The sequence below is a fragment of the Rousettus aegyptiacus genome, unplaced genomic scaffold (genome assembly GCF_014176215.1).
Source record: "Rousettus aegyptiacus isolate mRouAeg1 unplaced genomic scaffold, mRouAeg1.p scaffold_m13_p_12, whole genome shotgun sequence".
Classification (NCBI taxonomy): domain Eukaryota; kingdom Metazoa; phylum Chordata; class Mammalia; order Chiroptera; family Pteropodidae; genus Rousettus; species Rousettus aegyptiacus.
Window position 1 is genome coordinate 85,401,571 of NW_023416287.1, and position 71,172 is coordinate 85,472,742.

Consider the following 71,172-nt stretch of genomic DNA (forward strand, 5'->3'; position numbering starts at 1 on the left):
AGACCTGAAAGGAAAATTAGACTAGTTTACAGTTATTGTTGGAAACTTCTAGCTTTCTCAGAACAAACAGAAAATCAATATGGATATTTCAACCAATTGACCTAAATAACATTTACAAACCACTTGGCCAGACAACAGTGGAATCAAGTGCACATGGTATATCCACCAAGATGGCCGAAAACGTAAGGCAAGCAGTTCAGGCAGTCAAGGAATTCAAAACAATCCATTCTGTTGACACAGGACAAGTATTTTCACTGGAAAAATTATCTATACAAAGAAGTGGATATATGTCTGCATCCAGCATCAACCTGGATTGTGAGGGAAGACACGCTCCTAAGCAATGAATAAGAAGTGACCAGAACATATGATTTCACTTCTACGCAGTATCTAAGGAACAAAAAGAACAAACTAATCAAAAACAGACTCACAGATATAGTGGACAATTTGGTGACGAACAGAGAGGGATTTGGGAGGCTGGGAGAATGGGCTGAAGGGTTAAAGAAGTACAAGTTAGCAGCTGATAGTTGGGCACCGGGAGCATGGCACAGGGAATGCAGTCAGCATTAATATGAGGCTAGGTGGAGGGCCAGGGGAGGGAGGGAGCAATTGGGGAGACTGTTTTATGAATATTGTAGGTATCTAACCAATGTACTGTATACTTGAAACTAATTTCACGAAATAAATTTATTTAAAAAAAAAAAAAAAAGCGACCAGAACGGCAGGTGCCGTGCCCCAGACGTCTGGGGCTGGTTCTTTATCAGCAAAGAGGCCAAGGCTCGTGCCTTGATGGTGGCAGGGGGCGGAGGCGGTGTGGCTGGCAGCTGGAGAAGGTTCCTGGAGAAGAGGCGAGAGCGAGCGGCTGCTGGCTCCAAACTCTGAAGGAGGACTTGATGACGCGCGCCGGCAGTACATTGTGGCGATCCTTTCCCTGTAATCTGTGAAGATCCTCTTCTCCTGGATTTCGGGGGGTGGGCATGCACCTTTCCGAGGGCTGAGCAAGCAGGCTCGAGGCGGGCGGGGTGCAGAGGCCAGGTCGCCCGCTGCTTTCCTTCCCGGGGAAGCCTGCGTGCACGCCGGCCCGTGTCTGCGATCGTGAGACAACCTAGGCCGGGTGGCAGGCAAACCTGTCTGCCCGCTGGCAGCGTGCGACCTGAAGAGCCGAAGGGAGGAAGCTCCCGGGCTGCCTGCCGCGCCTTCTGCGGCAGAGGAAGCGGGCGGGCGGGGCGGAGAACTTTTCGGGCCGCCCTGCTCCCCTCTGCTCCCAGCGACCCCAGTCCCTCCGCACGCCCGGGAAGCCGACGCCGCGCCAGCCGCCCCGCAGGGCCGGGCGCTCCGGCACCACCTGGTGGCGCAGCCCGGCCCAGCCGGAGGGGGGCGCAGCGCAGCTGACAGGTGCCCCAGTGGGGCGGGGAGGGGCGGGGAGGGGGAGGGGCCGGAGCGGGGGCGGGGGCGGAGCCAGCGCAGAGCGGGGCGGGCGGAGGGGCGGGGCCGGGGCGGGGCCGGAGCCGGGGCGGGGCAGGGGCGGGGCGAGGCGGGGCGGGGCGGGGCCGACGGGCCGCGAGTTCCCAGACAGCCCGCCGCGCCGCCGGGCTTCAGAGGCCGCAGAGCGCGGCGTCCAGCCCGCCCCTCCGCGCCATGGCCCCGCGCGCCCGGCGGCGCCGCTTGCTGCCCGTGCTGCTCGCGCTCTGCGCGCTGCTCTGCCCGCTGCAGGTAAGCAGGCCGGTCCGCCCGCCCGCTCGCGCCCGGCGCCCTCTCGGGACCTGGGGGAAGGACGGGGGCTGCGGGACGTCGCGAGCTGAGGATTTGGGCACAGAGACGGCGGAAACCTGGGGAGGCAGTTAACGCGGGTTGGACGGTGGCCGGAGGGAAGGGACAAGTGGATGGGATATCGGAGGCTGCGGGGGAGTTGTGGGACCCCAGCGCCGGATGTGAGCGCTTGCAAAGACCCACTGAGTGGCGCCTTTGACGTCATTTATTCCCCCCAACATTTCTGGAGCCGTGCTAAGTTCCCACGCAGAGGAGCCGCTGCGTAGACACAGCCGCTTCCCCCTGCGAACAGAGTGGGCGAGGGAGGAGAAGGTCCGAGACGCAGACAGTGTCCACATCCCTAACCACCCCTACATACGAGTGCTTGGGCCGTTCGCGCCCCGCGCGCCCCTAGGTCAGCCTCTCTAACCGAGCTTCGCACCTTCTCCCACCTGAGTTTCCATGAAGGCTGGAGCAGCCCCGGGCTCGCGGGGCTGTCTGGAGCCTGCGCTGAAACCGAATTGAGTGGGCAGGTTCTCCAGAAGACCTGAAGTTCGGTTTCTTTTTTCTGCCCCCCCCCCCTTTTTTTTTAATTCTCCGCTCTCCACTCCGATTTCCAGCCTAAGCCGTGTAAGGTCCACCAGTTCAGGTTCTGGCTTGAATAAGCATAGAATCACTTGTTCTCGGACCTCCTTTGATGATGTTAGGAGCAAACAAAAAACAAAACACTGTTTGCAGTTGGAGAAACCAAGGTGCACGTGGTGCTCAGGGCCAGCCGGGGAGCCGGGAGCAGCCCTGCTCGCCCGAGCTCAGCCCGCGTGGGGCTGGGACAGCGCGGGCTGCGGGCAGAGGCTCAGTCTCTCGGGTGCAGCGGCCCCCGCTCTGCGGCGCCCCGCGTTAGAAGTACCCCATGCTGGCGAAGGGCTTCAGCGTGAGGAGTGCTAAGGGTGGCCCAAAGGAGCGTCTTCCCGGATCCTCGTTGCCACCCAGTCCTCTGGGAAGAAATTTCTCTATCATCACTTATCAGATCACTCTGTACACTTGCGGAGTAAGTAAAACCGGGTACCGGTCTTCTGTGCTTGGGGCGGAGAGCTGAGGACAACAAACCCAGCGCCGCAAATTCTGCAGAACGCGAGCGCACCTGGAGGTTCCTCAGAGGACAGGGTGAGGAGGGGTGGGTTCGGCAGTTTCCCACATGCCTTCTCCCTTAACACCGGTCCGCAGAATGGCCCAGAACCCGGTGCCAGAGGGGGGGGGGCGAGGCACCTGCAGTTTGAGATGGGAAGTGGGGGAAAGCCAGCCTGGTATGGAACCCTTCACAAAAATAACAGCAATGTGCTGTAGGTTGGAGCAGAAAATTCTCATGAAGATTCAATTTCTTTCCTACTTGTACGGGTCTTTTAGAATGGTTGAGGGGAAAGAAGGCGGAAAAAGTTAATGGAATTTTTTTTATTATTATTTTAAGCGCTCCAGTTGTTGCTTAATTAAGTGTTCAACAGGTTGGACAGGGTGCTACCTTATTTGAACCAAAGGACCAGGGCTGCTGTGAACAGCTAGCCACCGAAGAAAAACCTGTCAGTTACTCAGTTTGGAAAAGCATCTCACATTGCTATGGCAATAACTACCCACATACACATATGCATAAAATGGAGGAGGTTTTAATATTAACAGCAAATGCTACCAAAACAAATTTGTGTCTCAGAGAGATCATTCTCCTCCATTTCCCTTTAGGCCACTTGAATTATGTGCATGTTTAAATCGCACCTAAACAGGAAACAATCAAATGATACGGGAATTTCTAATCTAATGATATCATTCATTCCCAATCTCCCCAGTAGAAATCCAATACTGTGGAAATGCAGTACTATACCCCAGAGATACTCTGGTTACAAGCACTCTGTATGTTCAGTTACTGCTTCTGTGACCAACCTATACTACTAGTTCAAAAAAAAGGAATTGCTTTGTCAATCCGTGGACATTAGTTATCACCCAAAGGGCAAGGCTCGATGAACTGCTTTGCGTGCTTGGGGGTGGGGTATTGGTTTTATAAAATAGTTGGCAAAAACAGCTTCTAGAAAGTGCTTTATCTGCAAGTATTGTCTTTGGTTTCATTTACTTGAATTAAATAGATTTAAACTTACCAGGAAGGCTGTAAGTATTGCCTTTTAAAACATGTCTGTGATTATATCTCTCTCTCTGCCTGTCTTTGGGAGGGAATTTGTTAGCAGACGTAAAAAGAGTGTTTGTCTAGAGATAAAAACATTTTTCAGTTTTTGTGTTGATAGTTCTGCTGTTCATTCCAAGTAAGAAAACAGAAGCACGCTGCTTTCGATTGAGGTCTTTGGTTCTATAGAGCCTTGTTTGTCCCCAGTTCTCCAAGACGGAAGGGCAGATTCCTTCATCCTTGGGCCAGCAGACGACGTATACAAGATGTGAAACATTGTGCGAGTGAGAAGTGAGACAGACATAGAGCTGTGTCCTCACAGGTCACAGTCCCGTGCTGAGGACAAGACAGGCGAAGCTTTAATAAAACTGCCGTGATAAGGGAAGCTGAGGGTTGGGGACAGAGCAGAAAGGAAGGAGTAAGTGTAGCTGCCGGAATCAGGCCTTTTGGACGAAGGGCTTTCCGAAGTGGTCTTAGGAAGAGGGATTGGAAATCAAGGGTCCGAGAAGGACCGATCCCAGGAGGCAGTTAAGGAGGAAAGCTTTGCAGTTGAGAGGATGGCGTGAGTGGGTTAGGCTTGAAGGAATCTTGCCCCATAAATAAATAAATAAATAAATAAATAAATAAATAAATAAAGCCCTATTTTTATGACTTTACAAATAGCACAAAGCAATTATTTATTCAGGAAGCCCCACCAAGCAGCGTTAAACATTTATAGGTTTTGAGATAAGTCTTGTATGGCCCTTATTGAGATGGTTAGGAGGCTAAGGTGAGACAGGCCACAAGGCCCTGGAAGGCCTCTGGGGAGACCCCAGGAAGGAAATCCCCTAGGGTGGGGCTCCGGGCCGTAGGATAGGTGTGTGCCTGGCACCTGCACCTGCCGCCTCCCTGCTACCCACCCCACCCCAGGGGGAGGACCTGGTGTATGTTCATACTTTGTTTGGAGAGCCACACACACATGCAGGTCAGTGAGTGACTCCTTAGGTCATTTTGTCGATACCAAATATTTCAAATGCCTCCCTTATTATTTCCTTCCCACATCCATCCTCCCTACCGCCACCCCCCCCCTCCGTCCCGAAAATGGCAAATCTGTAATATGAACGATGCTCTGTGTTGATAAGGAAATATGAGCTTGCTCTTTTTCAGTTATCTACTAGAAATTCTCACATCAGGAAAACCGAAACAATAAAGGTGTATCTTTGAAGGTCAATAAATCAGTGTTTTATGAGGCCATGAAAAGGGGAGTTCCAAACCAGGCCTCCTTTGCAGAGAGTGTTGTTTTAAGAAGGTGCTGCGGGAACTCTATCTGCCATGTCAGTGTTAAAATTCCCCCCATTGTATTTTCCTATTTTTGAAGGGCATGGAAAAAATATTCGTGTTTTTCCCACAGTGTGTCCAGTAGAGTGGGAATGCTGTCTAGGCCATTCCTTTTGCCAGAGTGAGCCTGCATCCCGCCCTGATGGTCATCAGCTCTGCAGGGGATCCATTCCCTAGGGAACCTCCCTCCTAGGGCCACGGCCACCCAGGACAGCCTATGGCTTGTCTCCTATCTCCCTGGGGGTTCCTGACCCCTGCCCACAAAGGGAAGCATGCCAGAGGGAGCACACAGCGCCCTGACCCACCTCCGGGCATCCAGAGCTCGCTAGCATGGATGGGATCCACCCGCAGGTGATTTTGTCCCCCAAGCATCTTTCCATTCTCTGCCGGGTTTGTGGGAAGTCACTCGCCTTCTGTTTCCTCTGGTTGCCATGTATGGGCTTCCTATAGGATCCACTGCTAGAAAGACAGCTTAAGCCCAACTCATCCTTCCTGCCCCGAAGGCCTAAGCCCGGAGAAACCGAGAGTGAGACAGTGGGCTTCAGCGAAACAGAAAGCTCGGCCCGTCTGGAGTTCTCAGTGGGCTTTTGAGGTTGCTGTGTGGGCGGCGGGCAGGCTCACACGCTGTCCTGTCCCGTATCTCTGCCCTCATTCTGAAAGCCACTTGGTCTGTTTCCTGCCAGCACCCCTCTGTCTCAGTCCCCTCTATCTCGGCGGGCAGGACTGGCTGGCGCTGCTGTTCCCACGGCCGCCGACGCCCGCCGTGCCCAGCGCTCTCTGGAGGTGTGCCGATACCTGATACCTTCGTCCCCACATTCGTTTTGTGGGCCTCCCTTCAACCCCCGGCCTTTGATTTCTGCAGCAGGCCCGGGAGGTGGGGACGGGGCCCAGCTATGTCCTCGGGGAAGCATGGCCTGGACACAGGCAGACACTTGGAAGCTCACATGGCCCAAGTGTGGGTGCCCAGGACAAGGAGAGCTTTAACCTGCCCGAAAGTGTCTGGGAAAATATTCCGTTCTTTACATGTGACCCGGGGCGTTAAGCACGTGAAGGGCAGCGAGAGCAGCGCTTGGGCCAGGGGTTCGAGGTGGCGGTGCCCCGTCTGGTGCCGGCCCGGCAGGGAACCCCGCCGAGGACAGCATCCTGGAGTCCGGGGGCAGAGGACAGAGCGGGCGCCGAGGCCGCACTTTACGGGCCTCAGGTGCAAGCCAAAGAGTTTAGATTTTTATCTCGGCGCGTTGTGGGCTGGGGAGGGACGTGATCAGATTTGTGCTTTATGGGGAAGTGTCTGGGGTGAGTCCGGGGGCAGTAAGGAGGCCAGCGCGCCGCCGGTTCGGGAAGAACTAAGTACAGGCTCAAATCAGGTCAGTGCAGTCACGGTGAGAGAGAGGAGAAGCCAAGTGCAGGAGCGATTCACAGCCGGCCCCGGGCCGCGCCGGTGCCGACAATACAGACGCAAAGGAAGTGGGCTGGTGGGACCTACTATTTTAACAAAAAAAAAAGCGAAGAAAAAAACATCTGTTTGAACAAATAGCGGACTAGTAGATTGTCTTTTTCACAATTTATTAAGGAAATCTGTGTCTTTGTCCCAATCAAAACGTTGTTCGGTTTCAGGTAAAGAGGGATTATTTTTTCCCTTATCAAACAACGATGAAGGATGAAATTTAGGCTTTTGAATCCCAGCTGCTTTGGATCATTGTATTGGGAGAGCAGAGACAGTGTTCCTGACATTCTGTAGAGGTAAACAAGCTGAAAGCCCCCACAGCGTTGGGACCTGCAGGGAATTTGTGTGTTCTGGAATGTAGAGCCATTTCCTGACCCAAAGGTATCTTGACTCCAAGTTCAGGATGTAGGCAGAGCTCTGAAGCGCAGGGTGAGAGAGAGATAAGCAGCCAGTGATCCCTAGAGGGCCCAGCGTCAGAGCAGGTGTGACCTGACCCCTGTTCCTCCCACACTGTCCTCCGATAGGTCACCCACCCCCAGCAGAAGCAGTGTTTACCTTGGACCCATAGCTTGGCAAAAAGTTTCTCTCGCATAAAACGCATTTTCCTGGTGGATCGCTAGTGCCTGAGATGAGTGCGGCCCTTCCTCTCTGGCCAGTCCTCTGAGGCCTCCCCCACCCCAAAAAAGTCCTAGCCCTAGCAGGTGACACAGAGGCCCGTCTGGCACAAATGCAGTCAGAGCTGCCAGGTTTCAAAGTGGCAGGAAGAAGTGACTGCAAGAGCTACCCTTTCAGTTCATCAGAGTAATAATAACTTATTACACTTCCTGTTGAGTGTTGAGAGGACGAGAGCTACTTCCTCCAGCTACCAGAAATTTGAAGACTTTCCATTAAAAATGAGGAAGAATAATTCTTTAACTTTTTGCACATGCGATAGTTAAACCTGATAAATGGGAAGAGAGGATGTTTGTGGCATTGCGTAAATCCTATGGGCGCGAAAGCCTTAGCTGGTTCAGGTTCTCATTACACCCCCCAAATGGGAAACGAACCACTTCCCTAAGTCATTGATTTTTAAAAAAACATTTGTTACCCTTTGTAATGCAGTCAGCAACTAACTTAAAAGTGTATCCTTGAGTAGCACAAACAGCTGCCAGACTCTCTCATCCAGTTAAACCTGCAGAGAAAGGGTCCTTCCCACCTCCCATCTTCACCCAAGGAATGAAAGCAGAATCACATCCGGAACTCTCATGGGAATTGAGATAATCTGTTCCATTTTTAGAGTTTAATAGAGATTATTCTCACCCACCCTTGCTAACCCGGTTGATCATTTAATAATTCTCAATGTCAGGAACTTCCCCAGAACAGGCCTAAATCTAATCTGTCTCAGTTTGACCCCATTTCCTCAAATTTGCTCTTTCATGGGGGTTGCAGTCAGTTGGTCAATGTCATCTTTATTTTACTGTTTCTATTGTTGAAGGTTGTTAGCCTACAACTTCCCTTTGCCCAGGGTTATTCACTCTAGTTCCTTAACCTCTCTGTCAGTTTTTTTTTTTTTTTTTCAAATCGGTGGACACTTGTTTTGCCCTTGCTGGCAAAACACAAAAACGAACAAACAAAAAGCCCATAAGGCACAGTGGGAAACATCACAGCCTCTGACCCAGAACGCTCTCCAGGGATGATAAAACATGAGAGGCTTTGTTCCTTGCAGTTCTGTGAGACTAGTACCCTACAGCAGAGGCGCGAGCGGGCCGCCCGGGGGACACAGAGCGGGTCGGGACTGGCAAGGAGAGCTGGGCAGGTCCTCGATCTGAGGCCGGAAGGACAGGTGTGATTCTGAGAGCAGGGGAATGGGCAGAGATGGGGACGAGCAGAGCATGTAGGACAAAGTCGCGTCCCGTCCAGATGGCCCGAGCCTGTGAGAGGGATGAGGGGAGGACTGAGCGCTGGGTCTGAGTCATGAGGGTTGTGTGGACAGACCTTGGGCGTTGGGACTTTGTCCCCCGAGGGGTGTCGCCCCTGGACCCAGCATCCAGAGCACCTGTGAGCTGGTGAGAAATGCACATTCTCGGGCCCTAGCCCATGCCCACTGGCTCAGAAACTCTGCGCGTGGGCCCGTCCATCCGGTTTATCAGTTTCTCTAGGAGATGGTGATACAGCTCAAGTTTGTGAACCACTGCTGTAGACCGTGGAATTACGTAGAAAGGTGGTGAGCCCTGCTCTAAGCTGCTAATATATGATTAAATATGTATTGAAAGTACCTGCCATTTGTTGAATCCCTGCTGTGTGCCAGTCATATTATGCTAGGTGCGTTACAGAGGGCATCTCTAATCCTTACTCCCCCTTGCCAGCAAGGCGAGAAGCTGAGGCACAGAGAGGCTAAGCACCTTGCCCACACTTGTACAGCTCCTAAGTGGCAGCCTGGAACTTTCCCCCGGTGTCTGCCGCAGTGGCACGGTCTTCACCCCTCGGGAAAACTGCTCACACAGTCGGCTGTCCGGCCGCATGGGGAGCAGAGGAAGAGAAGGAGGGGACGGAAGGCAGCTTCTTAGCGTTGGGGAAACACTGGAACCAGTCCGCGTTTGTGGAGGTCGGCTCCAGGTTGTACCCTGGCTGAGGGCTTGCTGTCATTAACTGTTACTCAGCAGACAAGGAAATGCTGTGACTTTAAGGCGAATTGAGTTTGAACAGGCACCCTGAGTACTCCCAGTACAGGGTCTGTGTGCCAGTTGGTCCCTGACTCAGGAGGAAAAGTAATGTGACACATTGAATCATCTCCGCCACTTCCTGAAGCAAAGGCATCTCTGAGTCCACTGTGTGCCACCCCCCCGCCCAGCAAGCTGCACGGTACCTCTGCACTGTACCCCTGCCAGGCTCCGTGCTGAAATGGGGGAAGGGGGGGGGGAAAGGGCAGGGCAAGGCCTCCGAGCCAGGGCCAGGTACGGTGAGAGGTTAGAGAGGTTACGTGTTGCTTCGTTACATTTTTAAAGGTTCTATCTCAGTGTTACAGTTACAGTGAATTTACAGACTCTTCTTTTGGTCCAAATGACCTGAGCCCCTACTTTGATGTCTCTACCATGGCACAAATCTAAATCAATTCTATGACCGACGGTTTTTTCAGTACCTCTTCAAAGGCTCTCCCTTGGGAGAAAAGTTGGACTAAGATGGTCAGGACTCGTAGAGCCTCTGGGCCGCTGTGGGATGGGGAGCCGCCAGCAGGGTTTGGGTGGAGGTGAATAACGTATTAATAATGCACAGCAGCAGGAAATCTGCAAACAGACCCCCAACCCCATGTCCATGGAGCATGAGGTCCGGGGGCAATTCAGTGGGGACGCAATCGAAATCTTAGGCTCATTAACCTATTCATTTCTAATGGTCCCAGGGTTTAAAAATTTAACAATGAAACCATAAAAATTGCCCCCTGCCGACGGGGCTCAGGTTTTTCATGCCCCAGTCGGGGTCCCTGTGATCAGGCCATCGAGTTCCTATTTATGTGTAAAATGACAGATGACCAAAGCACCAGAGTGCGTAAGCGACTGGTTGTCATCAGGGCTGTGCAGAGCCATCCTCGTGGGAGAGGGGGTGCAGAAGGGGTGGCCCCCAGTTCCTCCGTGCCTGGGCGCCAGTCCAGGCCGCCTGGGGGAAGGGGCCTCCTGCAGTGCCAGAGGCCCTGTGCGCCCAGCACGGTGACGGGCCTCGGAGGCCGGAGTGGCTGCGCTGTGGGCTACTGAGGCAGACCTGTACTGAAGCCCCGGGAAAGATTTCTCGTCTTGATTCTGCAACCCCCAAAGTCAGAGTGTCTCTGATTTTGCACAAAACCCGCAGAACCTTTCCCAGGCCATGCTTTGGGAGTGTGAATTTGATTCAGAACTAGTAGGAAACTATTATCGTCTTCTGTAAAGGGAAGTTATGAGATCACAGTTGTCCTTCTGGAAAAATTGTTCATTGATTTAACCGGAGTCTGAGCATTTGCTACGTGTCTAGCACTGTTCACGCTACTCACCGCTAACCATTTAACCAAGTCACTCCACCTCTTCGTGAGGATGCCGGAAGGTAAGGAGAGTCTCTAGCATGGTGCCTGGCACGCAGTAGGTGTTTCATAAGGGCCCATTCTTCCATCTCTCCCCAAGACAAGCGGCGTCTGGGAGGGGTGGTTCTGAACCTTCGTTGTGTAAATGGAGATGAAGAACATGAGGAAGTTCTGGCTCTTGGTCTTGAACGGAATTTCTGACCTCGCTGTTCAAACACCAGCAATGTCAACATCACCTGGGAGCTTGTTAGAAATGCAGAACCTCAGACCCCACCCTAGACCTACTGGAACCATAGTCTGCAGCCTCGTAAGGTTCCCAGGTGATTCTCATGCGGGTCATTGATTGAGAAGCCTGGTCTGGGAGCCTGGGCATGGACGGGCACGTCAGACTCCCACACCTGCACGGCTCAGAGATGCTGAATAGACGCTGGTGGATTGAGTTTATTTAAAAAAAAAAAATGTTTAGATCAATCATGGCTAAGAGAAGGTAGATGTCGACTGTGTCCATCCAAGACAAAGAAGAGGGGCGAGTCCAGACGAGCCCAGGGGTCGCGCTGCATATGGGCCGCGAGGTGTTACAGAGTGAAACAGGCAGGGCCCAGCACAGCAACGACGGCTCCGGAGGCGGGGACCGTGGTGACCGCGGCCACCGTGAGGAAGAGGGTCTCCCGTCGCGCCCTCCGCCCAGGCCCAGCGCTCGGCCCCTGCTCAGCAGCCAGCACTGGCTTAGTTCTTCGGGGAACGTGGGTGTCGGCATCGCTCTTCTCAAGAAGCTTCTAACCTAGTTGAAGTCCCTGGATGTGGCCACTTGAGGACACTGGAGGATATTAAGGTGTGCCTTACATCTAAGGACACGTGCTGGGGACAGGTGAGTTGGGGCAGATGGGCGGGTGCTGTCCTCAGGGCCTAGTCGCAGCTCATAAAGAGCAAATAAACAAAACGCGGCCAGAGAGCGTCCTCGGAGGGACTAGGACAGGAGGACGTCCAGGTAGCTGGGCGGCTGTCTCACCAGCCTAGGAACCAGGGGGACGTTAGGTGAAAGCAAAGTGGCCAATAGCTCTGATGTCACATCTCAGCCTAAGAGGTGACACAGCCTGGGCCTGAGTGGAACCGCCAGAGGTGGCCAGGAGTGCTGGCGGGGGAGGGGCTGCAGTGTGGTCTGGGCCGAGGGCGGGGCTGTGACGGAGAGAGCAAGAGAGAGTAGCCAGGTGAGACCCAGCCTGCGTGTGGGCGTGGGGCCTGGGCGCCCTGCTGGGGAGCCGGCTGGGGAGCCTGCCTTCATCCTGGTCTTTAATGTAACCTCTGACCTTTCCACTCAGAGACCAGCAGCGACCCATCACCTGGGGGCTTGTTAGGATTGCAGACTCTCACGCCCCACTCCAGACCGACTGAATCAGACTCTGCATTTTAATAAGATTTCCAGGTGATTTCTATGCCCATTTGAGAAGCACTGGACTTTACTCGGAGGGCCAAGGGCATTCTGGTCCCTTCCCTGGTCACTTTGGGGCTTATAGTTTCATAGCTTGCTGCACCCCAGATTGGAGGCAGAGCCTGGAAGGGTCGTTGGCCTCAGCAGAGCAGGCCGCCCTTGGAAGCACATTTACAACAGAAAAAAAGAGAAAGCAGCTCTCATCTGAAATGAATGCAAGTTGTTTTGTTTTGTTTTTAATCTAAGAATGGTAGGGGGAAAAAGCCTTAAACTCTGGGAGAATAAAGGGGCATTCACTGGTGCTTTTGAAAATCACGTTGAGTCATAATATAAGGACAAGTCAAAGCCGCCCAGTTACCGTGTTTAGGAAACAAACCTTCCTTGCACTTACAATTCAGGAGCCCACAGCTGCACACCTCTTACATGCTTTCTCTCTCTGAAAGACAAAGAAACTTGCAATTAAAGTCTCGACATGCAAGACGGTTTCTTCATTTTCCCGTGGGCCATGTGTTTGCTGGGAGCAGAGATAATAAATGCATTGTGAGGAGAGAGAGAAAGAGGGTTCAGCAAAAATCAATACGCCTTCGACATACTCCTGTCTAAGTACATACGGTGAGCTGGTTTTCTTTAAGGAGCATATCTGGAATAATGCTGATGGAGCTGTAAGAAGCACATTTCAAAGAGTCAATTGTTTAACATTTGCTAAATCAAAATGGCGAATCTGTCAGGACTTAGAGTAGGCCACAGCTACTACATATTTTCAAGTGTTTTTCAGTCAACCCTGACCTTAGTCACATTTTTTTTTCTGTGCAAAATATCTATTTCAAGATTATCTGTGGCAAAATGGTTAAGATAGTACATTATATGTTATGTGCATGTGTATTTTATCACAGTTAAAAAATAAAAATTAAAAAAAAAATCTTATGGCAAATGTCGTTCCTGCCTGGTGAGGAAAGTAGCAGGAAGTGCTTATTATTTAAACCTTTCTTGGGTAACAGCAATGTCCAATATGAGCCTAAAGTCAGAATCACACGATCCTGCTGCTGCAGGCGTATGTTAACTCATGAGCCGGATAAATTCTGTAATCAGTTGTGTGACTTTCTCGGCCACCTTCGCCTCACTGCGCTAGTCACACGGGCCTTCTTGCTGCTCCCGATCCAGTGACGCACACACACCTCCTCCCTCTAGGACCTCCGCAGACGCTTCTGACCTCTGCCTGGAAGTCTCCGCCTGACCTTGCTACTCATCGGGCCTGTCCCCTCACTTTACGCAGGTCCTCATGGAATGCCACCTTTTCGGAGAGGCTTCCCGTCATAATCCCATCACCTTACTTACCCGGTTTTAAGTTGTCACGACAATTATTACAAGCAGATTCCATCCTTTGTTTATTGTCCCCCCATCTCCTGGGGACTAGAAGCAAAGACTCTCTCTGTCTAGGGTCCATCTCCTGTATCCACAGAACCTAAAATTGTCTCTGGCACGTAGTATGTCTTCAGTTAATAGGTGAGGGATAAATGACTGTAGCTTTAACTTGTCCCATGTTTAGGTTGTAAACTCACTGAGCATGTCTTACCTAGATGCTAAACCTCCTAGATGATTTTCTAGAGAAACATGCAATGATGCTGTTTGGAGTGGGAACTTTGTGCTTAAATAGGAAAATCAAGGATTTTGTTTTTTCAAGATATTGAAAATGAATCTAAGTGTTGTATAGCCGTCTGATACCATTCCTGTTCTGTATGAGCCAGTGCTATTGACAGCTAAATTAAGTTACCTCCACCCCAAAATCGCAAAGGACTTGAATAGGCATTTCTCCAAGAAGATACACACACACACACACACACACACACACACACACACACACACAAATAGCCAATAGACACATGAAAAGACGTTCAGCATCATTAGGGAAATACAAATCAAAACTACAATGAGAGACTACTTCACACCTGATAGTAGGGCATTACCAAAAAAAAAAAAAAAAAACCAGAAAATAACATGTTGATGAGGATATGGAGAAATTGGGACTCTCATGCACTATTTGTGCGGGTGTATTAATTAAAATGTTGCAGCCACTATAGCAAACAGTTTGGTGGTTCCTCAAAAAGCTGAATACAGACTTACCGTAAGACTCAGGTGTAGACTGCAGAGTTGAAACAGGGACTCGGACAGATGTCGTGTGCCCGTGTTCACGGCAGCACTATGCACAACCGCCAAGTGGCGGAAACAACTCAAGCGTCCAGCAACAGGCAGATGGATCACCAAAATGTGGAAAGTACAGTGGAGTATTATTCTGCTCTACAAAGGAATGAATTCTGCTGCGTGCTGCAGTGTGGATGAACCTCGGAGACATTAGGCCAAATGGAATAAACCAGATACAGAAGGATATATATCGGGGATTCCACGATGAGAATTGGACCTCTTCTCATAGAGACAAAAAGTGGAAAGAAGTTGCCAGGGGCCGGGTGGAGGAGCAATGGGGAGTAACTGTTTAATCATTATAAGTTTCTGTTTGGGCCGATGAAAATATTCTGGAAGTAGACGGTGGCGATGGTTACACCACATGGTGCATGTGATTAAGGCCATCAAACTATACATCAAAAAATCGTTAAAATGCTAAATTTTGATATATATACTTTACCGCAATCAAAACTAAGTTTTTAAAGTAATCCAAAGTTAAAATTTAAAAAGACATTCAAAGGACAGGCACAGAAAGAGCCAAATTCGATGTTTGATGATGAGAGACAGCCCTTTCTCACCTCCTGGAAATGAGCTACTTCCTTTCCCTCCTGCAAATATAGTTCAAGACCCTGAGTCGCTACTTTGTTGTGATAATCTAGTATTATCTATCTTTCCTCTCTATCTGTGCCAGCATCTCGGGTGCTAAAATGCTTTGAGAGGGTTGGGACGGGCTACTTTCTTTGGTCCTGCACTAAGCCAGTCCCTCGCATAAGTACATCTAGAGCCCTGAACGTGTAAAGATAGCAGCGTTTTTAAGAGATGGATGCTTTCTATTGGTAAATCCTAGACTAGACAAAAATTTATCTTCAAGATAAAGGTGAATGACTCAGGCAAAGGAATGACTGTTCTTACTCTATTATTTTATCAACTCACACCTCTTTTATGAAGGTGGGGGGAGGTCTGTATGTGGGAAAGGGGTTGGTTCATATTTGTGATTTTCAATGAGACCAATAGGATTTGACCAGCTGTGACGAATGCCTTAGAGTTAGAGCTTCAAATACTCCTTATCCCTAGAAGCCTATTCAGAAAATGCATTATAGAATGCCCCAAATCCTTCAGTAGCAGGTCAGTTGTAACACTGTTTGTGACAGTCGTCATGTTCTTGACAATCTTCTTAAACTAGCCACATTTTTTTTTTCATATTGTACCAATCAGAATACTTGAGCCTCACTTTTGGCAGCAGAAATTTTTTTTTTTGAGAGCTGTGTGTGAAATATATTTCTGTGAAATATATTTCTGTGAAATGGATTACGTTTTCTGTTTAAACCCTCTGATTCTCTATATCTATTTCCATTGCGACTTAAAGGACCTTGCTGGCATAAGGCGGGGTCTTTAGGCTTTTAATGTGTTTCAACTTGAGTGGTCTCCCAGGAGGGGCGAACTTGCCCCAGAAAGTATAGCAGGTAATCTATTGGGGTGCCCAGGAGACCCCCCCCCCCAAAGCTGCCCCTTTATTCTCTTTACTTCTTTAATTTATAAGATACTATCTTTACAAATGCCTGTGTAATGTTCTGAAGCATGAAATGTGAAGCTTTGGTTGGTAAAAAAGAGAATCGAGTCTGACATTTTCTCTGTAAATGTGTAAGCTTGAAATCCTGTCTATCAAGTTTATGTAAAATGAAAATGTCTAGAAGGGCATTCGGTCATAACTCAATTATGTTCCTAGTTAACAGAATCACTAGCAGATATGATCTAGTAGACTAGATGCTTTATCTGCAGACACCCTGAGTAAGCTGTCTGTGTCCTACCCAAGTGTGGCTTCCCTCGCTCACTGAACCCCTAGACAGAAAGCTACTGAAATGACTCGGACCGCTTGCCGCTACTTGAGTCCCCTAAGAAAGTACTTCTTTATGTGAACTAAACATGCTTTTTAAAAATAAACCTCTTCGATTAGAAACACTTTCTTCTGATCAGCAGCTGACACGCTGTGCCGTCAGCTTTTGTCTGTCATGGCCAGTTGAAGGAGAAGTGGGGGCGGGGTGCTCAGGGAGACCCTCAGGCCTTCCAAATTCTTCTGCGGCCTCGGTTCTGTCTTTTCTGCCTTCTTCCCCGTTTCTGGTGACAGTCTTTTCCGTTTACCCCCTCGGGGAATAATCTCGGTGATTGATGCTTACTAACCTGCTCAGGTGTGCACCTTAGCATCCGCCCCTGGCCTGAGTGCCGGCCAGGTGTGCGCCCCTGTGCCCACTGACTAGTACGATTTCTTCCTCTTCATTCTCCTAGCAGCCTCCTGGACAGACCGTTAGCTTCGCAGGGAGAAAGCAGAGGCTAATTTTTACTGAATTTTGCCACTTGCCGATGCTACATCATGGACTTGGATCAGCATGTCTGATCCTCAGTGCGGCGGTTGGGGGGTGGGGGGCGGGGGGGGAGGGGAGGACCCAGGTATTAGCTCCATTTTACAGGTGAGGAGACTAAGGCTTAGAATTGGCTTTTCCCCCCTTGCGCACCCGTTGTAGAAATGACGACAGTTTTATTAAAGAATCGTCAGGCATTCTTCTGTCCAGGCCAGACTGGAAGCTCAATTCTGAGAGCCGCGTACAGAAGGGGTCTGCCTCGGAGCCCGCGTGGCCCGGCCCCGTCCTTCCCCGTCCCCAGCACTCGGTGCCACGCGCCCCTCGTCTGTCCCAGCCCCTGCCCCACTACATTCTGGCATGTCAGACATTGTTTTAGTTAGTATTTAATTTTTCCTTTTTCTATAGAAACCTGCCTTATCTGATTTTTGAGCGACAAATGACTCCTAGATCATTTCCACTTCCAGTTATGAATTTTTAACTGAGAAGCGTGACAGTGCAATGCTTTTTTTCCATTAACAGACACGTGACTGTGCCAGGAGCGAAAATCTAAAGCGAGATCAAAGAGAGAAGGCCATCCGGAAGCTTCCGGAAGAAAGGCGCTAAGAAATGGGCAGAACATTCCCCAGAACCTCTCAGTTTAAAGGGTTTCAGTGTTTTGACTCACTGACACGTTTGCTCAGACCTCTCTCCGGCTTGTCTTCTCAGCCGGCTGAGAATAAAGATGTTCAGAGCAGTGGACCCGAAGCGAAAGCGTGTGCTCGTAGGTTGCTCTGATCTGCTAATGCCGCCTTTTCTTTGTTTGTTTCTAAAAGCAAAGGGCTTCCGTGTCGTGGGACTGTCATAGTAAATAAGCCGCCGTGGCGTTCTAGGGACGTGGTCACCAGCATTTGTTATTCTAGGTAGGAGCAGTTTCAATTGTGACTTTTCATTAAGGCTATTTTTTCAGGGGCATCAGGACTATTAAGTGAGGTGTTATTTTCACATTTGTTTCTCTCAACAAAAACCACATCTTTCAGTTCTAGTGTAGTGTTCAGAAATTCGATACCATCTTTACTTAAATTATAGCCAAATTCTCAAATATAGTCACAGATGATATTTTCACAAAATAAAAATCTATGGAAAATCCCTCATTTGTTCTTCTGGTTGGGTTCTTTTCCTCTTGATTTAACAGAAGGAGCCAAGCTTCTTTCTGCTTTGTTACATGTCAGCCTGAATTTTTAGTAGAGCAAGAAAGTAATTTTAGTATCCGTCATGAATTTCACTACAATCGGGTTGACTAACAGCACAAAAAATAAATGTTCAAGTCAGCCTTCCCCGGCAGGATTCTAAATGCAAATCCACCAGCTTCTGTAGCTTTGCTAGCAGAAATGCCGGCTTTCTCAGCTGAGGGCTTTTCAGAATTAAAGCCACCCTGGAAATACATCTCCACAGTTTTATAAAGAGAATTTCAATTTATGATATATTATCTTCCTCCTACGTCCCAAAGCCTTACACAGACTGTGGACATGCTTATTCCAGTAGAGTTCGTCAGCCGTTAAGGTAAACACCAGCTTGTAGGCCTTGAAACAAATATACACACGACACAAAACACAAGAAAATGAGGCGACAGAGGCCAAGGCATTCAGTGCGTCGTCATTTTAACTCTTTTTTTTTTTAAAGACTTTCCAAGGAATTCCTCTGGGGAGGGGATGTAAAGGATGTTCGCTATAAACAGACTCTAGTGTTCCTTATTAATTTGGGGGAGGTCTATTAGAAAACAAGGGTTAGTTGATGTAAACTCTGTGGGCCAAACCTTATTTTTGTTGCTTATCGATTAAGAACCATTGTAATAGGTCCTATTGTACGTAGTAGGACCCTGTCAGTCCTGCTTTTTTTCAAGACTTCTAAGGACCATAAATCAAATCGTATTCCCCAAAACACGAGTGCTGCAAACAGACCTGGCCTCCAAGACAGGCGTCAGGGCCAGGAGTCCCCCCAGTACTCACGGATGTTCCCCACAGAAGGATGCCCAAGAGGAGATGGGGACCTGTGAGGAGGGCTGGCCAGGAGAAGAGGCGCAGCCTGTTGTACCGTCTAGTGGGTTTTTTTTTTTTTATCATGTGACTGTAGCCTTTATTCAATAAATTAAAAAACTTCAAAGTGGCTCTGCTTTATTTGCTTAATGAAAACAGCTATGGTTCAAAAGCTCTGTTGTTTTAGAAGGAAACAGGTCAGTCTGAAAGGTGAACTAGAAAAAAACTAGGCAACTAAAAGCATGTTTATCTCAGCTCCCGTACCAACGAACGGCCTTCCATTGGTGCCTGCCAGGCAAACAAAGGCTGTAGGAGACTGACAGAAGCGTTCCATCAACTGAAAATCTGCAGCCTGATGCTAAATTCGCCCATTTCCTGGGAGATTACATCTGTGCATTTGGGCAGGGACGTGTTTTTATCAAATTACTGTCTTACTAGGATTGCCATCAGTAAGAGCCACCACCTCACAGACACTGGGCGCTTGTTCTCAGAGGATGGAGCCAGATCCAAATTCTGAGTATTTGGAAGGGAGGGGCCGGAGGACCAGGACAGGCCTGCGCACGGGGGTGGGGGTTTGAGGGGGGTGGAGGTAGACGTGGGGGCTAGAATTCCTCAGGCAGAAGGAGGGGTCAGACTGGGAGGGGCATTCACATACAAAACAAAACAAAACAAAATATGCCATTCAGAGGATATACTTGGCAGGCCAGCCAGGAGGAGGGAGACTGGCTTAAAGGATCTGAAGGCGAGGGGGAAACTGAGCCCAAGCAGGTGGGACTCAGGGACTTGGAGTCCGGAGTCAGGAAGGCGGAGCCGGTCCGGGCTGCAGTATGGAGAGACAGTCGCCAGGGCATCAGCAAAAGCAAGACAGGCCACGGGGTCAGAGAGCTGGGTTTTTTAATGGCTACAAACACGACCACTACAGTGTAGACAGCAAAGGCAGAGCCCGGCCCATGGCGGCCTTTGTGTGCTATTTGAGGCCTGGGGGTCTGCCCAGTCCTCTTCCAGAAGGTTCGTCTGAGAGCTGGGTCTCTGCAGGTGGAGGGAGAGAAGGCTGGAAGCAGACAGCCGGGCCGGAAGTGGAGAGGGCACAGCAAAGGTGCACCGTGCCTCCTCTTGAAGGTCCAGGCACCTCAGGAGAGTTTTTCAGATTCTTTCTATTGAGCCCCAACCCCTATTTCCTTGAACATATCTGTACAGGTGTTGCCTTTTCCATTTTAAGTCCCTTGCCATGTTGAAGGTTGAAGGTGTGCTGCAAAGCACGCGATGTCACCAGCGAGCAAAGGGGGCTTCTGCGCACGCTGTACCTTAGTTAGACCAAGGCCGTGACTTCCTGCCTCGCCAGAGCCAGTCTTCCCAGGAGCAACCTCGCTGCTGGCCTGAAAAGACCTGGAATCCTGTAGCTCAGTCAAGCGGACGGTCAGCAAGTTTTGGGGTAAAGAAAACGTTCAGGGGTTAGAGAGCGGTGGTGGTCGCACACCCTGGTGAACATGCTAGAAGCCACTGAGTTGTGCCCTTTTAAAGGGATTTTATGTCGTGCGCATTATATCGCAATTAAAAAAAAAAAAAGACGTGTCCAGATGTAAAGTTATAGTTGGTTTTAGGAGACAGAAAGGGACTCTAAAGAGTGATCTGTGAAAATTTGTTTTAAGAGCTAGGGCATCTGGTCACCTCTGGAATCGACGACTTCCCCATTTTCGCCAGGAGGTAGAGAGGCTCCTGGCTTAGCGGGTGGGTGGGTTGAATGAGTCACAGCCACACTCTCGAGCATGTAAACAGACTGTCTGCATGTCCAGGTCAGATGATGCTCAGTGGGAACCAGGATTCAGCGCCCAAGGCACAGCCACTGGCACCGGACAGTGGCCCTAGGCGGCTGCCTCAGGGGTGGCCCTGTACCAAATTCCCCTAAAAAGAACCTTTCTGAGTGTGTAACACGAAGTATTGCTGATCGTATGTCGATTGGTGCAGCTTCCTTATGGCTCAGAAGCAGCTGATAACCTTTCTTATCTGAAGCGTGGCCCGACCACATGTTTGTCTTCTCTGCCTCTTGTCATCAGCATCGCAGCCGCGTTCACGTGTCACTTAGCTCAGATAAACCCTATTTGCTAAGTCAGTCTGCACTGACCTCATTCAACTTTACCACTTTGCCTCTGCTCGCCTTCCGTGTGCGTACGTTGCTGTGCTAGACACACAGAAGGGCGCGCATTCGCCTACCGGGAAGTGGATTCCTAGCGATGCAAAGAGAGATCGAGACCAGGAAGGAGAGGCGGGGTGACTTCTGCTTCGTCACTCTCCCGAATTCCCCCTGGTGCCGCCCTCGAGTCCCTGTCATGTGGCGAATGCGCAGGGAGCATCCGAGTTACGTTATCTGAAGTCCCTGGGGAGTGTTAGCCAGGTCTAGGAAGCAAGTCCAAATCCAACCTTCCTGTCACACCTGGTCCCAGCGACACGTTTGACCTTCTCATCAACCTCAGAGTCACTGCCCATGTCCCCGTCCCTCCCGTAAGCCCTTCACCTGGCCAGGGTGCGGTCAGAGAGATCCATGCTGGCCGCTTCCCCCACCCCCCTCTCAGCCCAAAGCATTCTGGGTACAGTGCTCTCTGTATGACACTTCCTTCTGTAACTGAGCTATCTTGAGGGCACATGGCTTCTTCTGCACGTGTTATTCCTACACCTTCCATCCGAGCTCTCCGATGTGTAGACGAAGCCCTCTGTGTCATCGATGGCCTCCATCGCCTGGCCACCCCACCCCACATGCCATTGCAGACCTCAGTGCCTGTCCGAACCGTTCCCGCTGCCTTAGAGAAGTCCGCCCTACCTCTCCCCCACCTCCACCTCCCCGTTCCTTTTCCTCATCCGGCCAGTTTCCGTTTGTCCTGTGAGACGGCGCTCGCTTGTCACGCCCCTCGGAAACCGGCCCTGGCCTTCTCTTCCATCCTAGCTCACACCTAGTGTATGACGCCCCTGGAGGGCAAGGTCGTGCCTTCAGACCCCCAGGGCACAGCAGGGAACTCGACCCTTGGTGTGCCTGATTTGATGTCTGTTCAGCTGTTTGGCCCACTGTTCAATGTCTAACATGACTGCCTGTCAACAAGAGTATGTTTTTTTTTTTTTCTTACACTAAGAAAGCTAATGAGGAAAAGAGCTTTTCTGGGTCATGTTGATAAGGATCTCTGAGTGAATGTAGGGGACTTGGCTCTTTGTTTTACCTAGATGAGCAGATTCAGAAATTAGCCTTTGTATTCTAATCATATAGAAAGGAAATGGGCTCAAACACCTTAGGCAGCTTTTCCAGGGTCACTCAGCCAGCAGGCAGTCGCAGCTCCAAGCCCAAACAGTTCTCAGGACACCATGCTGCCCCCCTTTTTAAAATTCTGTGCCTGTTAGCAAACTTTAAAGGTAAGCAGTATTAAACATCTTTTAGAAATCAGACATTGCCGGGAAAACCGAATTTGACGTCCCTCAATGTCGTATGCGTACTATATTCCTTTACAGTTTTAAGACCAAAGTTGACTGAGCAGATTGTCCACCATGTGACCCACAGAAGTGGGGCCAACTTTGCTTTAATTCATCCTATTTCCATGAGCATAAATGAAATATTTTTAAGTGGTTAAATGGATTTTCATGCCAATATCATTTGGTTTTGTATATTCTTAGGAGGAATGAGCTAGAATAGGAAATTGACTTTTTGGGGGGGCGGGGTTTAATATTATACATAGAGCAGTTTCAGGACTGTCGGTGGTGTTTTCTTCTGCTTTTCTGAAATGTAATTTAATGATTCTCTTTTCTTTGTCTTATTCGGAAAGGACTTGTGCGTAATCTCTACCTGATGTCACTTTTCTTGCAGGTGACTTTTCAGATCACCCCTCCGTGTGCCAGCAGGAGACATTATGAGCGTTTCGGACGGTGTTGTAACAAATGTGAACCAGGTTTGTCCTGAGCCACCTTTCGCTGTCCCTCAAAGTGGGTGGGGCTTTTGTTGATTTTTTTTTAATCTAAGGAAAGATTTCTAGATCGATGAGTAAAGAAATCGGATGGACTTGTTATGGTAGTGGCAGGTGGTAAACGTCTGTCACTCTGAAGACAAAAACCTTTCTGAGAAGATAAAATCACTTAAGAATTAAAAACAATTTCAGAAACTGGTACTTAATTCATGCTGGAACACCATTTTCCAAAAACACTATTTCTTGAGAAGGCAAGAAGTTTTTTAAAAGCACATTTTAGTACTCTGTGGTTCCAACTCTCGAAATATTAAACTCAACTCTTATTTAAAAGTATTTTCACAGAAAATAAATTGGGAGGGGATAACCATCCTGGAAGTGTTGCTGCTAAAAATTGCCTAAATCCTGTTATACCTTTTCCCCACATACCTGCTGAAGGGCAGAAGGTGGCCAGGTTACCAGTTCTTCAAAGTCGTTCTATGGGAATGTGGCCACGTATTTCTACAGCCCCGGTGAAGTCCCAAACCCATGAGGTCCTCACTCCTTGTTCTGAGTTGGGGAGTGTATCTTTGAGGAAAAGGTGGTTGCATTATAACAAGACCCTTTAGATATTTCAGCTACAAATACTTGGATGTGTAGACCCAGGATCCCGTGGTGTGTGTGTGTGTGTGTGTGTGTGTGTGTGTGTGTGTGTGTACACATGCACATGTGCAGGACTCTGCTCAAACTAAGTTAGCTGTCAACCCACAGTGTACATAGGACCAAAGATGTCAACTGTCCAGATTGACGGTAGGGGGCACCTGAAGATGGGAGGGGAGGGGTGAAATGAAGCCCCTGTTGCTTAGTCCCCAGGGAACCCCTCAAGTTCTACAGGCGCCAATTTTCAAAACGTCGTTCTTTTCCTTAGTCAGCAGAGGTTTGGGATGGAAAGGGTGACCTCTCGTTTAGAAGAACTAGACTGCTGTGGCTACAGGTGCAGCAGACCAAAGAGAGGCTGTTTTAGCCAGCTGGGCGGCCTGAGGAGCCCATCACAGTGAGATGGAGCCTTGTCTCGTGTATTGTACCATCTTGGAGAGACTTCCGAAATCAGTCATGTAAATAGTTCCGTAGATTGGTGCATTTTTGTTGTGTTTTGTCGTTCTGTTTTGTTTTTGTATGCTTTTGCTTGGTGTATTTTTTCTGATTCACGTTCCTTCTGATTTAAGGAACGTACATGTCTTCCAAGTGCACTACTACCTCTGAAAGTGTCTGTCTGCCCTGTGGCCCGGATGAATACCTGGACACCTGGAATGAAGAAGATAAATGCTTGCTGCATAAAGTCTGCGACACAGGTGAGTTCGTCATATCAGTGGGAAATGTGGGTCAAACATACTTTTAAATATAGTAGCGCTGTCTCTTTGGGGGGCTTAGGAAGAAATTTTGGCCGTGGACCATGGAAAGAGGTGCTTCAGATCCCGGAAGCACTGCGTTAAAATTCATTTAGAACTCTTGTTCTGGAATTTGTTTGTGTTGTCCTTTAATCGTGGAACACATCTTATAGTTGACAAGATATTTCCACAGTGTATCCACGTACATTGTGTTATTTAATCTTCACGAAAACCCTGTAAGGTAGCCATGATGATCCCATTTTCAAGATGAAGAAACTGAGACTTAAGAGGTTGAATAACTTCTCCAAGTTTAACCACTCAGGAGCAGGACTCAAAGCCAGATCTTCTGATTCCCAAATCTTTTTCCTAAACCATGAATGTTTTATTAACTCCGTAGTTTAATCTCCTTATCACGCTGCTGTAGTGTTTTTGTGTGTGTGTGCGCCTCAGATTTTTAAAAATTATAGCTTATTTGTAGGAATCAGCATCAAAATATATTCCTTAAGTCTCAAACTAGAGCTTCCTATCTTCCTCTTTTTCCCTTTTCTCATTCAGTTTACTTGTGGAAGAAGCCTTTGGGTTTCTAACCCCGCGGGGTTTCCACAGTCTGACTTTTGCTGGTTGCATTCGCTGGGCATCGTTTAGCATAGTCTTCTGTCTCTTGTGTTTCCTGTAATGTGGTCATGAGATCTAGAAGGCTGATTAGATTCTGTTTTTTTGTTTTGTTTTGTTTTGTTTTGTTTTCGGCAAAACTCCTTCATAGTTGGCAGAATGTAACTCGCGTCAGGAATTATATCATAGCTGCTTTTCTCTCTTGTGTGTTAGTCGCAGCTGTTGATCATGACCTAGATTCATTTTCATTAGGAGCTGCAGAAATCCGATGTTCCAAGTCTATCATTCCTTCATTTCTCAGCTATAACGCTTTGTAAAGAGACACGTCCCTCGTCAACCATTCGTTACTCTGAGATACAGTACCAACAGAAAAGGCAGAACGAATGCTTGTAACTTTCTTCATCACTTCTCCAAATACTGACTTGGCCGCCCAGCTTTCTTCAAAGCATTCCTACGAGTTACTCGTGAATTTAGACGCCTTTGAGGTGTTTCAACCTGTTGCAGTTACCAGTCTTACTGGGGCTCAGACCGTCCCACCTCCTCCAGGTGGCCTCCAGTTGGATACAAACCCTGGGGTCTTTCGGAGCTCCCTTGCTTCCGGGCTCACCTTGGGTGTTTCCTGCCCTGTACCTGCCACCAGCCAGTCCTCCAGTGACCTCCGTCTAGGTGCTAGGGAGGCTCATCACTACTGGGTTGATTCTTATTTATAGATTTCTCCCCCCCCCCAGTGGATATACCTAGGAAATAAGTATTTTTTTTTACATCATAATTTTTCTAATGTGTTAGAGACAGCTGACAGATTTTGTTTGGAGAAGGTAACATGGAAACTCTACTCACAGAGCAGAAGCACCTGATCGAGTCTTTTTTTCTTTCCCAGCGCTTAGTAATGACCTTGACTCATTGTTGTCTCTTGGAAATAAAGATTCATTCTGTCCACTGCCAAAATGGATTAAAACGCAAAACCTGGTACCTTAAGATAATTAAAAATACGCCATAGTTGTTGGTCATCGCCCTGGCCTGCGTTCGCTCGCATTCGAGTGGGGGGCTGGAACTAGAATTTTCTGAAGGAGCGGCAGCTTTCACGTGTGTTCCAGGCACCGTGTGCGCCTTCACGCATGCCGGCCTTGGTGTGGCCACGCTGGCCTCGGCCTCGGAGAGCGAACGCGGGAGTGGACATTTCTCCAGGTTCGCCATGCTCCGGCTTGGCAAGGGTGGGAATCAAGATTGTCCCACCCTGCCGGCTGTAACTTGAGACAGCGAAGGAGGGAACAGGGCTCTAGATTGTTCGTTTCTTTTTCCCTGACAACTCCGTCCTGGTAGTTCGGGCTTTTATAACAGGGTACCACAGACTGGGTGGCTTAACCAACAAAAATTTACGTCTCACATTTCTAGAGGCCGGAAGTCCAAGATGTGGGTGCCAGCATGGCTGGGTTTTTGGTGGGGGACCGCTTCCTGGTTTCAAGACAGGTTCTTTCTTGCTGTGTCCCCGCGTGGCGGGGAACAGAGAGAGGAAGCACGCTCTCTGCTGTCCTTTCTTATAAGGGCACTAATCCCATTCATGGGGGCTCCACCCTCATGACCTCATCACCTCCCAGACACCATCGCGCTGAAGGTTAGGAGTTCAATATAGGAAGTTTGAAGGGACACAAACAGCAGTTTATAACAAATTCCTGTAAGTGTTCAGAAATACAAAGTATAAGGGCCATTTAGACAGTCCAGGTGAGAAGGATCCAAGAGGGGTAGAAGGTCTGTAAATAATGTCATTGTGGCGTGTGTGTATGTGCGCGTGCATGCATGTGTGCAGTTGAGTCTCGCTCACAAGAATTATGTCCTATAAAGTGACCACAAACATTCCTCCCAGAGAAATAGAGATTCCTACAAGCCTCTCTTCACGTTTCTGTCCACCAGTCAACTCTTAACCTTGTTGTATGTGTGTTTTTGTTTAAGGACACCTTATTAATAAGCACTTTGATTCATTAACATTGGATGTACGGTCCACAGCACTGTAACTCACGTCTGATCAAAGTTTATCTAACACACGTATTTTCTCAGTGAGACAAATCACAGCCTTGTTGGGCTTGAAGGCACTAGAGAGCACTATGCTCGGAGGCCATTTTAAACAGCACAATCACCAAAAAAAAAGGCACAGAAATGCCAAAAAAAAAAAAAAAATAGAACACTAAATAGACCGCAAAAAGGACACTTATTTCCAGTATGAGCGCTGAAACAAAAAGGCAGAACGTGTCACCTTATCCTCTCTTAGTCAGGAATATGCGTGCTTAAAAGTGAGTAGCTTAGAGTTTTCACAGTTCTGCGTGTGTCTGAGAATGACTACGGAAGCGCCTGGAGTCCCGGTTTGGGACAGACCGTGAAACTTTGGCGAGTAGATGAAATTGCAGACACGAGTCAGTGGACGACTGTGGTGTGAGCGTTTACCTCTCGCACAAAGAGTGGGAAAGGCCTGGAGATTGGGGGTAAGAAGGCAGCACTTATCTATGCGTCGTCACCACAAAAGGGACAAATGTGTCTGCCTGTGTATTTGGGGAGAGATGAATTTCCAAGTATGTCTTCAGACCCAGCCTCTAGGCTTTGTCACCTGATGACCCCTGTTTTCCCGACTAAACTGCTGTGGCCCCACGGGATGAGGGGTGGGGAGGGATCCCTAGGCTCCAGAAACCCCATTTCCTTAGGTCCTATCTGGCATTCCTGTTAAGACCATTTATCACATTTGAATTGACTAAAAATCAAGAATCTGTGACACCTCTTTGCATTAGCCAAAATAGTCGGTGATCATAAACCTAGTCCTTAATCTTCCCGCTAACGTGAAAATCGACTTTTAGCAAACCACAAGGCTCTTAATTATGGAGAGAGAAGAAAACCCACTGGGTCGTTTTAGTGTCAGCACAGGAAGCTAGCTGAGAGGGAACTTGGGAATTCCTGACAGCCAGTGAGTGTCCTGAACGAGCCCCAGGGGGCGGGAGGCAGGGCGCTGGCCCGGGAGGCGTCGGGCAGGTGCCACGTTGCCGGCTGGGTGGAGCAGGAAGGTGCGTGCAGCCCTGCGCCCGCGCTGCCTCGCCGCCCTGTCTCTCTCTCGCCCGCAGGCAAGGCTCTGGTGGCGGTGGAGCCCGGTAACCGGACGGCCCCGCGGCGCTGCGCCTGCACGCGCGGCTACCACTGGAGCGAGGACTGCGTCTGCTGCCGCCGCAACACGGACTGCGCGCCGGGCTTCGGAGTGCAGCACCCGGGTATGGCGCTGGGTCCCGCGTGCGTCTGTCCGCTCTCACCGGGTCTTGCAATGAATGACACTGCAGCCAAAGCCAGCTTCCCTGCGTCATTCACGCTCCCGGGCGCCAGGTGGCGCTGGAGGAGCTGGAGGAGCTGGAGGAGCAGGAGGGTCCCCGGGGATGCAGCCCAGGTTAGGGACTTCCAAGGGATGTGAGCGCTTGGCGCAGGTGCTTTTCCCCAGGCCCCTCAACTGTGAAACCTTAGACTCCCCACTTGCGGGGGTGGGAAGGGAACCCTCTAATGCAGCGGCCTTCAAACATGGTGCACCCCCATTAGCACAATTTTGAAAAACCGTGCATCCCCTGCGTATTGATAAGTCGACAGCACAGTTTTTTTTATTAAAAATTTAAAGAGTTGCTAAGGACTTAGTTTCCAGGGAATTATAACAATAGTAACACTTTCTAAAATAGTCAATGGAATGGAAACACCAGAGCAATTCAATACCCATCATCATTTATTTAAAAAAGCACAAATCAACCTTAACAACTGGAAATGTCCTATAGTTCTTTTCTCTCCTTTGAGTTGTATACGGTTCACCTTCCCTGCAAAATTTTATCCTAATGTATTTTTGTATTTGCAGGGTTTTTACTAATCACCTTTTCATACGCTTTTACGTAAAAAAAAAAGGACTTATTTGAAATCTTAATTTAAAAAAAATTTCTGTGACTCAAAGTTCTAAGGGTTAAAAAGCAGTTCTTTTGGACTAAGTTGTTTCTACAGTTATACAATAGGTCAAAAATAACTATATTTTGTTACATATAACTATAAAAATAAAAGGTTTCTGAAGTTCATAATGAGTGTTTTTTTCCAATTAGTTCATACAGTCATGGTTGAATATTGCTTGTTGCTAAAATGCAACCGAATTCAACATTAATTCTGTTTCTGCTAAGTGCTGAGAAACTCGTTCACATAAATAACTAAATGGCTAAGGGAGGAATTCTGTTCCAGGAGTGCCACTCAATTCTTTCAGCACCTTCTGAGTTAAAGGTCCAGGATCACATGGTGTGACATTAGAGCTGTTTTTAATAACCCCTCAGTTAAGAAATCCATTGTGTCCTTCAATTTTGTGGAAAGTAAAGCAATAGATATCCTTTTGACTTGAAAATGTGTTTCTTAGAGTCATTTACTTCCCTCATGTCTAGGAAGTATACCAAAGCGGTTTCTTCAAGATATAACAAATGATTATTTATACCTGTTAATCTTTCCCTTAGGGGCATTTAGTTTTAACCCAGAATACTTTGACAGGATTAGGAGAATTAAACTATTATTCATTTCAGTTCATATTGAGGAAAATGTTCATCACAAAATCAAACTAGTACAGTCAGCCTTGATTATCAAATAGATCAACTAAACTAGATCAGCTTTCTCTTAGAAAAAGTCTGACTTGATATTTTAATTATTAAAATAAATCTCCCTGTGATAGCCAGTTCCCTTCTGAATTCTGATTCTCAGATAGACAAGTCCCAGAACCTTTCCACAAGTCTGTCAACCACATGGGAAAAGCTGCTATCCCCTAATCTGCTTTTTTCTGATTGACATTCTCCTGCCTTGCTTCTTTGGGAATGGTACATTTTGGGGCAATAGGTGAACAGAGGGGGTGACATAGATCAATGAAAATGTCACTCCTGCCCTACCTTATACTTTACCCTTGAACAACACGGGTTTGAACTGCGTGGGTCCACTTATATGCACATTTTTAAAAACAGAGTATCAGTAAGTACAGTACAGTATTTTCTCTTTCTCACAGCCTTAATAAAATTTTATTTTCTCTAGCTTTATTGTAAGAATAACATGTATAAAATACGTGTTAATCGACTGTTTATGTTATCATTAAGGCTTCTGGTCATCAGTAGGCTGCCGGTAGTTAAGTTTTGGTGGAGCCAAAGCTTGCATATGGAGTGTTGACTCGAAACCCCTAAACTCCGCAGTGTTCAAGAGTCGACTGTATTCGAACTCTGAACCACTCAGCCTGGTCCATTCCCCATGTCCGTGTTGCATGTTTGCTCTTAATAGACAGGGCAGGACAGAAGCTGCACCGACCTGTTAGGATGCAGGGCTCGGCCGTCACCAGTGTTTCCTCTTGTTCTTTGTTTTTTGGCATCTCAGAGGCTTGGCGCCATAGCAGGGTTTGGAGTAGGTGAGAAATGAGACTATGAAGTGGGGAGAGGAGGGAATCTGCAGGGAGCCCCTGGCGAGTATGCCTGATGAAGAGCAGACGCGGAAGCCTGGTGTGTGGAGTCAGCGCCCCTCAGCCCCGTCTCCTCTCAGCTCCTTAGCCCCTTTGTTTTTAAGGGTTACTCTTCAAGAGTGTGTTTATCTTTTTAAAAGCTGTTTGAAAATTAACGTGAGTGTCCAGATGTCAACCAGGCTTTTGTTCATGTCATTTCAAGGCAAATCAAATTGCTAGATTAAGGGGACGGGCATCTTACTTATTGAGGCAATGGCAGAAATCCCGCTTAACTCTGGACAAGGAACGTGTAATTCCTTATTTTAATGTTTTATTCATAAAAATAAATCACGGAAGTGCCGCCATCTTCAAGAGTAATTTGTGGTTTTGATGCCACCCAATTGCCTAGTCATGACATCACATGGCAGGCGACATTCTTCTTTATTGGGATTCCCAAAGGGTCAGCACGTGTCAGTAAGCAGTAAAGATGTTAGATGCAGGGAGCTGAGATGCTTCCTATTTTGATAATATAGTTTATGAGGAGTATGAGAGAGTTGAAGGAAGCTTACTAACCAGAGCCAAGTCCTGCTTTCAGTGCGGTGGCTAAGGCAGAGGTCCAAAACCCATGCCACCACTTGTGTTTTGTAAATAGAGTTTTATTGAAACATGGCCACATCCATTTTTTTTTAAAACATGTTTTCTATGACTGCTTTCATGCTTCAAGTATTTGTAGCCAAGACCAGAAGCCTGCAAGGGATATTTACTGTACAGACCTTTATAGAAGAGGTTTGCTTCCAACTCTTGGTTTAAGAGAAAGAGACCCATAGCATTCTCCTCCATCACTTTTTTTTTTTTTTTTTTTAAAGCTGTTTTTACTTGGACTGGTGAGGTTAAGCTGGCAGAAGAGGTCAGGACAAGAAGTTTCCCTTAACAGCAGTAAAAGGGCTGCCATTCTCTGTAAACAAAGGGTGATGTGAGCCCACAGGGTGGGAAGCAAGCAGACTCAAGCCTGATTAAAGCAAGTTAGGCAGCAGCTTCCCGGCCAGGAGACGAAGTATCAGTGAGTAGGCCGGTGGTTCTGAACAGCAAAGGGTCAACACCTAACTTGGACACTGGCGTTAGTGGCCTGAACATCGCTCTATACCTACCGCTGGGATCGGGAGCCCTCTGAAGTCTGTGGGGGCAGGGGTGGTGGGGAGGCCAGGAGCAGAGGGGCCAGCTCCTGATCTCTGGTCTTCTGGAGCATCATCCTGGCCGATCTCTAAGTGTCCTTGTTCGGTTTTTGTCCGTTCTTTTTGTCCATTTGTTTTTTTGACAGTGCAGCTCAACAAAGACACGGTGTGCCAGCCCTGCCTTGCGGGCTACTTCTCGGATACCATCTCTTCCACAGAAGAGTGCAAACCCTGGACCAAGTAAGTGACAGTGAGGCAGCCGAGAAAGTTTGCTGATTTTAAACCACTCGACCTCACACTGTCTCGTCTGGGTGGAAAACAGACCTGTTCATTTTGGTGAGGCGTCCTCTGGAAGCCGTGTTCAAAGTGGAAGAAGTCTGTCAATTCACTGTGGGTGAAATGAACCAGGCCAACCGATTCTTCTGCCTGAAGTGTGTTACTTTTTAGATTCTGTTTGACTGAATCTTTGACTTATACTTGCAGGGTTTTTTTTTTTCCTTTTTCTGACCTTGTCTAGTTGAAAATGATTGATGATGTTTATGATCATTCATTCACCACTCCCAGCTTGCCAACACCATTGGTTTATTTGTCCAGAGATTCGTGCATATGCGTGTTGTGTATGTGCATAAATAAGCTTCCTGTTTATATAAATTTTGCATACTGTAAACACTTGTTTTTTTTTTTCACAAAATATATTTTGAAGGAAGCTCGTTCTGTATTAGTTCTCTTGGATCTTCATGGCTTTTTATGGCTACGTAGTATTTTGTCGTAGAAATGGACAATAATTTATTTAGTAAGTTTCCTATGGCTAGTCATTTAGATTGTCTTTTGCAGTAATTAATAATTTTGAAAGCGTCATCTCATACATATGCTATTTCACACTTATGTTAGTACATCTACAGTGGAATCCTGGGTCCTTTCATTAGGTTGGATACTAATAACATAACAATTCAACTCCCAATATATTCTCATTAAATATTTATTTTCTAATCCACTTGTCCAAGTTGTATGTCGAAAAGATTTTCTATCCTTTCAACTTAAAAAGAGCATTCAGCACAAGTTTGTCAATTAGAAGCATTTGGAATCTTCTTTAATGAAAAGACCAGTCTACTTCCTTTCCACCGTACTCTCGGGGAGGGGGAGGTTCTTAGAGAACACTGGCGGGGGCTGTTCTGTTCCTTCATTCGTCCTCTTGTGTGTTGTAGGGACAGGTACTGTCCAGGAAGACCTGGGTTCTGGTCCTGAAGGAACTAGAAATGTAGTGGACAAGAGTCTTTTACAGCTTTATTTATTTTATTATTATTTTTTTAAATATCTAAAAGCAAAGCACATAACTACTTCCTCCCCATCCACAGCTGTACCATTCTTGGAAAGACAGAAGTGCGTCATGGGACAGATACATCAGATGTGGTTTGTAGCCCTTGGCCACCTACGAAACTCCCAAACGGTACGTTTCAGCAGGGAAAGTTGTTTGGTAGCTGCGCCCAAGCCTCGCCAGCGCGTCCAGAGTGCTCCCGGACTACTGTTTCCGGAGGTTCTATCTGTCCCTTTTCATGCCATCCCATCCGTGGTCAGTTTAGTATTTCATTGTTGTCAGCCTTTTGCTTCCAGATATGTTGTTCGCTTGATAATTTTCTACTCCGGAATCAATAACTAGTAATGCGTGTATATATACAAATAAAGGGAAAAAGCGAACTGAACTGCAAATGTAAATTAAAATGTCCACGGATGGTAGGAATGTTTCTAGATTTCGGTCACCAACCAGAGTAAGCAACTTGTTAGACTAGAGTTATCATTATTTATGAAACATTCTGTAGATCAACTTAATGTTAAGTACAGCGCCAAAGATTTACAGAAAGTCGACAGGTGAATGCTGGTTATCCAGGCGCGTGAGATGCTGCTGAGGTGGGTCCAGATATCACAGCACGGGAGTGACGTCGTGTCAGGGAGACCATTCTAATGAGGCCAGCGAACCTGGGGACACGGGAGAGTGGGGTTAATGAACTTTGAGTAAGAAAGTCAGGGGTTTAGATGTGACATTTTGGGAAACAGGAGGACGTGGGTATGGAGTTCCACAGTCAGAGCCGCGTTTTAAAAAGACCATTTCGAAGATACCGTTGAAAATAACCAAGGAATAGCAAGTTATTTTTTAAAAAAGAGAAGGAGGGTAAAGGCAGAATGCTGGAAGCCAGGCCCTGTAAACCAAGGTTTTATAATGTAAAGGTTCTAGCAACGAAGGGATTGGGGGGGAACCAAAAAAATGGCGGAGTCCACGTTGTGTTGGAGATGAATCACCTGAAACGCCTCACAGGGTCGCTGTGGTCCTGTTCTCAAGGCCAGCAAAGCCCTGGTGCCTTGTTGTTGTTTGGGAAGAGATGTGCTAAGGGGCTTCCCTTGGCCTCAGAGGCCGTCCGCCTGGAGAGATTGAGGTGCTCTGTAGGTAAGCAAAGACGGACCTGGATGGCGAGGTAAACGCGACGTGAGTTGTTCTGAAGTGGAAACATCTCTGGGTGGTCCCGGGCTGTTCTCACTCACAGTGACCACAGGCGGCCGGCCGGTCGCCCTTCAGAATGTGAGCACTGTGTGACGAACCTACAGTCGGGGCCGGGGACCGGCATCCTTCCCTCATTCCAGACCAGCATCCTCGATGCTGGGCTTTGATGTACGCGGTTTCATCTCTAAACTTAGAGGCTGGGATCGAATAACCTTTCACTAGCATCTCTCTCCTTTTCTTCCGATGCAGAGCGCGGGATCTACCTGCCCACGTTGACTCTCTTGCTCCTCTTCGCGTCTGTGGTGTTCGTGGCCGCTGTCATCTTCGGCGTTTACTATAGGAAAAAAGGGAAAGCACTGACAGGTACGGCGTCTGTGGCGGTCCTCAAAAGGGAGTCGTGAAGGAAATAGACAACGTTTCTAGTTACATGCTTCGGAAAATGCATATGGCACCCACCGACCTACCTCTGGGGATCCACTAAAAATACATGCCTTGAGGTGGTTGCGCTTAAAGCAAAGTGAAACACCATTTACGCATAATCCATCATTCTCTGGCAAAACAAGCAAACAGACCCATTGTGCCTATTTATGTATAAGCCAACAAGAACATTCTAGGCTCAGGGAACTGAAGACTTATAAACCGTGTGTTTATGTCGTGTAGGTTATGCAGAGTCAGATAGATATACATTTATTCTAGAATACAAACCTTTTTAATGTACCCCTTAAAACAGAGACGGTTGTGGAGGGAAAGTTTGATCTGAGTCTTACCTTGAAATATGAATCTAAAATTATAAAAGGAAGGTACCTTATATTCAGTTAAACTTGGGTGCTCATTTTGAGAACGAATAACCAAGTGTTATCTTGTTTATTGTGAATACTTTTTGCACTAAAAATTGATAGCGCCTTTTTACATCTCATCGCGTTTGACTTTTATGCTATGAAGCTACAGAGGTGTAATTTTTAAGAGGGGAGTCACGGCTTTGTTTGGCTTCCCGAAGATATCTCTTAGTGCTCCGAGAGTTACCCCGTTCTCTTCTGAGGCACATTCTGTCTCCACATCCCTCTCCGCTTTCGGTCGCTCACTTGTTTATCTCGTCCACCTCTGCTTTGCGGCGATTCGATCAGTTCTCCCACATCACCTCCACGGGCCTCGTGAAACCCTGCATAGCTCGCTCTTTCCATGAACATGACATCACCTCATGTAACAGCAGGCAACCGAAAAACACGAAAGAGGGAAGATGGCGATCGTAGGTGCCAGTGCTAAGCAGAGGGCAATGTTAAACCAACTCTTTTCAATCTATTGTTGAATATTTTTTATTTAACGTAACAGCATTGTAACTGGGGATTTGAATAATGCATATCCACATGATGCGGATGGCTCATAGAGTCGTTTATGTGTGAGATAAACAGACTTTCACTGTTTGTTCTTTAATTTTTGCCTCTGTGAGAATCTCTTAGGCCATCTTATCGATGGGGACAGTGGGCCTACCAGTTACTAAACTGGGATTTATGACCGTTAGCTTCCTCTTCGTCCCTCCACACAACACGTTGACTATCAGCCACCAGGGGCTGGACTGGCAGGGGTCTCAGGACTGGGCACACAATGGCAGTAAGTGCCCTCATGGAGGAGGTGTCCCGGTGGGCAAGGCAGGCCTCAGAGCCACAGAGTGAGGCTGCGTGTAGGAAGGGAAGGTGCACAGCACCAGGTGAGCAGGTGACAGATGAGTCTGCCCAGCCTCGGGGGCAGCCAGGGCCTCCCAGAGGAGGAGGAGAGAGGGTTGGGGCAGGGGGAGCTGAGATCTGAAAGACAAACTGGAATCGACTAGTCCGGGGGCGGGTCAAGGAGAATCCAATGCGTTCTGCACAGAGAGAATTTCTCCGCAGAGGGAGCAGGGCGAGCTGGGGGATGGAAAGAAGGTGAGGTTAGTGCAGCTGGCGCAGAAAGCTGAGCAGTGGGAGATGCACCTGGAGAGGGTGGCGCAGCCAGATGACGCGGCCCTGCAGGCTTCGCCGAGGAATTTACTCCTTGTCCTCGCTGAAGGGAAGGAAAAACAACCCTCCGGTTTTAGCATAGAAAACAGATTTGGAGAGGCGGAAAGAGGGGTTGCAGACACACCAGTGGGGAGGTCTTTTGCAATCATCCAGAAGCCAGATTTTCACAGTAATAATTATCATCACGTCTGCGTACAAATATATTTTTTAGTACCATTTAGGATTATCTAGTGCCGATCCCTGCAAGAGAAGAGCTGCAACTTTCCTTTTATTTGGAGTACCTTTATTTTTCTATAATTTTAAAATCATAGAAGAGAAGCAAGAGTAAGAAATGAGAATGACAGCAATAACTGATACATATTGAATGTTTACTCTGCCGGAACTGCTTTCTGCATTTCACATATACTACCCGAATCACCACAACAGCACCGGGATGTAGGCACTATCATTTCTCTGGTTTTATGATGAGGAAACTGAGGCTCAGAGAAGTAAAACTGGGCAAGGTCACGTCGGAGGTAGCATTAGCTATTGTTATGACCTAATAACCTCCCAGTAGAGAATGGACAGCTCTCTGACTTCAGTCTTTGCAGTGAATTCAACATCATCAAATATTCAGTGGAGGTGGGGGAAACTTTATCTCTGTATAATATAAATTAATATTTTTAAAAATTCATGGATTTGACTTAAATTTCATCACTTTGCATATGCCACAGAACATCTTTCTCTTTCCTCTAAAAAGCAAGAGGGCAGAGTGGAAAAGGATTTGGGGCCCGCTGGGGTCTGACACAGCCTTCCACATGCACTTGACTTTTATTGTACGTATATTTGAGCAAGTTTGCCAGAGGTCAGTCTCCTAGACCCACATCATCTTTGTTTCCCTACAATGCCCAGCCTCGTCCTGGTCGTCAAAGAAAAATTGCTAAGGGAATGAGAATGTCCATCACCCGACAGCAGCTTTGACAGCCCTTAAATGTGCCTGGAGGTATATTCAATGGCACATTTGCTTTACATGGATCTTCTGAACATTTTCACTTTCAGGAAAGACCTGCAGAGGCTCATGTTTAGAGATAATGTGGAGCTGACATCGTAGTCAGTGATCCTGAATTAGACGCGGGAAATAATAATACGAAGCCCTGTCCTTGCTCTGTTTTTCTAGCTAATTTGTGGCACTGGGTCAACGAGGCATGCGGCCGCCTAAGTGAAAACAAGGTAAATTTAAAAGTCTTGAGCGCCTGCTTAAACGCCTTTTAACAATTAGGCTGATGTAGTTATTAGTCAACTATTGCGCCCCATTCGTGTAAGGGGAGCCTCCCTGAGGAGTGGGAACCTCGAATCCCAGGATCAATCCCCACAGAGTAACCCAAAGCTCAGGTCAGCGCTCATCCTCAATGCTGCTTCCCATGACTGCATTCCTTTTCTGTCACCCCTGTGTATGTGTGTTAGTCAAAGTATTTTTGTTAGTGCCAATCTTGATTGTTTACTACAGATTCCTAGTAGGAAGGAGCTTCCACTTTTCTTTACTTCATATTTATTTTGACAACTTTTAATTTTGATATAATTTCAAAATTATAGCAAAGCAGTGAGAATAGTACAGAGAACTTCCGCACACCGTATTTTCAGGGCCGCCAATTGTTTATGCTTCATTGCATTGCTTTGTTATCTGCTCTCTCTATGTGTGTGTATATGTGTATATATATTTTTTTCTTGAACCATTTTAGAGTGAATGGCAGACAGTGTGCTCCTTTACCCTTAAATATGTCAGTGAGCATTTCTTGAGAACATGGGCATTCTCTTATATAGCCATAGTTCATTTATCAAAATCAAGAAATTTAATGGTGGTACAATACTGTAATCCAAACCACAGTCAGTATTAAAATTTCATTTATTATCCCACTATGTCCTTTACACCTATTTTTGGGGGTATAAAATATATAAATTTTAACCTATAAACCCATACTGACTTCTCCAATTCCAATCCCAACACCACATTGTAGTCTTTCTCTGTTCTGTATTTGAGTCGTCTTTTCTCCAACAGTATGAAATCTGCCTCCTATGATTTTCAATATATTTACTCATTTGCTCAATTCCAGAATACATAGAAAGGAGTTTCAGAATTACTAAACCGCATCACAGCAAGAAACAAAGCTACTAACGGGAGTTCAGTATTTTAGAATTTTGTTTTGTTTTGTTTTGTTTTGTTTTAATTTAGATCGAGAGCACGTAGTCAAAATTCTGTGTTCTAAAATTATTTGGGTGAGCTTTTCCCTTGGCTTCAATGTGGCTATGCTGTTCATGGGAAATGCAGGCAGATTCCTTTCTCTCTGCTTGCATTCCATCTTAGGGTTCTTCCTCACTCGGTGATTTTTAAATAACACCGAGTGCCGTAGTGAGTGCTCCATCTGTACTTGTTATGGTGGAAATAACTGCTGTAACCACCATTTTCAACAGTGTTTAGCAAAACCAGGTCTTAGTAAGTGGGTATTAATGCTTCTGCCTTCTGAATTTCAACCAGCACGAGTCCTCAGGCAACAATTTTAGCTGCGGTCATATGGAAGCCTCTCATCAGCACGAACTCTGTGAGGGCATCTTACTCCTGACTCTGGAGGAGAAGATGTTTCCTGACGATACTTGCTGCCCCGTGGGCGGTGGCATCTGCGGGGGCGCGTGTGCGGGCAGTGGTCCCTATGCACCTGGAGAAGATGTCGGGATGCTCACGTCTATCAGCGAGGTGGAGGAGGACCCCTTCAAGCAGATGCCCATGGAGGACGAGTATGTGGACAGGCCCTCCCAGACCCCAGACTCTTTACTCTTCCTCACTCAGCCTGGCAGCAAATCCACACCCCCTTTCTCTGAGCCCCTGGAGGTGGGGGAGAATGACAGTTTGAGCCAGTGCTTCACTGGGACAGAGAACCTGGTGGATTCCGAAAGCTGCAACTTGGCCGAGACCCCGTGCGGGACTGAGTGGATCCCCATGTCCTCTGAAAAGTACTTGCAGAAAGAGGTGGAGGGCGGCAACAGCCCCCACTGGGCAGCGTCCAGCGCAGCAGATGGCTGCGCGGGCTGTGGGAACCCTCCTGGGGAGGGCCAGGAACCCCTTACGGGTTCCCCAAAAAGTGGACCCTTGCCCCACTGCGCCTATGGTGTGGGCCTTCCGCCTGAAGAAGCAGCAGATGGGGCGGAAGGTGGAGGCCAGCCCAGCTCCAGCAGGGAAGGCCCTGGGTCTGGAAGCCCCTCCAGTGATCAGCCACCTGCATCTGGTAAGTGACTCTTTCGGTCTCTCTCTTCTGAGCAAAAAGGCCTGTGCGGGGTGCAGTGTTCTGAGGCAAATGTCAGACTATTTGGGGAAAAGCAAAGTTAACACAGGACAAATTCAGCTCCGGCATTTTCTCCGGTTAAGCTGCTTACAGGGTTTTGATTCAGTCCACAAGCTGGGTTTGGGGATCGTGCCCACTGCCCTGCTACTTTATCCTCTACCCCTGGGGCTTCCTCTTCATTTATGGGTCCCTTTTGTGTTCAGGCCTCTTTGTGATGGGATTAGACCTCACATCCAGCACTGACCCCCTGAAGGCCAAGTATTGACTTTAGGACTGGCCAACTTCTAGGCATTCCCTCAGATTTCTGGTTTTTGTTTCTTTTAAACCAGCCTATGCCTTAAATCACCCCCCCCTCCCCCAAAGTGTTTATAAATTTTAGGAGAACAAACAAAATTGTTTAGTTAATCCTTCATTAATTAATATTTATTGAAAGTAGCTTGTCTATGCTAAATTAAGGATGCGGCAAAGTATCCTTTAAGGCTTTATATGAGCAGCGCCTTCTATGACCACTGCATTATAGAGATTTATCATTGCACCACTGCTTAAGCATGAATAGCCTACCGATTATAATAGTCGAACTTTTTTTTCCGGGAGGGTGAAACACCCTCAGTTTTATTATGTGGTTAAAGGAACCATGGTGCTGACGCGGAGGGCTTCCTCTGGGGATTACTTACTGGTTTGTGTATGTGGGGGTGAGGGGGCTAGGGATCTTGTTAAATCTCCTGAAAGCTATAGATACTCCCTCCAGAAAAATGAATATATGGCTTTATACAATTTCAGGGACTTCAAAAAACCCTCCCACCCTCAAAAAGAAAAAAAAAAAAAGAAAAAAAAAGAAAAGAAAAGAAAAAAGAAAGAAAGAAAGAAAAAGAAAAAAAACTTTAAAGAAACCCATGCATGAACCCTTTATCTTAGGATGCTTTTCTTTTTCTTTCCTGCCTCTTTCCTTAGACTACAAATGATGCTCACAGCTGGACTTTGCATCATTTCATAGTCCGAGGTAGCTAGATCCCAGATCCTAAACTCAGAGATGGCCCGCCTGGGCTGATAATGGCTCCTGGCTTATTTGCTAGAACAATGTACTTTAATCTGTTTTCTAAGCTTTGTGGTTTTGCTGAGACTACACAAATTCACTGATGTGTAAATTCTATAATATCAGTTCTCAGTCAAATTGAAAGGAGGAGATACGTTTGGAGATATTTTTCAGAGAACTGATGTATTTTTCCTTCAGAAGACTTCAACATTTTTTTTTAAGATTTTAAGGAATTTCCATGACTAAAAGTTTAGCTCTATTGTTTTATTTCTTTTTAGCAGTTAATTTCTTCCCATCGGTCACAGAGACTCACAGGACTCTAGTTTTTCGGGCCGAGCGGGGTGTGGGGAGGCGGAAGTCGTGTGTGTGGCAGAGGCCACGTCTTGATAGCACTGCCAGGGGCCGACCAGTTTTTCAATTGGTGACATCAGGAAGGTGACGTTTGCCATTGTGTAAAAACCATCAGCAGTTCTTGGAAGAACAGTGTTGGCCACGCTGAAGGAGGTATTTTTTTCCTTGGTGTCATGAAACCCAACACCAGACCCGTTCTCTCCTACAGACTCAAAACAGTGCCCTCGTCTGTATTTCGTTATCTTTTATTTCTCCAGCACTAAACATGTAGGCATGAAGGTAAGACAAAAAAAAAAAAAAAAAGTATGTCATCAACTAAGTGGTGTTGATGTGCAAAAAGTGTACATTGTTTTTTCTGTCTTGTCTGGTGCTCGGCCATGCAAAACATTCGTAGAGAGTCTGCCTGCGGACGCCGGCGAGGAGGCCAGATTCACCTTCATCTGAGGAGAAGCAGCAGCCAGACTGATTTTTTGAGACTGTGTTGTTCTCTCCATAAGTACTCTGCGTGAACAGGTGTTCTTTTTTCTGGTCAAAATAGCGTTTTCTCATTATTGCTTTTCTTAAAAAAAAAAAATTGTCATAATTTATGTTCTATGACGTGTGAAAGAGGATAGAGCTTGGGTGAAAGATTCAAGAAGGGGGCCTGCGTTTATTTCATCTCCTGAAATCTGTTGTGCTCTCGGGCCTTTGGGAAGTGGCTGTTTTTATTAGGTGTTAGATTTTTATAGGCGAGTGTTTTTAAAACTTACAAACCAAACCATGTGGTTTCTAGAGAAATGACAATAATTGGGCACTTCCTCAGTAGAAAAGAGTACCTCCTTGGCACCCAGTGTCCTTTCGAAGAGAATGATGGTTCTTCCGACACCTCCACAGGTCTGTCTTTGAAAAATAATACCCAACATTAAGGTCACTTTAGCAATGTCATTATAACTCTTAAACAACAGGGAGAATTGGTAGCAAAGACCAGTGAAGGGGGAAGACATACTTTTGGTTATGTCTTCAATAACCACGTCTTAATTTACAACTTACATTATCATCCTGATGACACGACAGTGGTTACCTTGGTTACAAGCCCTTTCGCCTGGGGTTTGAGAATTCTCACTATGTCTAGAAAATTATGTCATGTGAAAGAGAAAACAACTGCCTATAGTGACTATGTCTCCAGTTGGCCAGTGATTTGCTTTTGACGCCTGAAATCACTCAGGTGGTTCAGTTACTTCTGAGAGATTTGTTTACTTACAGGGCCCATAACGATTCTTAACGAACACCAGCTCTGTATTTGTTTTTCTACCGGATCTTTATTGGGGGTCCACTGACCCATGGAGACTTGGAGAAGCTTAGAAAACAAGTGAGGATTGAGGTCAAGGAGCAGACAACACCACACCGGAAGAATCAATAACTTGAGGGGGCGGGGCCTTCCTCTGCCCGCCTCCCTCTAACCCGTGGTGGATCATTCCCCTTCACTCACCCATCTAAGCTTAGGCCGCTGTCGGCCCCTTTCAGCGGACCTAACCCTTTCCTACTTTTGAATGCTAATGTGCTTCTCCTAGGGTGAGCCACCCTGTCTAGTTGTCGCCTTTTCCAGAATGCCCAGTTCTTCCTGTCCGTCAAGTCTCAGCTCAAATGCTGCTTCCTGAACGGAGCACTGTTCCCTCCTGTGCCCTTGGCGGCCCTTCGCAATTTGTCCTGGAGTCTTTCTCGCTGAGCCTGGCACTTCATACCTCTATCGACACCCCATCTCAAGGCAGTCATCGCAATCAGGAATTTCCGTGACCTTCTCCACGCCTGATCTTTCTAGTCTCTCCCAAGACAGCTTAGTCACAGTATGTTAAGTGAATAGGTGTTTATAAGTTCATTCGTTTAGCCATTCGTTCATCCAGTCATGAAGAACAGAAACCAGAGCTCCCACTTGTTCCCCAACTCACTGTCAGCTCCTACTTCTTCAGTCTGTTCTGGGAAGCAGAGGGCCAAGCATGAGATAGAAGGCCTGGCGCTGGTTGTCCTGGGCAGAGCTAGATGTCCCGGGTAGAGGAGCAGAGACGACAGAAGCAAAGGTGAGCTGGTCCATCCACGTGGCACAGACCACCAAGGCTGATGCCTGGCAGCCGAGGGCACTGGAGGATGAAGGGCACCTGTCTGACCCCGCCCCCCTTCTCCCATCCTCGGGTCCCACCCTCTCTTGCAGTGACTACCCTTGATCATCCACTTCCATCCTGAAAGGACAGAGATTTTCCTATCCCAATTTTTTCCCCTTTTCTTCCTCTCCCCCTGAGTGATGGACAGGCCTCTGTTTCTAACTTCCTTCTCTCTCCTGTTGAAATTCCATCCACTAACTTGTGTTTCTCTTTTAGCTAAGCATTGTAAGGTCGGGTGTTAGCTCATTGACTATAAGTTAAAAATATTTTATAATTTGGTTATTTGGAAATAATATTCAGCATTCATTGGTGCTAAACCTCAGCGCGATTATTTCAAAATATATGAAAAATTTGTTCACCGCATAATTTAGTCCTGCTTGCCTTCTGTCTGTTCTAACGGGGCTCATTTTGGAAGGGTTTCACTCACAAGCCATTCTAAGTCATTTTCAAGCATGATTCAGAATGGAACTATTAAATACTGCTTTCCTTCCCTTATCATCAGATACTCAGTTTCTTCCAAATGCCTAAAACAGAGCTTGCATTTCCATAAAAAGGAAAACCATGTGAGTAGCATATGGATTAAATATAAATTCAGTTTTTAAGAAATTCCGAAAGCACCCAATGTAGTCTGGGTAGTTTGAGTGTATTTGTGTATATTTTTAGTTTCTTCCTTGGAAGAATATCTACATGACAATTGGGTGAAATTATTTGCTATCATTCTTGTGATTTAATATTCATATGTCATGCATTTTAAACAAAACAGTAAGGTTTTTGAGAACAGAAGTGTGCATTACCTTGCTTAAAAATGTGAATTCTGCCAGAGATTGAGTTCTTAAAATGAAACTGCTCCTCTCTGCCCAGAAAATAGAGATTCCATTTAGCCACTATGTAAAGCACAGACTTAGCAAAGTGTAACTATTTTTCTGATCACGATGGGCCACTTCATTTGTTCATTGTTCCTGCTGACTGTTTTTATCTGCTGACTGGCCAGCCCAGCGCCTTGCCCGCTCAGGTCAGCTCAAGTGACCCTGCACAACCTTTATTTTCTTTCTAAAAGGTATAAAGCAAATTTTTAAGGAATTACTGCTTTTAAACAAGGACAGTTCAGGACTGAGGGGCATTTATAGGACAAGGCTGTTACCAACTCCTTGTAAACCTTGATCTGTCCTAGAGCTGCATGTGACTTGCATGATGAGACCCGAGACTGTGGGGTGCAGTGTAGAATGATATAGAGGGGTGTTCACAACAGAGACGGAATGATGAGTTGTTTCAGCGAAGGAAAAAAAAAATAAGTGGGTTAGCTTTCTAGAAGAGCGTGTCCCCTCAGTCATGGAGACATGTCGAGGTCCTCCAGCAAGACGAAGATGGGAGGACGGCGTCGCTGCCTCGCGCACCTCCTGTCTCCCGGGGTTCCGTGAGCGCCGATGCTGCCTTCTGGGGGTAGCCATGCCCTTGCTGCACCTGTGACTAACTCTTTGCTATTTCCCGAGCGTTTTCCAGCGCACCGTCTCAGGTGACCCTCCTGCCGTCCCGCCGAGTGTTCGTGCATTCCTTCGCTCATTCGTTTGACATTCATCGCGCGCCTGCGCGGTGTGGCTGCACCCTGAGAAATTGATGCTCATTTCATAAACGAGCAGACTCAGGTCTGGAGAGTTGGTAGGTGGTTTGTCTCAAATTTGACGGCTAGTGGGGGCCGTGCCAGGGCGAGACCAGAGACCTTTCAGGCCTCGTCCTCTCCTCTCGCCCCGCACCCCGTCTCTTGCCCTCCTGTACTCCGGCAGCCACTGAAACCACCGTCCCTCTACTTACCAGTTACGTGCCTTCTGTTCTTCAAAGACTGAGACGCCAGGATGACGCTGGCATTATTAGATTACTTTTATGACAGGCCGTGAGAAAAGAAGGCTGTGGGTTTTCATCCTTGAAGCAATGCCAGTCAGGAGAGGGGAAAAAAGCAGCAAACCGGAAATGCTCACATGCAAAATACCTGCGAGCTGTCGTTTGCAACGCAGCCGGCCTGGCACAGAAAAAGCTCTCCGTAAATTCTGGATTGGAGGGGGCGGGGGCGGTTTCTAGTACTATTATTACTGTAATGCGAGCACCATCTTAACTTACCTCCAGTTAACCCATAGACTGGCCCACACTCTCCCTTCCCTCTGTAAAGGAAGCTGACCAAAGCTCACAGCATACCGATTACTCGTGACTAGTGGGGTCACTAGAAACCCAGGCCCTCCTGCTCTCCCTGGTCATGCTTACTAGATCCAGCTGTAACTCAAAACATTTAAAAAATGAGAATTGTTTCTGTGAAAACTGTTAGGTACTTCAGGACAATTCAAAAAATGAGTTGCTGATTTTTTTGCTGTTGAGCATGAGACAATAATGGACTGAGAGACTAAAACTTGAGAAGGATTTTGCATGTAGACTGCTTGGGAAGTGACTCAGTTCTCATTCCACCTTAAAGAAACCAAAACTGAAGATTGTGGGCAAACCACTAAAGGTATAATCGATACAGTCAGTAGACCTTTTCCCAAAGGGACAGGCCTCGATTCTATGTCAGAAAGTTTGCAGCGTTGAAAGTTTTACAGCGAGTGACAGGTGGCTTGAGCATCAGGGACACATGTCCTAGGATCCGTATTTTAAGAGCTCTGGTGGGTGGCCTCTGTAACTCTGTGTCTTATCGAATATTTACCAATAGAGAAAATCAGATTGGCAGACACTTCTGCAATACTGAAACATGTCCAAGTTATGTTACCTCCGAAAAGAGTGACGCTGCATTAGAGCCTTGGTGTGGGGAGGGGGACCCAGAGCAACACACCTAAGAGCTGCCTGCCGCTCGGGACTAGCTACGTCATTTCCAGAGCCCAGTGAAAAGTGAAAATATGAGGTCCCTTGTGCAAAAAAATTAGGAAGTTCAAGGTGGTGAGAGCTGCGTATTAAACCAAGTGTGGGGCCCTTCCGAACACAGGGATCCATGTGCCGGCACAGGTCACACACCCCACGGAGATGGCTCTGCCGCCACTCATTGTCACTGGCAAATCAGGGCTTTTCAAAGAAGTTCAGTCTGTACCAGTTTACTAAAGTCGCTGTGCCGGCTACTTTCACAAAAGCCAGCGCAGGCGGCATGGCCTGGGACTTGATCGGAGGTGGTTTTTGTACTTTTGATAAAGAAGATTGTGTGAGAATCTCCTTCTTTCTAGGCACCTTTTCTTTACATTCTGTCAGGAATTTAATGGCCTTGTTTTTGTCCTCGCCCCATTGTGCCTGCCCACCCCCCACCAGAAACAATATTCTTGACCCAATCTGTGAATCAAAGTATTCTGAAATGTTTCCATATATCTCTTAGTCAAAAGAGTTCAAGTTCCATTTTGGAAAAAAAAAGAAAAAAGAAAACAAGACTCTAGATCCTGTAGGAGAGACAAAGCAATTGTTTGCCATGAGGCAATGCCATGGAATGAAATTCTTAAGGTGAAATGTTTAACACAGAATCTTGGGTTTTTACCTGAACTCAGACAAACTGAAGGTTCAGGCATGAAAACGTATATACAGCAGTGGATTCATGATGATGATCTGTCGGAAAGTAAAATTAAATAATGGGGAAATCACATATACCATGACATCAGCAAATAAATCTCAACGTGAACAGGACGAAGACGAGGCAAGATAAATTCCAAGCCGTACATCAGTCACGCAGTGGCTTGGAAGGCCCTCTGTGTGGCTTGACATTATATTGAAGAACCACAGAACCAGCAGTCAATGACGTAATAATAGAAAAGAAGAACTATGCTGAGAAAATCATACCTCTAAGCAACTTCGCGTTACTGATTCTTACTGCATATGATATAGTTTCAATTAGAATGGAACGTGGATGGTATAAACATATTGGCTTTGGTTTCTCACTTTAACTTTTTCTGTTAACTAACCAGTGGTCCCCCAACTGGGAGGACTTCTGGGCTGCCATGCTCATTTTGCTGCTGCCACAGTAGAAGCTCTTAGCAGCCTTTGGTCAGTATAGTTGCTGAGTTACTTGAAAAAGTAATTTAGAAGTTCCTATCGGAAACATTTTTTTTTTAAACAAAACACATAGCTTACATTCACACATGGATGATTTTTTAGTACAGAGCCATATGTATTGGCTGATGATAATTTCCTGAGCCTTTTTCACATGAACCACGCCACCTGAATTCTCAGTTTCTATTTCTTTCGTGTGGAAAGAGAACATATAGACATTTGCAAAACAAATTTGAGTCCTTCTGGACTTTTAATGTTTTTTGTTTTCTTTTTTCAACAGTTGTCTTGCCCATACCACCTCAGCAGTTAAGCAGCTTCTTGATATAGTTTTGTTGGTTTTGCAGTTAGGGACTCACTTTTAATTAGATTTCCTAATGAGTTCAGCTGGTAAAAACAGACTCGAGAACTGACTCAGTAACTGTTGGGAGCAGAAAGGCAAAGACCTGCTAGAGAGTAGATCCCTGGCTTAGGGTTCGCTGTATGAGCACCTGCCAGTATATTCGAGAGGGAATGGAGAACGTGGATGTCAGTCTGGTTAGTGAATGGAAATACTAGCTGGTCTCCCTCATGTTGTTTTTTGGGAGGGATTATTAGGCAAATAAATCGCCCCACTACTCCTCTTGGAATATACCCTGTGCAGCTGCCTAAGGGAGAAATAGCATGAGTCATAAATCATCCTATGTGACTTTCGATTTGTTGCTCAATTTGAAACCTTGTGTTTCCATAGGCCACTGTGCCTCAGTTGTCACTTCTCTGCAGGTCCCCAGGGGGTGGAGGGAAGGCTCCCCAAAAGAACCCCGTGTATTCTGTTGGTCTTTTAGTCAGACCATCCAAAGCATGCCTTCCAAATTCGGAGAAAATCTTTTATATGGAGTAGCGACAGAAAGAGTTTTATTTGTATAAATTATTATTAAGCTTTGTTACAGTAAAGAAGGAAAAAGATGAGGATGTGCATGGTGAGGAACCGTTCCGACGTTCACCTCCCCTGGTCAACCTGAAAGGTTCTGTTTGCGATGCTGAGTGTCGGGGGGCATTCCTGTATCTGCTTGGTCTGTGGCACTAATTTTCAGTTTTCCCCTGGGATATTTCTAGATATTTCAGTCTTTATCACAGACGAATAATAAGAGGTAGCTGGTTTCCTAACTTTTGTTGAACCTCCAGTTGTTTTTCAAAAGCCTATTCGTCAAAGACTGGCAAAATCTAGTCACCCAGGAAAAAGAGATGATAGAACGAACCGTCTAGGGACAAAACACCCCTCAGGGTTAAGGGCGAAAGAGTGGTTTATAGGAGAGAAATATATACACACACGCACATTTTTTTTTCCTCTCCATTTTAGCCTTATGAATCTCTTTTTCGGGGGGAGTAAAAGAAAAATAAGTTAAAGAAATTGATTAACTTCTGCTACACACGGAGTCTGGGTGGCCCCACCGCCCTCCAGAGCTGAGCTGTTAGGGGCTTCCATGGAGGGTGGGAAGCGTAAAGCCACCAGGTGTGACAGAGGCCTCAACCGTGGGTCTGGTCTACAGGAGGCTGGGCCGAGGTGGGCTCCACGGCCCTGTCAGGTAACAACCTTCCCTCTAGCCTTGATACATTTGACCATAGCCGGGGCATTGGCTGTTTGCTGCATATGGATCACACACGCGCGTGCACACACTTTGCAGCCTCTAAGTCTTGTCTGTGATTCCACAGTCCGGGTGCGCTCCTGCCAGTATTTCCAGAGTCCCGTGTAGCAAACGACAAAACTCGAGCATGGCCCATGGGTTTCCTTCTTTTCTTGTCTCCTCGTCTCTGATTGCTCTCATGTCTTCTCTTCTTTCTCTCGCCTGAGTCCAGGGAAGAGGACAAATGAAGGGAGTCCTGGGTGTGCCCGACGCGTTGGAAGAGCCTTGTCGGGGAGGAGGGGCCGCCGTGGCTCCTCGATTCATTGGGGAACTTTCCGCTCACATGCCCCAGTTCTCACCACGAACCGCTGACTCACCCTCTGCGTGTTCTCTCTTCCTCTCCCCTGTAGGAAATGTGACTGGAAACAGTAACTCCACGTTTATTTCCAGCGGGCAGGTGATGAATTTCAAGGGCGACATCATCGTGGTCTACGTCAGCCAGAACTCGCAGGAGGGCCCCGCGGGGCCCGGCGGCGGCGGCGGCGGCGGCGCGGGGGAGCCGGTGGGCCGCCCGGTGCAGGAGGAGAGCCCGCTGCGCTGCGACTCGTTCGCGGGCCTCGGGCCCCGCTTCCCGGACACGTGCGGCGCCCCCGACCCGGACAAGGCCTCGCGGCCGGTGCAGGAGCAGGGGGAGGCCGAGGCCTGCGCGCCCGGGGCGCGGCGCTGAAGGACGGGTGCAGCTCTCGGCGCCCCTCGGAGCCGCGATGCCCCTGGACTCATCGGGCTCACCTGCGCAGGGGGCGGGGCCGTGGGCGGGGCCTAGCCCGGGGCGGGGCCGGGGGCGGGGCTGAGCCCGGGGCAGAGGCTGTGGGGTGGGGCCTCCGCCCCGCCCATTGGGTACATCTGCGTTCAGTTACCTGACATTCTCTACCCACCTTGCTCTTCATAGAATCAGGGACGAACTTTTTTTTTTTTTTTTTTAAACGTAAATGTGTCATGACCACTCACTGATAGCCAGTCACATCCACTAATGACTCAGGTACACACTGCCCTCTTGGGTCGCTCCACTTTTCACGTCCTGTTAAGGTGGTCCTCCCTTTCCTCGCGCCTCTGGTTGTCGTTCCATCCGTAGATGGCCTCTCTGGGTCTGTCATCGCCCCGCTCACCCTCCCCCCGCCCTATTTATATTTCACTTTCTCACATAACATTTTTCTTGATAGTTCTCTCCCCCCCCCCCCCGCTTCTCCCCCCCTCCCCCCCACACACACTTTTTTGACTAAGGATTTTCTTGAATCCTCCTAAGGGTGGTGGTCTTCTTTACATATTATCTTTTGCACTCCTCACAAATAGGTGCCTGTGTTTTGGTGATGGCTGGGGGGTGGGAGGGGTTGTCTCTACTAAGCACTTTCTGAAAGAAGCTAGAAATGTGAAGGCTAGATAGAGGGAGGCTCTGGGAACGAGTGGCGGAACTTTCAGTTTTTGAAAAATGTTTCTGTGTTCTCATTTTTCTAAAAAAAGGAACAGAGGGAAACCCTGTTTTTCCCTCTGCGTGTTTTTATGTTTTTGTCGAGCGTAAGGCTGAGCTAACTTGCAGTGCTCAGTGAAAAGAAGGAGCCAGAGAAGTTCAAGAAAGAAGAATGAAGTTGAAATATGCATTTGCTCTCTCTAGATAAGAACAGCATAAATGTGTTTAGGCGATAGGCCCTATTTTCTTTCTAAATAATTGTGCATCGTTAATTTAGCTTTGCAGAAATGAAAAACGTTCCTGCTGTTTTCCAATGCATTTAAATTAAAAATCAAACCCTTAGATTGCGTATTGAAGAAAACTTACCATAAAGGTACTTTTTCCCTAGCATCAGTCCTCTTGTGAGGAAATATACAGTGTGAGTCAGGTTGAGAGGAATTACCCGCATTCTATCTATTATGGTCAGTAAGCATTCATTCTCCTAAAATACTAGAGAAAAGTTAAAATACCTAAAATTAATTTCGCAGATCTAGTAGGTTTTAAGAGTGTGGTAAGTGGTTACTGTTTACATTCTAATGGCCACAAATGCCCAGCTAGAGGGAATGACCATCAGTCACTGGTTTCTCCCTCCTGGTTGCCTTTCACTTAGAAATGCTGGAATAGTAGCAGTGAATTGTGATTTTTAATGGAGAAGCAGAGGGTGGTTTTGTAATTTATGGGACTTCTTAGCAGACATAAAAAATTGCAAGAAATAACTGCATTTCCAGGATGATCAGTTGGTGGGAATTTACTGTCTGCTCTGCCCTTTTAGTTAATATCCATCCAAAGAGAGATGTTATTAAAATGGAAGAAGCCATTATACCTTTTGATATGGAATATGTTAAGGTATAGTTCACAAGGCAGACTGCTGAGCTGAAAACCCAAGTTTCTACTGGGACTGTTGGTGTCTCACTGATATTACTTTACCTTTCTGTGCTTTCATTTCTCTTTCTATAAAAAGGCACTAATGATAATTTCAACACACTTTCTACTCAGAGATAACGAAAGGAAGCTACAGTGAATGTTAAAGAGTCTCGAGCTCCTTAAATAAAGGGTGATAAATACATAAGAATCTACTTTCAAAAAAAGGTAGTGTTCTTTCCCACACAGATCCCTGCTAATTTTATATTGACCCAAAGACAATTAAATGATAGGAAATGTATAACAATGACAAGTCTGTGTCTGTGTATCATAGATATGTATGTAACAGATGTAAACAGAATGAAATGAAGACAATAATGAAAAATTATTTGGGGGGATGTCGTAAACAGATCATTAAACATATATTTGACCATACAAGAGTTTTCTCATGACTTGCTTTAAGCAGGGCCCTTTGTAGAATAATGATCTGACTGATTTCTGATCTCTATGATGTGACGTTAAGTGCTGGTTATAGTGTGTCTTCGTGGAATTCTTGACAATGGAGTTGGGACAGAATATGCACTTTGTTTTTGTGGTGTTTCTGCTGTTGACCTTTTATGAAAATTCTTTAAAAGATAGCTTGGCTATGCAGTGAAATAATTGAAAGGGAAATGTTGTCTAATAGTGTCTGTACATATTTAACCCAACTACGGGAAGAAGGAAGAATCAATTTCTCTGTCTCGCTCTAAGCTTAAAGAGCAGTTTGAATGTGACATTGCGGAACCTTCATATGGTGGGGGAGAGAGGGCTCTTGCTGTGTAACAAGCCACTCAAAACTTAGTGGCTTAAAACGGCTACCTTCTATTCATTCATAAGTCTGTGGATTGGCTCAGCGCGGTTGGTTCTTCAGACCGAGGTGAGCCTCATCGTCCCAGCAGGCTAGCCTGGCTTTGTTCTCGTGGTGGGGGCAGGGTCCCAGGAGAGCAAGCAAAAATGTGCCCAGGTTGTTGAGGCCTAGCTAAGACTGGCACACTGTCACTCTGGCACTTTCAGTCAGCCAAAGCATGACCCTACCTACATACCTACTGCAGGGGCATCGTTCGTTCAGAATAAAATGGTGCAGGGGAGAGTCGTGTGTCTGGGAGCAAGAGGGGCCGTGGTTCCCAGCCTCTAACACGTGGTTTCTTCCCTGGTGATGCAGAGTACGGTGAATTCCTACAACCAGAAGGACAGCACATCCGCACCTAAATATCGAAATTCCTTCCAAAGCCAAATATAGGTGATTTGGGAGCCGGGTCTACGGTACTGCTGCATTCCGCTGGCACTGTCATTGAAAAGCAACTCTATTTGTAAAATTGAGAAAACCGATGAGATACTTTGGGTGGAGGAACCTGTTACGTAAATCGCTCAATGATGTCGTGGTCACTGATAAGCTGATGCAACAAACGAACAGTGATTGAGTACAGGGCGCAAGGGTGAGCTTGAGCAGAGGTGCCGTCTTTGGTGGAAGAGGCATCATTTTGAAATGGTCGTTCTTTGACAGTCTCCGATGGCACATGACTCCCCTTGGTCATCTGCTTTGAGGAGCTGTGGGATGCTCTGGGCGTGAGTTGTACAACCCCCTTTAGGAGAGGGGATAAAGCATTCAAAGCCCTGACATTTGATTGGTGAGCCTTCGTCTTTGATTGAGTGTGCTTTTGATACTTGGGCCCTGAGCATCCCTGGAAAGGAAATGAAGATAGCTGGTCCTCGGGAGTCTGGAACTACCCTAGAGAACTGGACGAAGAACGTGTTCCCTTTGGACTGGGCAAGACGCTGGGTTTCCTGGAGGCCTGGAGCGGGGAGGCTCGCTTGTGAGCGATTTGACATCTGGAGGCTCCAGCAACTAACAGGAAAAGTAAAAGAAGTGCAGCTGTGTTTATAGTCACAGCTGGTGAAGCAGACCATGCCAGAAGTAACAGATGGTGAGAAAAGAGGAATCCAGACATCACGAATCTGACCACAGCTACCTCCCCACCTCCGAAAGAGCCAAGTCTCGCACATGGACTCCCTGGTCCTCAGCCCTGGAGGCCCGCCTCACACCACCGCCCTCCATCCCCCTCCATCCCAGCTGCACCAGGTTTCTCTCTGCACACGCCCCCTGCCGCAGGGCCTTTGCACGTGCTATTTTCCTCTGATCGCAGCATTTCCCACCAGTTCTTCCCCTGGTCCTGACTTCTTCCTTGTTGGACAGACTGGGAAGCCATTCTTAACACCTTTTTAAAAAACCAATCAGTAAACAGGGACAACCTACGTGGGGAGAGGCCATGATGTGGAGTAGGGGGTCTCTCTCTCTCTGTCTGCCCCTCCCCATCCTCTTCCGCTGATCCTCTCCAACTCCCCTGCCCTCTGCCCTGCATTCCCGAGTTCTGGGATCCTTTCTTTCTCTCTTCCTGTTGCTCATCCAGTGTCCACTCCGCCCCTTCCCCTCGGCACTTGGTCCACTATCTCTTTTCCATCCTTCCACGTGGGGCCCGCATTCCTTCCTGTTCCCTCGATGATTCCTCTGTCCTTCCCTGTGCCCAGGGCCCTCAGAGCGCCCCCCCACCCAGCCCCACGGCCTGGCCCTCCATCTCCCCCCATCCGCCTAGGCCGCAGAGGGTGCTGTGGTGAGATCTTCTGGCTGGAGCTAAACCGTCTTCCAGTTGCTGTTTTAGAGCTTGGGCTTTTCTTAGAAATGACCCTTCTTGTTCTTGCCCCAGTGGTATACTGCTTCCACGTCAGAGCCAAATCCAGACCCGTCTTCCCCAGTGAGGACCTCTCAGAGACAGAGAGCGGGGTTCGGACGCGCACCTCGCCATTTCAGACACGTGGGCTGCGTGTATGGATCCATAGCCCTGTGGGGGTTTTTTGAATTTTATTTATTTTATTTTTATTTTTATTATGGAGACATTGGTTAATGAAATCCAGTACGTTTCAGGTGTACAATTCAACAGTAAGGCATATATATATCGCATTGTGTGTTCACCTCCCATAGTTAGAGTCCTTTCTGTCACCACATGTTTGACCCCCTTTTACCCCATCTACCTCCCCTTTCCTCCCCCACCCCCTCCCCTCTGGTAACTACTAGTCCATTGTCCATGTCCCTGAGTCTCTGTTTGTTTGTCCTGTTCCTTTGTTGCTCTTAGGTTTATATCCCACATATAAGTGATGTCATGTGATTTGCAACTATTTCTGTCTGGCTTATTTTGCTTACCTTGATTATCTCGAGGTCCATCAATGTTGTTGCAAATGGCAATATTTCATCTCTTCTTATGGCTGAGTAATATTCCATTGTGTATATGCACCACAGCTTCTTTAGCCAATCATCTATTGTAGGACACTTCAGTTGCTTCCATGTCCTGGCCACTGTGAATAGTGCTGCTATGAACATCGGCGGGAAAATATCTTTTCGGATATATGTATTCAAATCTTTGGGGTAAATACCCAGTAAAGGGATTGGTGGATCATATGGTAGATCAATTCTTAGTTTTTCAAGGAAACTCTATACTATTTTCCATAGTGGCTGTACCAATTTGCAGTCCCACCAGCAGTGTATGAGGGTTCCTTTTTCTCCGCATCTTCTCCAACATTTGTTATTACTTGAACTGTTGATTATAGATTCTAACAGGTGTGAGATGGTTTCTCATTGTGGTTTTGATTTGCATTTCCCTAATAGCTAGTGATGTTGAGCATCTTCTCATATATGTTAGCCATTTGTATGTCCTCTAGGGAGGAGTGTCTGTTCAGGCACTCTGCCCATTTTTTAATTGGATATTTTTGTTGTTGACTTGTATAAGTTCTTTTTATATTTTGGATATTAGGCCCTTATCGGAGGTGTTGCTCGCAAATATATTTTCCCATTCAGTTGATTGTCTCTTTACCTTACTGATGGTTTCTTTTGCTGTGCAGAAGCTTTTTAGTTTAATGTAGTCACATTCATTTATTTTTGCTTTTACTTCCTTTGCCTTTGAGGTCAAATTCATAAAATCCTCTTTAAGTTCAAGTTCCTTGAGTTTAGTTCCTATGTTTTCTTCTATGCGTTTTATTGTTTCAGGTCTTATATTCAGGTCCTTAATCCATTTCGAGTTAATTTTGGTGTGTGGTGATAGACAACAGTCTAGTTTCATGCTTTTGCAGGTGGCTTTCCAGTTTTCCCAGCACCACTGATTGAAGAGGCTTTCCTTTCTCCACTGTATGTTTTTGGCTCTTCTGGCAAAAAATTATTTGCGCATAAACATGGGTTTACTTCTGGACTCTCAATTCTGTTCCACTGGTCTATGTGTCTGTTTTTCTGCCAATACCATGCCATTTTCATTATTGTCACTTTGTAGTATAATTTGAAGTCAGCCCTGTTTTTTAAATGGGGTTTAAACCCTTAAGCCCTGCTCAATGGCCATTGAAACCAAGAACTATTTTGACTCCCTCAAAGGCTTATACGAAGGTTTCAGGGACTAGAAACGTATTCAGACGAATTCAGGTCAATTCAGGGAGGAGCCTCAAGAAACCAGGGAAAAATCAAGCCCAGAACGTTGGAAGGGCAGGCGTGGTGTAGCTCCAGACACTGCCCCTCTATTCTTGCTCCCCGATTTTCCTCCTCTGAGACTCACGGCTTCTCTCCGTCTCCCCTTGTAGCTTTGCTCTGCACATTACATGTAATGGCTGCTGTCTCCCCAAATCTTCAGCTCCCAGAGCCTTTCATTTTCAATATCCACTACCCACTGGCTATATATATTTGTGTGTATGTGTATACAGTACATCAACTTTATGCATATGCAGTATATAAACTTTGTATATAATATAGTATATATAAACTAAATCCAGAGTATGCATATAACAGCTCCAAATTCCAAGAGCTACACTCTGGTCAGCTCAGCATAACATTTGAACTAGATTTCCATTCGCACGTCGTGGGGGGTCAGTCCAACCTGTGGCCAGGGAGAGCCACTAACATAAAATGAGGCCACTTGGTACAGTCAGGCCGGTAGGCAGGAACGTGTCCAGAGGAGGGTGAGGGAGGATGGCCCCTGGACCACACGTGGCCCTAGACTGCTGAGGTCTGATAAGAGGTTCAAACACAGCAAGAATAAGATCATCGAAGGGCCTTTTTCTCTTCCAATTTCTGTTCTATCAGTAATGACTCAAGAAAAGATATTTTTCTAGTTGAAGCTGTGATGAAAAGTAGCCGCAGTTTAAGGTTCTGCTCCGAAGAAGTTGGGGACAGGGCAGAAGTGGGACTATCAAAATAAGCGTTCTTTGTGTGTCTTCTTCCTTCCTTTTTAAAATACACTTTTTTTATTAAGCAGGGCTGGCTGTGGTTCCAAAGGTAAAGGAAGGATAGAGCAGTAATTTCTGATGACATAGTATTCAGCCAAAAGAGAAGGAAATCCTGCCACTTGCAAAAACATGGGTGGACCTTGAGGGCAATATGCTAATTAGTGAATAGGAGTCTGCTGGAGTGAAATCAGTCAGACAAAGACAAACACTTTATGATTTCACTTATATGCAGAATCCGAAAAAGCCAAACTCATAGATAGAGTAGATTGGTGCTTGCCAGGGGCTAGGGGTGGAGGAAATGGGAGAGATTATTGGTCAAAGGGGACAAATTTCCAGTTATAAGAGGAACAAGTTCTGGAGATCTGATATACAGTCTGGTGATTATAGTTAACAATACTATATTAAATACTTGAAAGTTGTTAAGAGAGTAAATCTTAAATATTCTGACCACACACACAAAAAGTAATTATGTGAGGTGGTGAAGATATTAACTACTTTTATGGTGGAAATAATTTTGAAACATATACATGCTATCAAATCATTAGGTCGTACACCTTAAATTTACACAATGTTACATATCAATTATATCTCAATAAACCCGGGGCGGGGCGGGGGGAATAATTTCTGATGATAAAAGGAACAAATCTTCGTCCTCACAAGTGTTCAGATGTCAGGACTGGGATGTGGTGGGTCCTCAGAACTTGGGGCCCTGAGTTCTGACTGGGACCCCTGCCCAGTGCTGAGCTGTCATTTGTCACTGAGCCCTGGCCTCTGACAATGACAGCAGCCTCCGCTCTCGACCTTGAATTCCCGTTGTAAATAACTCCACCGTGGCAGCCCATGAGGAAGGAGCAGCAGCAACAACCCCCGACAATCCTGTCGTGAGTTTTAACTCAAGGAGAGAGCCCCACTTCCTGTCAGCAAACGTAGGCAACGAGCTATGGGCAGAGTGATTTACATATGTTATCTCATTTAATTATCACAGCGAATTCTCAAGATGACTACTGTTATCTTTACAGAAGAAGAAATGGGGCCGGAGAGGGTAAGACACTTCCAGCAGCTCACGAGGCTAGCACATGGCCTTTGCAGCCAAGCTCCCGAGTTTGTGTTCCTGGCCCGCTACTACGAAGCCTTTGTGGAGGGCCAGTGTGTTTGCTTCCTCTTTCCTTCTGTTCTCAGCTGTAGCAAAATAACGTCGAACTGGAGTTGAACTGACGTCGGTGGAGGAAGTCGATGATGGGAATATTTTTTAAATAATCCAACCCTTTTTCATTATCATCAGACTTAGTTTCCCAGATTCAATAGTGGGCCCTAAACCTTGCATTAGACACTTTATATCCTGAGCACACAGTCTGTGCCCCCACGAGAGCTTCCGTTCTGTCAGTGAGATGATACTGGTCATCCTCTCGTAGTACCTACAGCAGGTGTAGATGCAGAAGGATGAGCAGCGCCCCTCACGGTAGCTGATGGGCATTTGTCTAGTATTGCATCCACTGGGGGTTTGATTCAGGATCTGCATTAATGACTGTACGTTCACTACAGCATTTACCGTAAATAATGAAACATATGGTTGAGAGGTCTTTAAAGTCAAACAAACAGATACAAACCCAGCAGTTTCTTAACACTTCATGTCCAGGTATCTATGGATGGTGTAGGCAATGAACAGACGTCCAAGGGATGGAGGACATTTCCCAGGAGGGACAGATCGTGGCGGCTGCTCTCCGAGAGCACTACAGTCAGTCACGGGTCCTGTCCACCCAGTGCATCTGGCTCCTGCTAAGACAGAAAGCCACCTGCAGCGCAGCATCTGGGCTAGTTATTTAAGGAACAAAGAACCCGCCCACCTTCCCTACTCTGGTTTGCACCAAGAGTGTTCATGAAAGCTTATTTGACCTCAGTGTGACGCTTAGGAAGCCACACAATGACAGGTTTTTAAATCGGTCTTACCGAATCAGTATCATTTACATGTAGTAAAATTCATCACTTCCAGGTCTCTGGTTCCATGGGTTCTAACAAACACATGTAGTCAGGCGACCTCCACTACAGTCAGGACATAACGCTTCGGTCATTGCAGTAGGCCCCTCCCACTCATTTATAGTCAGGTGTCCACCCCGACTCCCAGCCCCTGGCCCGTGCTGATCCCATTCTGTCCCTAGAGCTTTGCCTTTTCCGCAGTAAACAGGATCATGCAGTGCGCGGCCGGAGAGCCCCGCCTCTTTCGCTGAGCGGGGCGCTTGTCGCTTGTCCTCACGCACGTCAGCGTCTGTTCCTTTTCTCGCTGCGTGGGAAGTTGTCTCTGCCCGGAGGTGCCCTGCTTTGTTCCCCTGTCACCAGCTGAGCAGCATTGGGGACATTTCCGGTCTGGGGTAATTATGAGTAAAACCACTGTAAACCTTCACATACAGATTGTCGTATGGACATAGGTTTTCATTTCTCTTGGGTAACCGTCTGGGAGCGGGGTTGCTGGACGGCAAGGTAAGTGTATGTTTACCCCACAGCAATGCGTGACGGGGTAAACGGCCCCCCTTCTCATGAGCGCTTGGTATTGTCCACAAACCCACTACACCTGGTTAAAAATAGTGGCTAAGAATGGGTGGAGTTTGTTTTGCTTGTTTTGTTTTCTAAAACCAAGACTTCTGTAGGCTTTAGATTGATCCAAAGAAGTTGCTAATGAGATGAAAGTATTCTTCTGGGTAATTGCACTCTTAAGTCACGGCTTTCCCCTCTTATTATTTAATCGAAACTTTTACAACCAACATCCTTGATGCCCAAGCTGTAAGTAGGATGGCAATTGGTCTGATGCTCAAAGGGTATTTTTAAACATTGAAATCAGGTTGTATTTTCATTAAAAGGAAACTTTCAACTTCCTTAGTGCTGTTTTAAAGATTCCTGTGTTCTGGGGAAAACCAAAACCATAATTAGAACAATGGCAGTCTTGGACCGTTCTCATTTCTCTTGCAGGAAATAGCTTCTTTTTTTTTTTTTTTTTTCAAGTTAGCTGACTATGATACACATGGATTATCTACTTGCAGAATTATGCACAACCACTTTAGAATACTGAGTTGCCCCAAATTTGCCTCTAATTCCCCTCACTGCCACAGCCAACTGACTTTGCCCCAGTCAAGTTAGGCATGCTGCAAACTAATTTTAAATAATTAGCATTAGTCCAAATGGAACATAAACAGAGAACTCTGTCATCAAACTAATGGTACAAGCCAGGATCAAGACAACTACTCACAGCTTGAAATATTCATCATCTTTGGAGCGTGGAGTCTGCCATCTGAGCACAGTCATGTAGGGACGTAAGCATTTCCTCTTAAGCATTACCGAAGTGCTGGCGTGGCCGGCAAAGCCCAGGCTGGCCAGGCCAGTTTCCATGGTGCCCACATGTCTAGCTGAGAGCTTTCCAACGCTGCTCGTTTTGGAGCCGTTTCGTGAGAAGATGACCTCGGGAAATGCTACAAACAGCACCCCCTTGGAGAGCCCAGGGGCACAGATGGCCGTTGGCTTTCTGGAACTGAGATGTGGTCAGCCTCTTTCAAGACAGCAGTTGGAGCCCCTGCCTGTGGGGTGGATAGCCAGAAACGCAGTCCTCTCCGGGCTTCTCTGCAGAGACTCTTTCAGAGAACCCTCAAGCCCTGTTTACTATTCCTTTTTATGTGGAGGGGGCTCAGAATGGAGTTGACCCAACGGTACTTAGCTGCTAGCACAGAGCTTGCGTGATCTATAAATCCTCAGAGATGTCGGCTCTCCGGGCTGGACTGTGCACGTCCCCGCCTGCCACTCTGTCACCTGCTTGCCCAGGCTGCTGGGCTCTGCCATATTGATTTGCCGCATGCACAGACACTAGCTTACTCCTGAATTCCCCTTTTCCAGGACAGAAGAGACAGTGTCACGCCCCGCCCCCCAACAGCTGTGTGTCCATAGACGTTTAGTAGCTGGCTGCACGGGGCTGATCCTGGGTGTTTGCACGCCCCATGGTGTAAATACTTCCACCCCGGCCGATTTCAAGCTGCCAACCGTGATGCCATCGGATGGGAGCTGGAAAGAGAAGCTCAGTAGCACACCGTGTGTTGTATTTCTACCAACCGACATATTAGACCTTGAGAATGTAGATAATAGAAAATGTAGTAATATAATTACAAAGTGATGAGCTTGAGTATTTATTAACTTTGTTTTTAGTATGTATCTAATTGTACGTTCACATAATTTAATTTTTGAAGGATGGCCATGTTTATCAACCGGCTTACAAAATTCCTGGGAGTTTCTATAACCTGTCGTTAAGTCCACACGGCCAGCTCCTTTCTTCTCAGCTTTCTGCCTGTAACTCCCACTCCCCACCCACTCCTCCCTTCCTCACCCCGAGCAAAAGAATGCACTGGAAACCATTTTTGCCCTACCCAGAATCCAGGCCCAACTGCTTCCCCAGAAACACCCTGAAGATTAATGAAGACAGATTTTTGCAACGTCAAAAAGTCCCTTTGTCTTGAGCCGCCCTATTTCAGAACAAGATATTTGCTTTAATTTGCATAAACAAAGGGAAATCAGTGTATTTCCTTCAAAGCAAAAGAATTGGCTGCCCCCAAAGGCGATTTCTAGCCTCCAGCAGGAAGGCAGCACAGTGAAGAACCACCGAGGCTTTGGAGTTTGGGGGTCACTTTTCCCCTCTGGATTTAAAGGACTTCAGGACCAAATCTTAGATGGGGCTGCAGGTCTCTCTCACTCAGGCACTCTCCCCAATCACTATTGAAGAAAGGCTTTTCCCTGGCCTATGGGAGGTTCTAGGGATTGAATTGTAACCACCACTCCACCTTTCCCAAATCAAATATGTTTTAAGTCCTAACCCCTGGTCCCTATAAATGTGACCTTATTTTGAGGACTGTTCTTGCCTCTTGTTTTCCTACTATGGACTACACTGATCCTGAACAAACAGATCCCTCTACACAGTGAACCCCCAGGTGGTACTGTCCTGATCCTAACTGATCCCTGATTTGTAACCCGTGCAAATGCGAATTCACCTTTACTCCAAAGGTTTGTCAGTATCCATAGCAACCCTCCTCCCCGCATGCCTCCCAAATTAATGACTTTCAATTCCTGGGGCAGAGAGTTCCCAGGAATTGAAGTCGTTTACCTCGGAAATTCTTGATTCAGTTTGCTTTTGTCTAATAGCAGGTGTAATATAACTACTCGATCATTGACAGTATTATCAGTTTGCATAAATGTTTGTACCACGTTAAAAGATGAGAAGAGAAATGATATAATTACTGCAAACTAATTCGACTAATTGCTCAAGCATGATGCAGTTGGTGGGAGGGGTTATAAGACCCATTCAGCCCACGTGGGGTGCTGCTTTGGCTGGTGGGCGGACAGGACAGGGCTCCCCCTTCATACTCTCAGGCTGCAAAAACAGGACATCGACAGGTAAGAATTCCACTTATTTGGGTAAAATCTACATCCTGTATCCTATACGTTAATCACGCTTTGCTTTGCCTTCACAGGATAATATTTTATATGCCTAAGAGATATGAAAAATTTCTATCCTCTACTTTTCTCATCAAAATTTTAGGCAGTCATCTGGTTAAAGGCAAGTGTATCAGTTCCCCATTGCTGCTGTAACAAACGACCACAAACTTAGTAGCTTAAAACAACACAAATTTATTCTCTTACAGTTCTGGAAAACAGAGATCTGAAACAGGTCTCCCTGGACAAAAATCAAGGTGTTGGCAGTTCCTCCTGGAGGCTCTGGAAGAGTCTGCCTTTGCCTTTTTCGGTTTCTAGAGGCTGCTGCCCAAATTCCTGGTCTCGTAGCCTCTCCTCCACCCTCAAAGCCAGCAATCACATCGCCCCGCCTCTGCTTCTATTGCCACACCTCCTGCTCTGACCGTCACGCTCCTCTGTTTTACGACTAAGGATCTTGGTGATGACATCAAGCTCACCTGGATAATTCAGGATGATCTTCCCATCTGAAGATCCTTAATCCCACCTGCAAAGTCCGTTTGCCATGTGAGGTCACATAGTGACACACACCAGCAGTTAGAACACAGATATGGAAACTTTGGCCCAGAATCTGCCTTTCCTGCAGAGGCCAACCAGCACTCTGTCCAGCATCCAGTACATGCCACCTTTTTGCCCTGACTTCTGCCTCTCAGTGTGCTGAGAGACACACTCAACAACTAGATTCATCTGTCTTCCCTTTTGGAATGCCGGAAAATATGAAATTCCAAAAATGTCAAGTTGAAAGGTTATTTCATAATTGATGTTTCAGCTGTCTCAATATATTTTCTCAACTGTAATTGTCAAGGACTCCACAATTGCATCTGCCAAAATCTATTCATTACCACACCGGTCATATTTCTGAATATTAATTTAAATTCATAAAGCATGCTGGCACCTTCCTGCATGAGATGATGATGTGCAATAACTCTCAGTTAGCCAGGCTAGCACGTGCCATAATGTCAAACCCGTGCCAGAACTGTTCTCCTATGAGCTTTCAGGGAAACTCTAGGTGTCTGAGCAAAACTTTTCAAAGAGTTCCATCTTCAAGGAAAAAACTCCCAGCACTGTCCTCATTGGGGCTCCTCTGGGATCTGCAGTAATGATGCCTCTATTTGACTAACCAAAATACATTTCCAGGAAGATTTAATTGAATAGTCACAAGGTGTATCTCAGGAGAGGAAGTTTCGTCCCTTCCCCTAAAAGTCACTTGAAGAAGGTAATTTCTGTAGTCAGGGATGCTTTAGTAGTTCTTCAGAATGGTTAAAAATGGGGAAAACGCCCTCTCGTGAGCATCTTCTCTTAGGAATATGGCTTTTCCACTCTAGACTGAGACCTTAAAAGGGCATGGCTCCATCGACTTCCAGTTTATTTGAATGTCAATCTACAGAGACACTGAAATCAATTATGTCGGCTATACTGATTAAGTTGTGTCAAGTCAACTCTGACCTATAATGGCTACTTGTTACCCTGGTTGCCACAAGCTCCTTATCATGACTGATTCCCTCATTAATAAACAGACTCATATCCATGTCCGCCTAACGACCGGCCAGCAGAGGTCAGCTCCATCAGCACCCACACCTCCAGCTAATACATCTCTCTTAACAGCTCTCGTTAGTTTTCCTACATTTTTCTCTAAACTCTGACAATTTTTCATTCATCACTGTGACTAAGGAAAGGAAACATGATGCATAAAATATAGAATTGGCAAAAATGTCAGAAAAGCCACCCCTTGAGAAATGAACTTGGTATTCCACACTGTATCGACAGATGTTAACGATAGGCTCGGCCTTCTGATGAGACCAGATACAGAGATGCTTTGCAGGGCGTCAACGGGATTTCAGTTCTAAAGGACCAGGAAGGAGGTCAGCTCGGCGAGGATGCCCATCAAAAATGAGAAATTCTAGTGATGGTGGAGGTGCAGCCTTCTAAATCAGAACCGTCCTACAGGACTTTCTGAGATGATAAAGGTTCAAAATTCAATTTTTTTTTTTTGGACTTTCAAAGAGTTGTATAGCCATCACCATAATCAATTTTTGCATATTTTCATCACCCCAAAAAGAAACCCAACATCCACTAACAGTCCCTGCTTCCCTCCGGCCCACTCCCCAGTCCTAGGCAACTGCTTATCTTTCTGTCTCTGCAGGTTTGTCTGTTCTGGACCTTTCATACAAGGCAACGAAAATGAAATCATACCATACGTAGCGTTTTGTAACTGTCCTCTTTCACTTAGCATAATGTTTTCAAGGCTAATCAATGTCATATTGTGTGTGTATCAGTACTTCATTTTTCAGCAAATAATATTCCATCGTGTGGCTATGCCATGATTTTGTTGTTTACTGTTGTTTCTTTGGATGACATTTGCATACAATGGAATGTACGGATCTTACGTGTGGCTATACCGCGTTTTGTTATCCATTTCTCAGTTGACAAACATTCGGGTTGTTCCCACTTTTCGGCTGAGTATAATGTTGCTCTGAATGTTTACGTGCGCGTTCGTGAGTGACATTGAGCGGAACTGCCGAGTTTAACCTTCGAGAAACGGGCTCACTCGGTGAAGAACATGCATCTTTGATTTCCAGTCTCAAGTGTAGTAGTAGACATGTAATACATCACCAACTTCTTCTGCCTCAGAATCGGCACCCTGTCAGGTTTACTGTGTTTGGGGACTGGGAGGGACCTTCGCTTCCGCTGGCTGTGCCAACAAGGGGTCAGGTGAACGTTCATCCAGCTTATGGTCGTGATGTGACACGATCCAATTCATATTTCTCCCTTTTGTTTACATGGCGCCATTTTGGCCTTTGCCAAAATTCACATCCATGAGCATTCCGGGCTCCCCCTGATTTGCTAATCTGATGGTGATCCTATAAAATGGGGAACTGTGCTTAGTTTGGCATCACGTGTTTAGTGCCCATGCCTGGGGCTGGAAAGTCGACTGCGTGACGATAGTAATCTTTAGCCAAGAGTCAACACTGCCTTGTCTCTACGTTCCGGGTTTCATCTTCCCCCCTTTTCTTAAATCATGACGCCAGATGTGTCATTGGGATTTGTCATTTCTCTCTCTTCACTGGCTCTTCAGACACCACTCCTGCCATAACTCCCAGACCCTGGAGCACAGTTCGTCTGAGCCTGGAGGCCCGTCTGCTCTCCTGTCTCAGGCACTCGGGATGTCCACCCCGTAGGACTCCTCCCGCTCTGGGCTTCCCATCTCTAAGTTTATTTTTATTTTACACGTCCAAGTAGAAAGATCATTTTCCATGATACGGAAACAAAAGCATTATTGAGTAGCCTCGAGTAGTTCTGTATTCCTTCGGGCTAATATTTATACCGTACTCTCCCTCGGGCCTGTGAGGTATCTTCCTGGTTCCCAGGCTCCGAGGATCAACAAAGCCCTCTGGGTTGGCCACAGCACTTTTCACAAACCCCAGTGCTGTAGTCTTTAGAGCTTCATACAGATCCAGGCTTCTCTTGGATGGTCAGCCATGGGGAAGCCACTCAAGGACCATGTGCTTGTGGGAACTGTCACAGAATAATTTCTGCGTGGTGGGGATGCCCCTGGCTTCTCTTTTCGGTGGGTCCCAGGGATTGGTTGGCTGCTCTCCAGATTAGCTGCCACCACCTGCTTTTCCCCAGGATTCCTGCTCCCGCTCGGGTACTGCAAGGAGGAACCCAGCAACACATTGCCCTTGCTTCCCTTCAAGTCTACATAAGGTTAGAAATATTTTTAGAGTCATCCAAGGCAATTTAATGCTGGTTAGGGCAGGACAACAGTCGGAGGAGAGTATTAAAACATAACAGAAGAACTGTGAGAAAACTTACACATCTGTAACAGTCATCCCTAGAACCTCTTGTGACATGATTAAATCTAGAACTGCTCTTTCTCAGTATCCTCATGGGATCAACAAGTCAGCTTTTCCCAAACTCTATCCTCATTTGTAGGAACACTCAAGTTTTCCTGTCTTATTCTCCTTCTTATCTAGACCTTCCTGCCTTGAATGAAAGATACAACGATTAGGCTCTTTGGTCCACAAATCGGCAGTCCTCTCTAATAACGAAAAGTCCAATACCTTTTCTTTTCACTCTTTTCACTGAGTGTAGTTACCTTAACATATATGTTCCTCTTCCCGTCTTATGTGCCCATGACTCATCTGAGCCTTGCTGAACAGCGATAATGATTTCTAGCCCCCTCGTCGGAGTCATGCGGAATTCTACCAATACTCCATACAGCTCTGTGTGTGTGTGTGTGTGCATGCATGTGCATATGCGTGTGCTTAATTCTTGTTACTTGCAATACTTACATTCTGCAAAGTCACTGCAAACACTGACTTGGTGAATCCTCTCACTCACTGCTCTTAGGGAAAATGCGGGGTCGGTTCCCTTCGAGCCTTTGGTCACATTTTATTCATCACCTGGTCAAGACATGACCTTGCTTTATCTGTGCTTCTGTGTAGAGACACTTATTTAATATCTACTGTTGATTAATTACACTGAGCTGACAACACAGCCCTATCGCTCCTGTCCGAGAGAAGCCTTTCTGGCTCGTGCAGGTTCCCCATAAGGCACAGCTCAGGCTTCCTTGCACTTAGAAACAGTAGACATCGGCGCTACACTCGGAGACATTTTAAACAACGAGATCGACGAAAAGCACAAATATGTGAAAAACGTGACGCTAAGTAGGCGGGGAAAAGGACGCTTGCTTACGGTGTGAGAGCTGAAGCAAGAAGGCAGAGCATCGCCTTATTTGTCCTCAGCCGGGAACGTGTCGTGTCAAGGGACTCAAATGTTTGACTACTCTGTGTTTCTCAGCAAATGACCACGAAAGCACCACAAGTATTGATTTGAGGGTTGCAAATAAAGTTTAGTGAGTTGGCAAATTCGCAAATACAAAATCGCTGAGCGGTGAGGATCAGCTTTATACATACGCACACACATACAGACCACGCACACGCACGCGCGCACACACACACAGGCATACCTACATACACATGGGAAACTCCCAGAGCAGATCTCATCCATCTGTGGCTCCTACCACGTCACAGACCACGATATGAGGCAGGAGCTACGTCATCGGTGTTTACACCACACCTTGCACGGGGCCTGGCGCACTGTCTAGTACGTGCAGTCATACACAGACAGCACTCCATCTACCATCCACTCCAAGCACACAGTCCGTAAAGAGCAGATGTGGTTTTATAAACGCTAACAAGGCCATTTTAAAGTTGCTCGTCATAGCTTCACCTTCATTGGATACGTAATTTTTATTATTAGACTATTTCATTGATCTAGTTCTTTATGGATCAAAAAACACATCCATGTAGTTTTCAAGCCTGTAGTATCTATTGTATGTATGTAGATTGTTGATTCAATCATCATCTGAAATCATGGTGGAATTTTTTCCTTTTTTCACTTTTAATGAAGCCTAGAGAAACACTGTGATGAGCAGGGTAGTCTATAGCCCCAATTCTGTGTGTTTTGACTCATTAGTAACTGGTCCGGTTTCTACAGCCATTTGGATTTTGGGGTTCTAAGGAGGGGAGACGGGTTCACCATGCGTTTGATAGAATTCAAGATCTTCTGGAGGAGAGAAAACAGGTGTGTGTTCCACCTAGTGGTCAAGAGCTGAGTGCAGGGCCCTTGGAATGGGTTTGGAGCCATGAGGTGCAGGGCTTTGCAAGTAAACCCGGTCCTTTTCTTATGAGTCAAAGGTTGGGGAGAGGAAAAAGAACCAGACTGTTCAAGGAAAATCCGCCAGGATTGCTGTGGAAAATATGAATCGAAGGCAGTCCAGTATGAGCTTCAGAATCATACGCTTAAATCTATATTCCAGCGCCCCCAGCCCAAGGCTATGTGGTTTGGGACATAATACTTAGTTGTCCAAGTTTCAGCATCTTCAGCTTTAAAATGGGACTAATAGTACTGAGAGTATACATTTATGTTAAGAACTAAATAAAATAATGCATATAAACCAATCAACCCAGAGTCTGGTACATAGAAGGCAGCAAATGACAGTTGTCATTATTACGTCTGTTTGAAAGGCGGGGCAACGTGTTCCCCATAAGGATGGCACTTAAGTGTCGCATATGTTCATGTGTTATCAGTGACGAGGCAACACGGATTCTAAAAAGCATAAGGAATGAAAGTGAGATATGTTTTAGTGCAATAGAATCTATTGAATTATCTATCGAATAATGTATTAAATAAGAAAAAAAAATCCTAGATAAAGTGACTGAGAGGAGAGTGTCTACATACTTCAGGTTGACTCTCCATGTCAGTGGAAATGCATAGATAGTGTTTAACAGGTCATATTTATTTTTCTACACCTCATAAAAATAAAGGTCGGCAAGTTGGTGGCAAACATGAGCTAAAAGATGTTCCACATACTTAATTGGCCCTAAGGAAACAGCATGTCTTTAAAATATATTTTTAGTCGTATCGAAACAACCGTCGGTATGTGGTATCACGGCCTTGTCTGGCGTTGCATGCAAAGTCTTGTGGAACAGAGGATGAGACTGCGGGAACTTGGGAGAACAGTCAGCAGCCGCCCTGGGGAATTACTTCCTGTCAGCTCTGCTCCCTCACCCTCATGGCTAGTCGGGCTTGTGGTTTTCTGCCAGAGGCCCTTCCTATTATGGCTTGAATGCGTCCCCAAAATGTCCTAACGCTCAGCACCTGTGAAGGGGACCTTATCTGGAAATAGGATCTGTGCAGATCTGTAGTCAAGACCCTAGTTAAGGCAAGGTCACGCTAGAGGAGGGTGGTGCCCGACTCCCCTCGAACGGAGGCCCCTATCAGAAACACAGGAGGGGGCCACGTGAAGACACGGGCACACTCAGAGGGCAGACCGTGTGGAGGCACAGGCACCACGTAACAGTGCTGTGTCTACAGGCTGAGCAGCAGCGGAAGCTGGGAGAATACTCTCCCCTAGCACTGTCAGAGAGCGCGTGACCCTCCTCACGTCGTGACCTCGGACTTTCAGCCTCCAGACTGGGAAATAATCAATTTCTGCTGTTTAAGTCGCCAGTTTGTGGTACTTTCTTAAGGCAGCCAGCCCTAGGAAACGATTACACTATTCCCAGCTGAGAGAACTTCCAGTGTGGCCAGGTGGTGGGTATTCATGTGAGTAGTTTTAAACTCCCTGAAATTCTAACCTTATAAAATTATAGCCAGCTGCCTCTAAACAAGAGAGATGAGAGGACTGGAATCATTTGTGTCCAGGTCACACTGAGCCAAAGGTAGTGTTTGTAGGATCTTTGTACAATGCCGGCCACCTGGGTGGCGGAGAGAGGGGACTTTTTCTCCTTGGTGGCCGAGAGCCAGCTTCTGAAGCCTCGGTACCAGGTCCTCTGCCTGCTTCTGTTTTCGTGAGGATGGCAGTCATTGCATCTGCCCATGCCTGATCTTTTGCAGAAACTTCCAGAACCTTTGCCTCGTTTCTGCCTCCCCTGCCACTCTCCCAGCTGCCAGGAACTCCGTGCCGTGTAAACAGATCCACTCTGCTCCCCCTAGTCAGGCATAAATGGAGCTCAAGCTATTAGGTTTGCAAATAGCCTCGCTCAATTAACGTATGGCCTTTTAAATCCAGGGCATGTTAACTTGGCTTACTTGGATTTAGGAAACGCCCCGATCATCCTGTCGACACAGCGCCTAAAATAAGAAGCAAATGCCAGGCCCCTTACGCAAAGGAACGCCCTGGGCCGCATCACGCTTGTATTTGAAGACAGTGCCGCTAGATGGCGCTCCACTGAAGGTTGGGCCCAGGGTCCTTGGACTTCTCTTTCAGTGCAGGCAGTGGAGAGAGCAATCCCGAATGAATGAGCATCGCAGGAAGGCGGACCTCACCTGCTCTGACGCGGCTTATCCTTGAGGTTGACTCAGTCTTCAGATTAGACAGAGCCTCCGACTGCTTCCCTCACTAACGGCCTCCTCTGTGATCAAGTTCCTTCTACCTGCCTTCTCTCGAAGGACTCAGGATCCAAACCTAACCAGACCACGGAGTCAGACGGACACAAGTGAAAAGAGGCTCTCAGGCTCATGAGGTTTAATGCAGGAAGCAGCCCTCAGTCAGGGTAGCCTGGCGCCCCGCATGGAAGTGGATGGGGTGGGCAGAGAGGGCGGCGTCAGCATCTCCTGGGCGGATGCCCTCTGGTGCTGGCTAGCCTGAGCAAGTGACCACAGAAAATGACAACTCTGTGCCCATTAACACCCTTCGGGAACAGCCAGCAAGCGATCAGCTGAGCAGGATGGGATGATTTGACGTGACAGGGTGAAGTGCATTCCAGGCTGGACGGAGGACAGGATGTGAGCCAGGTTGTCCCATCAGGATCGCTGTCAGTGTTTGGCCTTGGGAGTACAGCAGGACATCAGGCTGAAAACAAAAAGCACTAAAGAGCAATGAAACTCTGAGAACTCTCCTGACCCCACACTGTATCTTTTGAAAGAAGCTTCACTTCTTATGGGCTATAGAAGAGTTTGCTTTTTCTAAGCGACAAAGTTGAACACTAGCTTCATGACAACCTCCTGATCCTCAATTTCCTCAACTGTGAGTTGGAAAAAATAGTTCTTCCTTGTGGTTCTGCAATGAGGCTTGGCAGGGAAATGTGAAATCCCCCAGCAAAGGGCTCAGCCCATCGCAGGTCCTCAATAACTCACTCTCTCCTCCTCCTGCTGCTGCTCTCATGAGCATTTGGAGGAGAGTGGCTTTGTAAATGCAAGACATTGACATAATTATTACACGTTGAATCACCAAAGCACAGCTGCTAAATACCTTGGTACAGATTTTTGCCATGGGTACAACTAGAGCGAAACTCGCCATCTCTACCTTCCCGGTTTCAGCATTTATTGTTGGCTTATGAATGGTAGAGAAGGGAGCAGGAGGCTCCCTGCCGCCCTCCAACTTACCAGCTGATGGCTCTGAGAAAGGACCCACTAAGACAAAGCCAGGTGCGCTGACTTCCCCCAAATAACCTGGGCGCTGGAGCCTCAGTGGCCGCATATTCGGAGTCATCGCAGGGTCATTGTGCAGTGGACAAATCTTGTATTGGGTGCCTCCGATGTCTTCTTTTGTATCCCTTCTCTCCCCCTACCCCCACTCTCATCAAAGTTGCAGAACCTCATCTTTCTTCTCCTCTATCAAAACTTGATCATCAGTAACTTCTGATGATCAGGAAAAAAAAAATTGATTATCAGTATCTTTAAGTCAATGAACATTTGTACACTGCTCTATTTCTAGATGAGATTTCCTCTCACCTATTCACCACTAAGAAGGTGGTGGCAGTGTTTTGGAAGGTAAGGATCTTCTGCTGTCCCTGAGATCACCCCCAAGGCCCCCCCTGCCCTTCACCCTCTCTAGGCAGTTGGAAGCACGAATGTATTTCAAAAGCCCCCCCTCAGTCACAGGTGGAGAGTTGGAACAGTTAGGTACTTGCTACTGGAATTCCTGAAAAATAGTGGCAAATATCCATAAATAAACATTAGAAATGAAAAACAGAATGCCTGGCATTTAACCTATTTTCAAAACATTGTTTACCAATTTCTTTCCATTTTGCCAATTGTTAGCATTGCCAAGCATCTCTTTAAGATTTGGCCTGGCCCCACCTCTCAAATGATGACCCTGTCTCAAGGAAAACATGATCTGAACTCAAACAAGCCAAATGTGTATTTGTGCGGGAATTGTCACTCGGTCTCAGCCTTCATTCTCACGGAGCAGGGGCAAAGCCTCATGGTCCTTCTCCGTGCAGCTATGTGAGAGTGGCCACTGAGATGAAACTCTGATTAGAGCTTAATGTGGGTCCCTAGTGAGTGGGAGGGCCGAAGCCATATACCAGTTGTTAAAGTCCTTGAGGCAGTACAGAGTAAGTCTTTCAAAAGAGGCAACTAGTTGCCC

The 71,172-nt window shown here is 46.9% G+C and overlaps 1 protein-coding gene across 4 annotated transcripts; it reads left to right on the top strand.

Annotated features, from left to right (window-relative positions):
- Positions 1-1,656: 1,656 nt before the first annotated feature.
- On the top strand, positions 1,657-49,380 carry TNFRSF11A (TNF receptor superfamily member 11a). Of its 4 annotated transcripts, none has more exons than XM_036229085.1 (10): positions 1,657-1,710; positions 22,516-22,597; positions 23,815-23,940; positions 27,690-27,833; positions 31,364-31,452; positions 32,568-32,659; positions 33,956-34,069; positions 36,854-36,906; positions 38,210-38,954; positions 48,547-49,380. In XM_036229085.1, the coding sequence occupies exons 2-10, from the start codon at positions 22,559-22,561 to the stop codon at positions 48,861-48,863; spliced, it is 1,719 nt and encodes a 572-aa protein (XP_036084978.1). In that variant the 5' UTR covers positions 1,657-1,710; positions 22,516-22,558; the 3' UTR covers positions 48,864-49,380. The 4 variants fall into 4 exon arrangements, with proteins under 4 accessions (XP_036084978.1, XP_036084981.1, XP_036084977.1 ...); XM_036229088.1 differs by having other exon boundaries at positions 1,663-1,710; positions 31,359-31,452; XM_036229084.1 differs by lacking the exon at positions 1,657-1,710 and adding an exon at positions 1,734-2,794 and having other exon boundaries at positions 31,359-31,452.
- The last annotated feature ends 21,792 nt before the right edge of the window (positions 49,381-71,172 follow it).

What these genes read in the sequence shown, in the direction of transcription:
- TNFRSF11A (XM_036229084.1), top strand. Translation starts at nt 2,657, where the DNA reads ATGCTGGCGAAGGGCTTCAGCGTGAGGAGTGCTAAGGGTGGCCCAAAG. An exon ending in GCATAAAGTCTGCGACACAG is followed by an intron (nt 23,941 to 27,689) that starts GTGAGTTCGTCA and finishes TCTCGCCCGCAG; the next exon opens with GCAAGGCTCTGGTGGCGGTG. An exon ending in ACCTACGAAACTCCCAAACG is followed by an intron (nt 32,660 to 33,955) that starts GTACGTTTCAGC and finishes CTTCCGATGCAG; the next exon opens with AGCGCGGGATCTACCTGCCC.